The 72,089-nt window shown below is 46.7% G+C and overlaps 1 protein-coding gene and 1 long non-coding RNA gene across 2 annotated transcripts in view; both read left to right on the top strand.

The window, feature by feature from the left end:
• Positions 1-4,804: 4,804 nt before the first annotated feature.
• LOC140722431 (uncharacterized) lies at positions 4,805-47,753 on the top strand. Its single transcript, XR_012097613.1, has 4 exons — positions 4,805-5,097; positions 6,219-6,278; positions 45,737-45,828; positions 47,593-47,753. It is a non-coding gene; the product is annotated as an uncharacterized lncRNA (long non-coding RNA).
• A 20,966-nt stretch (positions 47,754-68,719) lies between these two features.
• Positions 68,720-72,089, top strand: part of LOC140722412 (NACHT, LRR and PYD domains-containing protein 3-like) — a 16,569-nt gene continuing 13,199 nt past the window's right edge. Inside the window, exons 1-3 of the mRNA XM_073037162.1 lie at positions 68,720-68,782; positions 70,374-70,545; positions 70,644-70,709. Of these exons, the coding sequence (XP_072893263.1) occupies positions 68,720-68,782; positions 70,374-70,545; positions 70,644-70,709 (301 nt within the window). The remainder of the gene's footprint in view (positions 68,783-70,373; positions 70,546-70,643; positions 70,710-72,089) is intronic.

Here is a 72,089-nt window from a genome sequence, read left to right on the forward strand (position 1 = left end):
GGGAATTCAGTGGGAGAAGGGAACTCTGAAATTTTCAAGTTAACGAATTAATTATTGAGCAAATGGATTAAAAGAAACGATTGACTTCAATTGCAAACATTCTCAGATTAGCAAACCCCCCCCCCCCCACCCCGGTAGCTACTAAATGACCCTCGCCTGACTGTCTGCTGTAAAGTTAGAATCTACCCACACGGAGACTGAACATTCTTAGCGAATTAAGGTGAGAATAATTCAGCTTCTGATATTTACTTCTGATCTTTATTTCCAACCGACACGTTCCCTGTGTTTTGGATCAGTGATCAAGAAGTTACTTGCAAACAAGAGAAAATTTGCAGATGCCGGATCAACACACACGAAATGTTGGAGAAACTCAGCAGGCCAGACAGCATCTAGGGAAAGAGTGAACAGTCGACGTTTTGTGCCGAAACTCTTCGATACGACTCCTTTCCTAGATGTTGCCTGGCCTGCTGAGTTCCTCCGGCATTTTGTGTGCATTGCAAGAAGTTATTCGCTCTATTTCAAGTCTCTTCTGTCGGTCGTGGTATTTGTGTTCTTGCATTATCCTGTCTGCACGGTTGTGATTCTCCACAGTTTATGTCAAGGTTAAAAACAGTTCCCGAATCAGGGGTTACGATTCCAAAGCAAGCGTGAGAAAAGCTGTTTAGCCAACACGGCTTCTAATAATAGAAAAAAAAAAGAACTGTACTAAGTATCTGTTACTGAAATTTAAATTAAATAAGTTTTGCAAAAATGAATTCAGTGAAGTAGGTTCGTGGGTTCCATGTCAATTCAGAAATTGGATGACAGAGGGAAGGAAGCGGTTCCTGACTAGTTGAGTGTGTGCCCTCAGTCTCCTGTACCACCTTCCTGGTGATACCAATGAGAAGAGGGCATCTCCTTGGTGAAACAGATCCCTAATGACTGATGCCGCCATTTTGAGGCATCGCTCCATGACGATGTCCTGGATGCTACGGAGGCTACTGCCCATGATGGAGCTGACTGAATTGACAACATTGCTGAGAGTATTTCGATCCTGTGCAGTAGCTTCACCACTTCCCCCACCCCACCATGTCAAGCGATGTGCAGCCAGTTAGAACAGTTTTTACGGTACAGCTGTAGCAATCTGTGAGTCTTTGGTCACATTCATAATCTCGCCAAACTCCGAATGAAATATAGCGGCTGCCGTGCATTCTTGGTAACTGCATCGATATGCTGGGCCCTGGATAGATCCTCAGAGATGCTGACACACAGGAACATGAAGTTGCTCACTCTTTCCACTGCTGCCCGATCAATGACGATTGGTGTGTGAGAGAACTCATCTTACCCAATCACCAATAGACCATTGGTCTTACCGATGTATTTAATGTATTCCCAGGATATATTGTATTGAAGGAAAGGCAGATGAGCTTAGGTCATGGATCAACAGATGGCATTATGATATTGTCACCATTATTGAGACTGGCTTGCAGAGAACTGGCAGCTCAATATTCTGGGGTTCCGTTGTTTTAGACATGACAGAGCGTGAGGGAAACTGTCACGCAGTGTGCAGTAAAGGCAGATGGGAGAACTCATCTAGTGAGGCTTTATAGGTAGATCGGATAAATAAAATTTGTTTGAACATATTAATGGGTCTGTCTTATAGACCACCCAAGCGTCTGCGGTATTTAGAGGAACAAATTAGTACACGCCAGAGAATGTTGCAAGAAACATAATTTGTTATAATTTGAATTTAACCTTCCACATACGGACTGGAACTCTCATACTGTAGATGTACTCATGTAGTTGACAAATGTCCTCAGGAAAGTTTCATTAATCAGTACATTGAAGTCCCAAAGACTCAAGTGTGACACTTGATCTCCCATTAGGGACTGAGATAGGACAGACGTAACAGAAGTTTGTGTAGCGAAACTGTTTGCATCTGGTGATCACAATGTCATCAGATTCAAAGGAAGTATGGAGAACGATGGCTCTGCTCCGTGGTATTGAGGCCCTGGTATAGAAAAAAATTACGTACAAAAAAGCTGGATGAACTCAGCAGGTTGGGCAGCATCCGTTGAAAGGAGCAGTCAACGTTTCGGGTTGAGACCCTTTGTCAGCACTAAAGAAGGAGGGGGCAGGGGCCCTATAAAGAAGGTGGGGGGAGGGTGGAAAACCAATCAGAGGAAGGATCGAATTCTGGAACATCGAATTCTCCAACTTCCAGTAATTCCCTCCCTCTCCCTTCCCCCAACCCACCTTCACTCTGTCTCTTCTTCTAGCTGCCTATCACCTCTCATGCCTCTGCCTCCTTCAACTACCCATAGTGCTTTCCCCTTAGATCCCTTCTTCACCTCTCCTGCCTATCCCCTCCCTGCTTCCCCTCCCGCACCCTTTGATCTTTCCTCTGATTGGTTTCCCACCCTCCCCCCCCCACCTTCTTTATAGGGCCCCTACCCCCTCCCTCTTTAGTCCTGATGAAGGGTCTCGACCCGAAACGTTGACCACTCATTTCAATGGATGATGCCCGACCTGCTGAGTTCATCCAGCTTGTTTGTACGTCTTGATTGACCACAGCATCTGCAGTGTACTTTGTGTTTAGAAAAAAAAAAATAGATGCATAACCGGTGCAGGCAGGTAGGAAAAAATTGAGGTACTTATGGAGTTGAGAAAATGCAAGATAGGATTGAGGAAAGAAACCAGGAAGGCTATAGGGTGGCATAAGGTTGTCCTAACAGACAAGGTGAGGGATCATACAGATGTTTTAAAAGCAAAAGGATTTCAGGGGACACACTTGATTGTCTTGATTATCAGAATGCCAATGTACGCATGGAGCCAAAACAGATAGAGGAGTTCTTCAGTGGATTTTTGCTTCTGTGTTCACTCGTGAAAATAATCTATAGAAGTGAGACAAAGGAGAAGTGAGGCCACGGATGTTATACAAATTACGGATGAGAAAGTGTTTTGGGTAAATTGGGCAACCTCGAGTGTATAAATTCCCAGTGACTGAGAAGTTCAGTCCTTGGATCCCGATGTAGGCGGATGCAGAAATTGCAAAGATGTAACCGTTATGTTTAAATTATGCTCAAAGACATGAGAGCTACCAGAGGATCGGAGGGTAGCTAATTTTGATCCACTGTTTAAAAAAGGCTCCAAAATTAAACCAGGAAATTATAGGCCGGTGCACTTGCCATCAGTTGTGTGAAGGCATTGGAAGGACTGGATATAGGAGTATTTAAATAAACAGGACTGATTACAGATATCCAACATGACTTTGTGGGTTCTAGACAATCTATTGAGTTTTTCGAAGAGGTTACAAGGAATGTTACCAGGAAAGTTGATGAAGGCAAGGCTCTAGATATTGTCTACATGGACTTTAGCAAGGCATTTGGCAAGGTCCCGCATAGGGTGTTGACCAATAAATTTCATTCTCTTGGCATTCAAGTTGAGTTAGTAAATGGGAGTAGACATTAGCATAGAGGAGGAAGGCAGATAGTGGTAGCAGATGGTTGCCTCTCTGACCCGTGACTTGTGGATTTCCAGAGGGATCGGTGCTGATATCCGTTGTTGTTTGTAATCTATATCAATGATCTCGATGATAATTAGATTATCCGGATCAGCAAATTTGCGGATGACACCAAGGCTCGGGGTGTATTTGACAGCGAGAAAGACTATCGGAGCTAACAGCGGGATCTGCGCCAGGTGTAAAAATGTCTGATAATGGCAGATGGAGTTTAATGCAGGCTTGTGAGCTGTTACGCTTCAGTAGGATCAACCAGGGTGGGACTTACACAATGAAGGGTTCGGCACTGAAGGGTGCGGTAGGACAAAGGCATCCGGGAATACGGGTCCACAATTCATTGAAAGTTGCAGCACACCTAGATAAGGTAGTAAAGAAATCTTTGGCTCATTGGCCTTCATAAATTAAAGTATTCAGTACAGGAGACTGCATCATATATAAGGCAGTTATGAGGCCTAATTTGGAGTATGTTTGCAGTTTATGTCACCTACCCACAGGAAAGATGTAAATAAGGTTGACAGAGTACAACGAAAATTTACAAGGATGTTGCTGCGATTGGAGGACCTGAGTTATAAGCGAAGATTGGATATGTTACGACTTTGTTCCTTGGAACGCAGAAGATTTGGGGGAGATTTGATGGAGGTCTACAGAATAATGAGGGGTATAGATAGGGTGGATGGGGTAGAGGGATAAGGATAGTGAGGGTTAGGTCAGGGGATAGAAGGGAGTGAGGCTCCCATTTTTAATCGGCAAACAACTGCCCCCTCCCCCATGCTCATTTCAATCAGTGCGTCATTCCCTCCCTGTCAACCATTTTAACGTATGTGACCATTTTCAGTAAGTGCGTTACTCCCTCCCTCGGTAAAACTTCTGGCCATTTGGAATAAATGACTTTTAAGAGAAATAAATTCGACAAGTATTTCCGGCGGGGTGTGGAATGAAACCGTGGGCGAGGAGGGTTCTTGTGACAATAGTTGTCCGGATGGAAATGCAAACATCTCTCCCAGTTTTTTTCCAGTTAGTGGAAATATATAGTTTGCTTTAATTTCAGCAGAAATGCGGCTCCCTGTACCTGAACAGGTGAGGGAGGTTTGAGCTGAAACTCTATCCATGTCAGGCAGACTTTCTTACACAGAGGGCGGAGTTCAGACCCTCCCAGAACCCGGGCTGGATCAAATCCGCAGCCTGGGACTCGCTGAGTTAAACAGAGAAACTCCGCCCCACTGGTTACGATGAAAGAAAAAGGAGAGATCCACACGGAAATCCGGACAGAAAGGTTAACACAGCCTGTTTGTTTTCCTCTTCAGGGTTGCTACATTGATCCCACTCCCGCCTCCTCCCGCTGTCAGACCCGTCCTGAGCCGGTGAGAGTTAGTGTGACCCGGACTGCGACAGTCCCGCTGTACCCCGGCTCACCCGGCCCTTTCCATCTGTAATGAGCGACGGACACATCACAGCCGAGTGGCCTCGGGAGCAGCAGCTCAGACTCAACTCTCCGTACAGGGTGAGCACACCGGTGCAGGAGCATTGTCGGTCACCCGGCAAGTCAGACTGTGATTTCCCAGGATCACTCTGAACACCGTCCGGTTACAACATCAGAGGTAAGTGTTGTCTATGATTCTGCACAACGAATCAGCGTTTAGAGCAAGACTCGGCTTTGGTCGAAATCGGGAGTGAATTTAATGGGAGAAGGGAGTCCTGACATGTTCATGTTAACGAATCAGTTACTGTCAAAATGGATTAAGAGAAACAACTTTGTTGCCGTCAACCAGAAATACTCTCCTGGGTGATTTCTACTGAGTGTGAGCAGAAAGCATCTTTCACCCCGGTAGTGACATGTGAAACATCCCTCGGGGCAGTGACCCGTCACCGATCTCTCTCAAACAAGCGAAATCAGCAGATGCTGGAAATCCGAGAAACACACACACAATGCTGGAGGAACTCTGCAGGCCAGGCAGCGTTTATGGAGAATAGAACAGTCAACCTTCCAGACCCCCGCTGATGTATTTTACATCGCGTCATTGGTTCTATCGCTCTTCCCTGTACCACAAAGAGTTAAACTTTCTTCACGCTTGAATGACAGTGTTTTCACCGGAACGCTAGAATTTAGAAGGATCAGAGGGGATCTGATTGAAACATATAAGATTATTAAGGAATTGGACACGCTAGAGGCAGGAAAAAATGTTCCCGATGTTGGGGGAGTCCAGAACCAGAGGCCACAGTTTAAGAATAAGGGGTAGGCCATTTAGAACAGAGTTGAGGAAAAACTTTTTCACCCAGAGAGTTGTGGATCTATGGAATGCCCTGCCTCAGAAGGCAGTGGAGGCCAATTCTCTGGATGCTTTCAAGAAAGAGTTAGATAGAGCTCTTAAATATTGCGGAGTCAAGGGATATGGGGAGAAGGCAGGAACGGGGTACTGATTGTGGATGATCAGCCATGATCACATTGAATGGCAGTGCTAGCTCGTAGGGTCGAATGGCATACACCTGCACCTATTGTCTATTGTCTATAAAACTGCACCCTCTGGCACCGACAAACATTCCACTCTCAAAATCACTGAGATCACATTTCATCTCCATGGTGATGTTTGTTTGGAGACAGAACGTACCCTGTACTAAGGAACAGGATAGAGAGAGAGCCGCTGATAAGGCTGTGGGTTTAGTTAATGATTATCACCAGGAGCTGACTGAGCATTAACCAGGGTGTGTTCATTACTTACAGAACCCGTAACACAGCCTCACTGGGACAGGGTGGTAACAGAATCTGGAGCCGCGGTACACGGTAAGAAGCTCTTTTTATTGAAATATAAACATCATAAAGGCAGTCACCACTTTTATGAACAATTGAATGAGATTGATAACGTATTGTGTTGATCGATATTAGAACTGCAGCGAATCGCTTTTAAATGATTTACTAATTCCCTTCATCTAATTGAATGCATCGACTTCCTGTGCACGTCCCGGGGGAAACCGGTGTAGTTGGAGGTGTTATCGGAAACGCCGCACTTTCAACCCAGCTCCGAATCATCAGCAAAGGCTCGGGAGGTGCGAGCTTCCCGCATCTTGAACTGTCCCCGGGCTACTGCTTGCAACAGCAGGAAGCCGATCCGCCCACACTCTGGGATTTACTGATCCCTGACCGAGGGAATTGAGGATTCGCTTTGCTTATTCCATCGCAGGCGGGATCGACACTATCTGTCTGCCCTTTACGACATTTCGGTAGGTAGCTGCTGGGAGAGAAATTATGAGAACTACTCACACTGCAGTTTACAGCAGGGGTGGGTGGGAGCGGGGAGGGGTGTAAATATGTGATGGCTCTATTTTATAATCGGTTGGTGAGACCTGTTGTGGATCACCGTCAGCAGTGTTGATTCCCTTCTGTCAGAAGTGTGTGGGTATGTGGGAGATCAAAAGAAGGTTTACCAGCGAGACATCTGCACCATGTGAGTTGTCCTGTGAGGAAAGTTCTGTGATCTTGGCTTTTTTCAGTGATTGAGAAGAGTTCGACAAGACCTAAGTTTACAGGGTGGTGTATACATTGCAGTTTTGTTTAAAAATAACAATGTACTTGACTTATCCGTAGTAGTTTGGTAAAATCATTGGGATATTTGATGAGAAATCAAGTATCCTGCGGCGCCTTGACAGGGACGTCGACAAAATAGTTCCTGTTCTGGGAGGAACTGAAAGCATCTCTCTCTCTCTCTCTCTCTCTCTCTCTCTCTCTCTCTCTCTCTCTCTCTCTCTCTCTCTCTCTCTCTCTCTCTCTCTCTCTCTCTCTCTCCCCCCTCCCCCCCTGCCTCTCCCTCTCCCTCTCCCCCTCTGCCCCTCTATTCCCTTCTCTCCCGCTCTCTCCCCCTCTCTCTCCACTCAATCTCTCTCTCTCCCTCCCCCTCTCTCTGCCACCCCTCTGGGTCTCTAATGGGTCTATTTACGTTACTCCCGTTGGTGTGTTTCCTTGCTATCTTACTTTACAAATCTCTGAGATGAGAGAATTGGAATGTAATGGTGAGATTGTATAAGACATTGATGAGACCGAATTTGAGTATTGTGTGCAGTTTTGGTCACTGAATTACAGGAAGGATATTAATAAGGTTGAAAGAGTGCAGAGAAGGTTTACAATGATATCGCTGGGACTTGAGAAACTGAGTTACAGAGAAAGGTTGAATAGGTTAGGACTTTATTCCCTGGAGCGTAGGAGAATGAGGGCTGATTTGATAGAGGTGTATAAAATTATGATGGGTATAGATAGAGTGAATGCAAGCAAGTTTTTTTTTCCACTGAGGCCAGGGGAGAAAAGAAAAACAGAGGACATGGTTTAGGGGTGAAGGGGGGAAAGTTTAAAGGGAACATTGGGGGTGGGGGGGCTTCTTCACGCAGAGAGTGGTGGGAGTGTGAAATGAGCTGCCAGATGAAGTGGTGAATGCGGGATCACTTTTGACATTTAACAAGTATGTGGATGAGAGGGGTTTGGAGGGGTATGGCCCAGGTGCAGGTCAGTGGGACTAGGCAGAAAAATGGTTCAGCACAGCCAAGTAGGGCCAAAAGGCCTGTTTCTGTGCAGTAATGTTCTATGGTTCTAAGATACTCTTTACTGGGTGATGAAAATCCCTTTAACGTGAAATTCACTGGATGTGTTTTGTCAGCCGGAGGATGCTGATGGGAGATTTAATAAAATTCACACGTTGAATTTACTGTGACCGATCCAGGTCTGTCTGTGATCTCAGCGCCTTAATCCTGCTTCTCATCTGTAACATCTCACTCACTTGTCCTTCTGCACACTACTTATAGAACTTAGAATTATGCAGCACATTACATGCCTTTCGGCCCACAATCTTGTGCTGGCCCTCAAAGCCTGCCTCCCAGATAAACCCCCACCTTAAATTCCTCCATATACCTGTCTATTTGTCTCTTAAACTTCACTAGTGTATCTGCCCCACCACTGCATTCCACGCACCAACCACTCTCTGAGTAAAAAAATCTTCTTCTAATATCCCCCTTGAAATTCCCTCCCCTTACCTTAAAGCCATGTCCTCGTACTGAGCTGGGGACATGGCTTTAAGTCATGCCCTGGGGAAGAGGCACTGGCTATCCACTCTATCTATTCCTCTTAATATCTTGTACACCTCTATCATGTCTCCTCTCATCCTCCTTCTCTCCAAAGAGTAAAGCCCTAGCTCCCTTAATCTCTGATCATAATCCATACTCTCTAAACCAGGCAGCATCCTGGTAAATCTCCTCTGTACCCTTTCGAATGCTTCCAAATCCTTCCTATAGTGAGGCGAACAGAAATGGACACAGTACTCTAAGTGTGGCCAAACCAGAGTTTTATAGAGCTGCATCATTACATCGCGACTCTTAAATTCTATCACTTGATTTATGAAAGCTATTTATGTAATTTATGTAAGCTTTCTTAACTAACCGATCGACTTGTGAGGCAACTTTCAGGGATCCGGGGACATGTACCCCCAGATCCCTCTGCTCCCCCACACTACCAAGTATTCTGCCATTTACTTTGTACTCTGCCTTGGAGTTTGTCCTTCCAAAGTGTACCACCTCACACTTCTCCGGGCTGAACTCCATCTGCCACTTCTCAGCCCACTTCTGCATTCGATCAATGTCTCTCTGCAATCTTCGACAATCCTCTACACTATCTACAACACCACCAACCTTAGTGTCGTCTGCAGACTTGTCAAGCCACCCTTCTACCCCCACACCCAGGTCGTTAATAAAAATCAAGAAAAGTAGAGGTCCTAGAACAGATCCTTGTGGGACACCACTAGTCACAACCTTCCAATCTGAATGAACTCCCTCCAGCACGACCCTCTGCCTTCTGCAGGCAAGCAAATTCTGAATTCACCTGGCCAAACGTCCCTGGATCTCATGCCTTCTGACCTTCTGAATAAGCCTACCGTGTGGAACCTTGTCAAATGCCTTACTAAAATCCATGTAGATCACATCCACTGCACTACCCTCATCTATATGTTTGGTCACCTCCTCAAAGAACTCTATCAGGTTTGTTAGGCACGATCTGCCCTTCACAAAGCCATGCTGACTGCCCCTGATCAGACCATGATTCTTTACATGCCCTTAGATCCTATCTCTAAGAATCTTTTCCAACAGTTTTCCCGCCACAGACGTAAGGCCCACTGGTCTATAATTACCCGGACTATCCATACTAACTATTTTCAAAAAGGGGACAACATTCGCCTCCCTCCAATCCTCCGGTACCATTCCCGTGGACAACGAGTACATAAAGATCCTAGCCAGAGGCTCAGCACTCTCTTCCCTCACCTCATGGAGCAGTCAGGGGAATATTCCATCAGGCCCCAGGGACTTATCCATCCTAATGTATTTTAACAGATACAACACCTCCTCTCCCTTAATATCAACATGCGCCAGAACATCAACCTCACTCATATTGTCCTCACCGTCATCAAGGTCCGCCTCATTGGTGAATACCAAAGAGAAGTATTCATTGAGGACCTTACTAACTTCCACAGCCTCCAGGCACATCTTCCCACCTTCATCTCTAATCGGTCCTACCTTCACTCCTGTCATCCTTTTGTTCTTCACTTAATTGAAGAATGCCTTGGTGTTTACCCTTACCCTACTCGCCAAGGCCTTTTCATGCCCCCTTCTTGCTCTTCTCAGCCCCTTCTTAAGCTCCTTTCTTGCTACCTTATATTCCTCAATAGACCCATCTGATCCTTGCTTCCTAAACCTCCTGTATGATGCTTTCTTCCACCTGACTAGATTTTCCACCTCACTTGTCACCCATGGTTCCTTTACCCTACCATTCTTTATCTTTCTCACCGGGACAAATTTATCCCTAACATCCTGCAAGAGATTCTTAAGCATCGACCACATGTCCATAGTACATTTACCTGCAAAAACATCCCTATTCACACCCGCGTTCTAGACTTAAAGCCTCAAAATTTGCCCTTCCCCAATTAAAAAGTTTCCTGTCCTCTCTGATTCTATCCTTTTCTATGATAAATCTGAAGGCCAGCGAGCGGTGATCACTGTCCCCCAGATGCTCACCTGCTGAGAGATATGTGACCTGACCCAGTTCGTTGCCTAATACTAGATCTAGTATGACATTCCTTCTAGTTGGACCGTCAAAATACAGTGACAGGAATCCATCCTGGATACACTTAACAAACTCTGCCCCATCTAAACCTTTGGAGCTAATGAGGTGCCAACCAATATCAGGGAAGTTAAAGTCACCCATGATAACAACCCTGATATTTTTCTGCCTTACCAAACTCTGCCTCCCAATCTGCTACTCAGTATCTCTGCTGCTACCAGGGGGCATTTAGAATGCCACCAATAGAGTAGCTGCTCCCTTCCTGTTCCAGATTTCCACCCATACTGACTCAAATGGGGATCCTGCTTGAATACCCACCCTTTCTGTACCTGTAATAGTATCCCTAACCAGTAATGCTACCCCTCCTCCCTCCCCCCCCCCCATCCATTTTAAAGCACTGAACTCCAGGAATATTGAGAATCCGTTCCTGCCCTGGTGCCAGCCACGTCTCTGGAATGAACACGACATCATAATTCCATGTACGTATCCAAGCTCTCAGTTCACCACCTTTGTTCCTGATGCTTCTTGCATTGAAGTACACACACTTTAGCTCTTCTAACTTACTACCTTTTCACCCTTCATTCTGCTTCTCTTTCCTCAAAGCCTCTCTATATGTTGGATCTGGCTTTACTCCATGCACTTCTTTCACTGTTCAATCCCTCCGGGTCTCATCCCCTTTGCAAACTATTTTAAACACTTCAGAACCATGCTAGCAATCCTACCTGCAAGGATGTTGCTACCCCTCGAGTTCAGGTGCAACCCATCCAATCTGTACAGGTCCCACCTTCCCCAGAAGAGATCCCAATGGTCCAAAAATCTAAAACCCTGCACCCTGCACCAACTCCTCAGCCACGCATTCAACTGCCATCTCCTCCAATTCTTACCATCACTATCACGTAGCACTGGCAGCAATCCTGAGAACGCCACCCTTGAGGTCCTGTTATTCAACCTTCTGCCCAGTTCCCAAAACTCACACTTCAGGACCTCATACCTCTTCCTGCCTATGTCGTTGGTACCAACATGTATCACGACTTCTGGTTGTTTTCCCTCTCGTACCAGGATGTCAAGCACCTGGTCAGAGACATCCCAGACCCTGGCACCCGGGAGGCAACAAACCATGCGGGTGTCTTCTCACGTCTACAAAATCTCCTGTCTGCTCCCCTGACGACAGCTCTCCTCTTCTCTGTCCCACCGTTCTGCACCACAGGGTCAGACTCAGTCCCAGGGGCCCTGCCACCGTGGCTTACACCTGCTCGGTCATCCCCGCCAACAGTATCCAGGACGGTAAACTTATTATTCAGGGGAATGGCTACAGGGGTGCTCTGCACTACCTGTCTACTCACCCTCACTTTTCCCCCTCTGACATCACCCAACGACCTGCTTCCGGCAGCCTAGGTGTGACTACCTCACTGTAGCTCTCATCTATGATGGCCTCATTCTCCCTTATGAGTCGATGGTCATCCAGCTGCTGCTTCAGATTATTCACACGGTCTTCCGATCGCCCAACCATGTGCACTTCTAGTAGATGTGACTCTGCGGGAGGGGGGGAGTTCCCCCAAGACTGCCACATCTCACAGGAGAGGCACATCACTGTCTCAGGAGGGATTGTAAAGACTAACTGGGAACAAGCTCATCCTCCGCCTCTTCTCTCGAAGCCTCTCGAGTCAAAGCCTCAAAGCTCCACTCCTTCACTGGCCCACACACTCACTGGCCGCTTTCCCTGTTGCAACCTGTGCTTATTAGACTTGCTGTCGCCTTCCCGGCAGCTTGAATCAGTCTGGCCATTCTCCCCCGGTCTCTCTCACACACACGGCGTTTTCCCGTCCAGCACTGACACTCACTGGATGTTTGTATTTCGCACCATTGTCTATAAATCTTAACAGTTGTGTGTGACAATCCCAGAGATATTCACACTACTCCGTCTGGAACCAACAATCATTTCACAGTCAAAGTTACCGAGATCACATTTTTCCCCAATCTGATGTTAGTTCTGAACAACACCTGCACCTGTTGACCATTTCTGCATGTTTTTTATTAAAGTGACTGAGCTGGTGCCAAGTGATTTGTTGATCAGCATTAATGAGCTGGTGTACAGATGCACTTCAAAAAATTACCACTGAGTTTATTTCTGAATTAGTCAACCCACTCACCCCCATCTCTGTTGTTATCAAGAATGAGATCTGGATCTATTTATTCGGAACCCTGTTTCCCACAACTGGATGGCGTAGACAAGACCGTGAACTAAACATTGTCATGATGATAAGGGTGGGTTAATCTTAGGGAACATAAAATCCTGGAATCTATGGAAAATAATCGCGAAGAACAAATACATTTGAGCATGGCACAATATCGCACTTCCCTGTCACAGACGGGATATTGAGGCTGAAAAGAGCAGCTAAAACTATTTTATCGGCGATACACAGGCATCATGGAAATGGTAATGTGTAGCACACAAAAACTGAATTCACCTTGTCAGGGGAATTATACTGTGAGGCGATCAGGCTCAAGTGCTTTACAATTCAGGATTAACATTGATCACTGAAGCTGTAGAAGATGTGCTGTAGATCTGTTGTTTCAGTAGACAAATTCGAGTGGATCCAGGTTACTGTTCAGACAGGAGCTGATATGCTTCAACACCAGCCCCTCAAAACACTTCCACTGTGGATGCAAGTGCCACAGGACGATAGTCATTGAGGAATTTAACCACACTCTTCTTGGGTACCGGTATGGTTTAAGTTTCAGTTCGGAGACACAAGGAGTTAGTCAACCCTAGGTTGCAGGAGGAGAGTAACTTGGTGACTGTCGGCAGAAGGAAGCGAAATGGGCAGCCTGTGCAGACAAGCCCCGTAGACGTGCCCCTCAGTAATAAGTATACCACTTTCAGTATACACCGAGCGAGAGGGACGACTTACCAGCTGGAAGCACAACCTCTGGGTCTCTGGCTCGGAAGAGAACATCTGGCTGCTCACCCACCCCCTATAGAATGCCATGGTGTATACTGGCACCAATGACATTGGTTGGAAAAATGAAGGGGTTCCTGGGAGATAATATAGGAAGCTCGGTAGTAATCTCTGAATTGCTGGCCATGCCACGTGCCAGCGAGGACAAGAGGAGAATGATTTAGCAGTGGCTGAGGAACTGGTGCAGGAGGCAGAGGTTCAGATATATGGGCGATTGGGGTCTCGGCTGGGCAAGGTATGACCTGTACAAAAGGGATGAGTTACACCAGAATCCCAGGAGAACCAAGATCCTTGTGGGCAGGTTTTCCAGAACAATTCAGGAGGGCTAATTTTGCGGGGGGATGGGAACTGGAGTTATAATGCTGAGAATGGGGTCGCTGGTTCACAAACAGAGGCAGAGTGCAGTCATAGTGATAGAAACGGGAGGCTGATGATAGGGCAAACTTGCAGTCAATGGGATGAGTTGCAACATAAAAAGCGGACAAAATGGAAAACGGGGAGTACATGACTGACAATGTTACAGGTGAAGGCGAACAGAAAAGGGAATAATAGACGAACGCAGCAAAGTTACAGATTGGCATGCATGACATTGTGGGCGTCACTGAATCGTGGCTGAAAGGATATTACAGCTGGGAGTTTAACAACCAAGGATACACACTGTATCAAAAGGACAGACAGGTCGGCAGAAAGGGTGGCGTGACACTTGGTGAAAAATGAAATCAAATCATTAGAAAGAGGTGACATGGGGTAGGAAGGTTTTGAATCCTTGTGGGTAGAGCTAGGAAACTGAAAGGGTACAAAGACCCTAATGGGGATTATATACAGACCCCCACTCAGTAGTAATGACATGGTCTGAAAATTACAACGGGAGATAGAAAATGTGTGTTAAAAAGACAACGTTACGATAGTCATGGGATATTTTAACGTGGTAAAATCGGTTTGTTATGGTCTTTTATTACCACACTTGTCACGATAGTATTTCTAGAGAGTTTCCACTAGTTCAATATTGTCCACAAGATTGCCTGGATTTACGGATGCATTTTTTTTTATTCTGTGTATTTTTGTGAGCAAAGACGGTGTATATCTGGCAGTGATATTTAAAATAAAAAATCCTGTAGTAAATCTCACTGGCAGTTGTTAAAATTATGTCTACACTAAGTGGGCAATTCTTATCTACTTCCCATACCTAATGTTATGGCCACTGAGTGTACGTTCGGGGTTTACCGCGGTTGTACCCCGTCCAAATCCAATGCTCGCCATTCAGTGACGCTCTTCTGCACCCTGGCTTTTGGAGCGCATGGCTAATTAAATTACTGTCACCTTCCTGTTGGATTTAATCAGTCTAGTCAATCTCCTTGATCTCTCCCATTAACAAGGCGTTTCCACCCTCAGAACTGCTGCTCACTGGGTTTTCTTTTGTTTTCACACCGCGAATTGTACATGAAAGTCCAAGGAGATGATCAGTTTCCGTAATGCTCATGCTACCCTGTCTGGCACCAGCGATCATTCTATGGTCAAGGTCACTTAGACCACACTTATTCCAGATTCGGATGTTTCGCCTGAACAACAACTGAACCCTTGACCATATCTGCATGTTTTATCCTTTGAGTTGCTGCCACGCGATTATCAGATTCCCTTTGATGAGCGGCTATACAGTTGTACCTAATAACACGGCCATTTAGTGCATTTAACACTTAGACGGGCCCTCACCTAACTCGAATTTGAATATGGGTGAGATTTGGTGCTGATTTATGCGATTTCCCTGTTTCCGACAACAGTTTGTCACTGACAAGGCAGTTTGGGGTAACCTGGAGAGAGAGACTGTCAATATTCCTTCTGAGCTGTGCCGGTGTGCGGCTGCGCTCTAGGTAAAATGCTCGCGTCACGGAGCCTTTGTTGTAGCGCAGATGGATTAAAATGCAGCTGGAAAAAAGTTCATGAAATCTGAGAGTTTTTCTTTGTTGCACTATAACTTATCACATCCTTCTATTAATAGATAAAGACAAAATTATATTTTTTGTCAGTCCATTCTAAATATTCATAGATGCGCATTACAAAAAGGAACATATCAGAGATGCAGTGCTTTTTTAGGCCGTGTGAGGAAAAGTATGTATAGCTCAGGAAGGTCGAATCAAACAGAGCCCTCGAGAATGTGTGTGGGTCCTTAATGAGTAACTTGCATCAGTATTTACCAAGGAGAAAGACACGGAGGATAGGGAGATCAGTGCGGAGAGTACTAGTATGCTCGGGCATTTTGAAGTAAAAGAGTAGACAGTGTTGGGTCTATTAAAGTGCATTAAGGCGTATAAATCTCCAGGCACTGACGGGATATACCATAACTTACAGAGAGCGCCAAGTGAAGAGATTGCTGGGGCCTTGACCAATATACTTGTGTCCTACCTAGCCACAAATAAACTCTGGGAGAACTGGCTATTACCTCATGTTGATGCATCATTCATGACATGATCTATGGAATAATCCTAATGAGCATTGAAACTGCAGAGATACAGTCGGCTATGAACCAAGTGCTGATAAATGGGACCAGTGTAGACAGTGAGTGGATGGTCAGAACAGGTATGGCCGGCCAAAGGCCTGTTTCCGTGCTGTGTGACCCTCCACTCCGGACATGCCAGATTAATGATGGTGGCACCACAAGGCATTGATTTCAAAACTCCACACTCCTCTCCAACCTGAAATAAACCAGACTGCACCCCTTTGTCACCACTGCGAAAATCTGTTTCTGTCAAGGTAACATACAGATTGGGCACGTCAGCTAAACAACTGGCAACCGATGAAGTTCCTGTGTCTTCTTCCATTAATGTTGCTTCCTTACAGCAAAACCAACCCTCTCACTGTGTCAGAATCAGTGATTAAATCAGACCCCAAACACTGTGCTTTCACCCCTGCACGTTATAACTGGAACCATCTCACTGAGGGTCTGATGCTGACACAACCCCTGCCCTCTGCACACGTGATCACATCTCTCCTACTTCTGACATTTCAAATACCCTCAGAACGGTTTTCTGATTCAGTCTGAATGTTATGGTACACTCAGCTCGTTTTCAGACCTGACAAAACATGTCTTCCCACTGCCTCTTCCACCTCTTTCCTCCACCTCCAGGGAAGCTGCATTTCCATAAGACCTCCTGCCAATCAGGCACCGATTTATCCATGCTGGAATCTTTCCTGTAACACCATGGGCTCGTAGCTTGCTAAGCAGCCTTGAGTGTGGCACCTTGTCACAGGCCTTTCGAAAATCCAAGTACCCAACATCAACGTATTCACCTCTCTCTATCCTGCTTGTTATTTCTTCAAATAAAAATAGCCGAATATCCTGCTACTAATTCAACATGCCAGCAACAACCTCCGACAAATAAGAGACCCCGTGAATTTAATGTTTCGAGTGTTTCCATCATTCACTGATGAAAAAGGGTTGATATATGTGTAAAGTAAATGCGATGTCAGGCAAAATCACCAACGGGAAATAGTCTAAATTTCATATGATGGCGCAGTGATCCTGCGATTTGTTTCCAGTAAGTGAACAATAGACTGAAGGAGAAGGACGTCCATATATTTGCTGTCGACTTTGACCGGTAGTTATCTCTGGGAGATGGTAATCTCGGCACAGCCCCTCCCCAATTGCCCATTACCCTAATGTTACAACTGTGGACAACTGTTAAAGATGGCTTTTAAAAGGACCAACTTAAAATCAGTGCAGGTCCAGTCTACGGGGGCACAGTTAAATCTGGAGAAAGGGAATGTCTGCTGATCAAAAAAGAACATTATTCCAAATGCATAATATTCCATCAGAGTGGAGAGCGCCTTTACTTCTGCTGTCTCTGTGCAATAAACCCACAGCGATCTTTGCCCTGAGCTGTCGCTGGAGTTTATAATCTGACAATAAACTGGTCCCAAGGTGAATAATAAATCCAAGCGACGGCACAAACCGAATGGAACCAGGATGCAGGTTATGACTCCTCTCTGGAGGTGGTAAAATTTCGCGCACTGAAGTATTAATTCTGATTCGGACCACAAGTTAGAAAGACTCAATTAAGCAAGGTGAGTCTTTGTGTGGTTTAACCCAAACGTTGTGGAACAGGTTGTGGCGTTACATGCTGAATAGGGTGAAGATCAGGTTTATGAGCGTGTTATCAACTGAACATTGCTCAGGGTGTGTTCACTTACTGTTAGTGTCCATAAAATTCAGATGCTTGGATTCCCAGAAACCAGACGCAGGTGTTCTGCATCAGGTAGGAACATGGACTGTAGTCGGCAGTGTTATGGAGCTTTAATAAGCCCACTTGTAACGGCAGTATTTCTAATATTTCTACCATATCAAAAAAAATGGAGGGTTATGGGGTAGTGTGGGTTTAGTACTTTTTTAAGGATTACATAAGTCGGCACAGCATGGAGGGCTGAAGGTCCTGTACTGTGCTGTGGTGGTGGTGTTCTTTCGTTCTATCAATATTATCATTGAAATCGCGCGGCTTTATGGAACTGGGTGCTCGATTATTCTGTATATGTTGTATTTCATAGGGATGATGAGGTACGTCTGGCAGTGATATTCATATTAACAGATATTGTGGTAATTCTCACTGGCTGTAGATAAAAATAGCAAAGTTTACACTCATTGGGCACTTTACTATGAACCTAATAATGCGGCCACTGAGTGCATGTCCAGGGGGCTTCTGCTGCGATTGTCCGTCCGCTTCAACGCTGACCTCTGCACTGTATTCGCTGGCATTTGACTAAGACGGGGAGTTGATTGCATTTGCTGTTATTTAGGAGGTGAGGAGATTTTCTTCCACTGGTGTTTAGATCCTTTGAGTTGAGCCCTTGCTGGGGATATTGAATATCACGCGGAGTCTAGACAGGAATGCGCAGAACACGTTTGCTACTGTAGGGGAATATGAAACATGTGAAGATAGATGGTTATTTTTTCTGAGGTGGAATTAGTGCATCTTTGGAATTCGCTTCCTCAAAGAGAAAGAGAAGCAGAAATTTCTTTCAATGTTCTTAATTCCGCAGAATAAAGTTTATTGACAGACAAGGGAGTGAAGTGTTGCAGCCATTCACAGGGATGTGTCACTGAGATCACAGTCCAGCTGTGTGATCATAGAGACTGGCGGAACAGGACTGAGGGGGTGAATGTCAATTGACCAGTAGCACATCTGGCAAATAAGAGACCAGGTGTATTTAACGTTTGATATTTTGACTTCGATCTCAGACGAGGAACGGTAGATGTCTTTGTAAAATAATTGCAATGCCAAATAGGCCAGCGGGACATGGTCATAATTTCATCTGATTCTACGTTGACATGGTAACTTGTTTCCAGTCAGTGAATAATAAACTGAAGGGGAAGGGCGTTCTTATCTCGCTGTTGACTTTGACCGGTTGTTATCTCTGGGAGATGGTTATCTCGGCACAGTTGCTCCACAATCGGCCCATTACTGTAATGGTCCAACTGCGGACTTCTGTTAAAATGGTTCTTTCTGAACAGGCTGACCTTCAAGTCAGCTCCAGGTAGCCGGGGCGGACTCAGGGAATGCCCAGTGTTCAAAAGGAAACAAAATATAAAAGACTCCAAATGCATAATATTTTACAAGAGTTCACAGCGCCCTTCCTTCTGCTGTCTCTGTGCAATAAACCCACAGCGATCTTTGCCCTGAGCTGTCGCTGGAGTTTATAATCTGACAATAAACTGGTCACAAGGTGAACAATAAATCAAAGGGACGACACCAACAGAACCGAACCAGGATGCGGGCTGTGCTCCCTCCCTGGAGCAGATCAGATTTTCCAGAGTAAGGTAATCATTGCATCGCGCACTAAAGTCGTACTTTTGACTCGAACCACATGTTAGAAACGAGTTTGTGCGTTTTTCACTACAAGCGTTGTGGAGCAAGGTCTGGCGTTATATGCTGAATAGAGTGAAGTTCAGGTTTAGGAGCGTGTTATCTACTGAACATTGCTCAGGGTGTGTTCCCTTACAGTTAGGGCCTCAGATGCTCGGATTCACTGAAACCAGACTCAGCAGTTCAGCACCAGGTAAGAACAGGGACTGTACTGGCTTGTATTATCTTTGGATGAGGCTTTTCATTCCAGGACGAAGGAGATGTCTTCCTTTTTTAAACAAAGAGGCTTCCCTTCTTCCACCATCAACTCTGCTCTCAAACGCATCTCTCCCATTTCCCGCACATCTGCCCTCACCCCATCCACCCGCCACCCCACTCGGGATAGGGTTCCCCTTGTCCTCACCTATCACCCCAGCAGCCTCCAGGTTCAACGTATAAATCTCCGTAACTTCCGCCAACTCCAACAGGATCCCACTACCAAGCACATCTTTCCCTCCCCTCCCCCTTTCTGCTTTCAGCAGTGATCGCTCCCTACGCGAGTCCCTTGTCCATTCGTGTCCCCCCCCTCCCCCGCATCCCTTCCCACCGATTTCCCTCCTGGCACTTATCCTTGTAAGTGGAACAAGTGCTACACCATCCCTTACACTTCCTTCCTCACCAGCATTCAGGGCCCCAGACAGTCATTCCAGGTGAGGCAACACTTCACCTGTGAGTCGGCTGGTGTGGTATACTGCGTCCGGTGCTCCCGGTGTGGCCTTTTAGATATTGGTGAGACCCGACGCAGACTGGGAGACCGTTTCACTGAACACCTACGCTCGGTCCGCCAGAAAAAGCAGGATCACCCAGGGGCCACACATTTTAATTCCACGTCCCATTCCCATTCTGATATGTTTTACCATGGCCTTCTCTACTATCAAGATGAAGCCACACTCAGGTTGGAGGAACAGCACCTTATATACAGGCTGGGTAGCCTCCAACCTGATGGCATGAAGATTGACTTCTCTAACTTCCGTTAATGCCCCTCCTCCCCTTCTCACCCCATCCCTGACATATTTAGTTGTTTGTTTTTTTTCTCTCTCTCTCTCTGCCTATCACTCTGCCTGTTCTCCATGTCCCTCTGGTGCTCCCCTCCCCCTGTCTTTCTCCCCAGGCCTCCCATCCCATGATCCTTTCCCTTCTCCAGCTCTGTATGCCTTTTACCAATCACCTTTCTGGCTCTCAGCTTCATCCCACCCCCTCCGGTCTTCTCCTATCATTTCCCATTTCCCCCTCCCCCTCCTACTTTCAAATCTCTTAGTATCTTTCCTTTTAGTTAGTCCTGACGAAGGGTCTCGGCCCTAAACGTCGGCAGTGCTTCTCCTTATAGATGCTGCCTGGCCTGCTGCGTTCCACCAGCATTTTGTGTGTGTTGCTTGAATTTCCAGCATCTGCACATTCCCTCGTGTTGGCTTGTGTTATGGTGTTTCAATAAGCCCACCTGTCACGGCAATTATTTCTAGTTTTACTACCTTATCAATACTATCAGTTGCTGTTCCAGGGGGTGCTCAAACAGGTGAAGTTAGGTGAGGTTATTCTTAAGAGGTGGAACTGTTTTCAAAGGAAATGAGAAGTAGAGTTTTTTTCAATGTTTTAAATTCCGCAGGGCACAGATTCTGGTCAGGCAAGGGAGGGAATTGTTGCATGCAGTCGCAGGGATGTGTCACTGATTTCACAGTCCAGTTGTGATCATAGAGAATGGCGGAACAGGATGACGGAGTGAATGTCCGGTTACTAATTCCATATGCTATGTGGTGGAACTAGTCTGTATTTAGAATTCTCTTCCTCAAAGGAAACGAGAAGTAGGGATTATTTTCAATGAGTTTAATTTCACAGCGGAGAGATTCTTGACAGACAAGAGAGTGAATTGGTCTAGGCGGTCGCAGGGATGTGTCACGGATTTCACAGTCCAGCTGTGATCATAGAGAATGGTGGAACAGGACTGAGGGGTCGAATGCCCTGTTCCTAATTCAACATACCCGCAGCGCAATCTGACAAATAAGATACGCAGTGAAATTAATGTTTTTTTTTCCATCTTTCTTTGACGAGGAACAGTACAAGTTCTTGTAAAACAAGTGCGATGATGGTTGATGTCTGTGTGAAATAAATAGTTTGCCAGGCAAATTCGCCAGTGGGATATGATCATACTGAAGGAGAAGGGTGTCGTTATCATGCTGTCGTATTTGTCCGGTTGTTGTAGAACATAGAACATAGAATAGTACAGCACATTACAGGCCCTTCAACCCACAATGTTGTGCCGACCCTCAAACCCGGCCTCCCATATAACCCCCCACCTTAAATTCCTCCATATACCTGTCTAGTAGTCCCTTAAACTTCACCAGTGTATCTGCCTCTACCACTGACTCAGGCAGTGCATTCCACGCACCAACCAGTCTCTGAGTGAAATACCTTCCTCTAATATACCCCTTGAACTTCCCTTCCCTTACCTTAAACCCATGTCCTCTTGTACTGAGCAGTGGTGCCCTGGGGAAGAGGCGCTGGCTGTCCACTCTGTCTATTCCTCTTAATATCTTGTACACCTCTAACATGTTTCCTCTCATCCTCCTTCTCTCCAAAGAGTAAACCCTAGCTCCCTTAATCTCTGATCATAATCCATACTCTCTAAACCAGGCAGCATCCTGGTAAATCTCCTTTGTACCCTTTCCAATGCTTCCACATCCTTCCTATAGTGAGGCGACCAGAACTGGACACTGTACTCCAAGTGTGGTCTAACCAGAGTTTTATAGAGCCGCATCATTACATCGCGACTCATAAACTTTATCCCTCGACTTATGAAAGTTAACATCCCATAAGCTTTCTTAACTACCCGATCTATCTGTGAGGCAACATTCAGGGATCTGTGGACATGTACCCCCAGATCCCTCTGCTCCTCCATACTACCAAGTATCCTGACATTTACTTTGTACTCCACCTTGGAGTTTGTCCTTCCAAAGTGTACCACCTCACACTTCTTCGGTTTGAACTCCATCTGCCACTTCTCAGCCCACTTCTGCATTCGATCAATGTCTCTCTGCAATCTTCGACAATACTCTACACTATCTACAACACCACCAACCTTTGGGTCATCTGCAAACTTGCCAACCCACCCTTCTACACCCACATACAGGTCGTAAATAAATATCATGAAAAGTAGAGTTACCAAAACAGATCCTTATGGGACACCACTAGGCACAACCCTCCACTCTGAATGTACTCCCTCCACCACGACACTCTGCCTTCTGCAGGCAAGCCAATTCTGAACCCACCTGGCCAAACTTGCCTGGATCCCATGCCTTCTGACTTTCTGAATAAGCCTACCATGTGGAACCTTGTCAAATGCCTTAATAAAATTCATCTTTGGAGAAGGAAGGAGGAGGATCCGAATGGGAGTGCGGCGGGAGCCATCTTGAATTTTCCTTATTCTCATCGGAGTTAAGAGAGGTGGGGCTGCTCAGGCGGGTGAAGCCGGGCAGTGAAGCGGGGAGGATTTAAAAAGGACACAGCCTTATGCAGCGGGCAGTGTCATTTTGCGGGCAGCGGAGTGAGGCGGGAGCAGAGAGAAGGCTAAAGGGCTTGGGCTCAACGGGCTTAGGTGGAAGCGGGCGAGGCAAGGTAGGTTTAGGTTTCAGTTTTTCCTGTTATTTGCGGAAAGGGGAAGTATGAGTGTGAGGGCAGCTTGTTGTTCTCCTGGACTTTCACATCTGGGCAAGGTGCGCCCAGCTGCAGCTCCTAAGGGACCGTGTTAGGGAACTGGAGATGCAGCTCGATGACCTTCGTCTGGTCATGGAGACTGAGGAGTTGATAAAGAGGAGTTACAGGTAGGTGGTCACACCGGGGCCACGGGAGGCAGACAGGTGGGTCATGGTTAGGAGGAGGAGGGGGAAGAGTCAGGTACTAGAGAGCACCCCAGTGGCTATACCCCTTGACTATAAGTACTCCTGTTTGAGTACTGTTGGGGGGGGGGTCGGGAACAGCCTACCTGGGGGAAGCCACAGTGGCCGTGCCTCCAGCACAGAGTCCGGCCCTGAAGCTCAGAAGGGTAGGGAAAGGAAGAGGAAGGCAGTAGTAATAGGGGATTCGATAGTTAGGGGGTCAGATAGGCAATTCTGTGGATGCGATCAGGAGACCCGGATGGTAGTTTGCCTCCCTGGTGCCAGGGTTTCTGGATGTTACTGATCACGTTCAAGATATCCTGAAGTGGGAAGATGAGGAGCCAGAGGTCGTGGTTCATATAGGTACCAATGACATAGGTAGGAAAAGGGAAGAGGTCCTGAAAGGAGAATACAGGGAGTTAGGAAGTCAGTTGAGAAGAAGGACCACAAAGGTAGTAATCTCAGGTTTACTCCCTGTGCCACGCGACAGTGAGAGTAGGAATGGAATGAGGTGGAGGATAAATGCATGGATGAGGGATTGGAGCAGGGGGCAGGGATTCAAGTTTCTGGATCATTGGAACCTCTTTTGGGGCAGGTGTGACCTGTACAAAAAGGACGGGTTACACTTGAATCCTATGGGGACCAATATCCTGGCGGGAAGATTTGCTAAGGCTACTGGGGAGACTTTAAACTAGAATGGTTGGGGGGTGGGAATCAATTTGAAGAGACTAGGAGAGAGGAGGTTAGTTCACAAATAGACAAAAATAGTAGACAATGTGTGAGGGAGGATAGGCAGGTGATAGAGAAGGGGAGCGCTCAGACCGAAGATGTAGGGGAGAAGTAGGAAAAAGATAATAAAGTTGATTGCATTGTTAGGGATAAACAAGAGCGTAAGAGGTGGAGAGTTTCTTAAATTCTTTGATTTTAATGCTAGGAGCATTGTAAGAAAGGTGGATGAGCTTAGAGCATGGATTGATGCCTGGAAATATGATGTTGTAGCTATTAGTGAAACATGGTTGCAGGAAGGGTGTGATTTCTGTAACTAAATATTCCTGGATTTCTTTGCTTCAGGTGTGATAGAATCGGAGGGGCAAGAGGAGGTGTTGCATTGCTTGTCCGAGAAAATATTACAGCGGTGTTTTGGCAGGATAGATTAGAGGGCTCATCTAGGGAGACTATTTGGGTGGAATTGAGGAATGGGAAATGTGTAGTAATACTTATAGGGGTGTATTATAGAACACCTAATGGGAAACGAGAATTGGAGGAGCAAATCTGTAAAGAGGTAGTAGATAATTGTAGCAAGCACAAGGTTGTGATTGTGGGAGATTTTAATTTTCCACACATAGACGGGGAAGCCCATTCTGTAAAAGGGCTGGATAGTTTGGAGTTTGTAAAATGTGTGCAGGATAGTTTTTGGCAGCAATACATAGAGGCACCAACCAGAGAAGGTGCTGTGTTGGATCTCCTGTTAGGGAATGAGATAGGTCAGGTGACGGACGTATGTGTTGGGGAGCACTTCGGGTCTAGTGATCACAATACCATCAGTTTCAATATAATTATAGAGAAGGATAAGACTGGACCCAGGGTTGATATTTTTGATTGGAGAAAGTCTAACTTTGAGGAGGTGCGAAAAAAACTTAGAAGGAGTGGATTGGGACAATTTGTTTTATGGGAAGGATGTAATAGAGAAATGGAGGTAATTTAAAGGTGAAATTTTGAAGGTACAGAATCTTTATGTTCCTGTTAGCTTGAAAGGAAAGGTTAAAAGATTGTGAGCGCCATGGTTTTCAAGGGATATTGGAAACTTGGTTCATAAAAAGAGAGAGATCCAAAATTAATATAGGCAGCATGGAGTAACTGAGGTGCTCAAGGAATATAAAGAAAGTAAAAAGAATCTTAAGAAATAAATTAGAAAAGCTAGAAGAAAATACGAGTTTGCTTTGGCAAGTAAGGTGAAAATAAATCCGAAGTGTTTCTACAGTTATATTAATAGCAAAAGGATAGTGAGGGATAAAAGTAGTCCCTTAGAGAATCAGAGTGGACAGCTATGTGTGGAGCCGAAAGAGATGGGGGAGATTTTGAACAATTTCTTTTCTTTGGTATTCACTAGGGAGAAGAATATTGAATTGTGTAAGGTAAGGGAAACAAGTTGGGAAGTTATAGAAATTATGACGATTAAAGAGGAGAATGTACTGGCACATTTAAGGAATATAAAAGTGGATAAATCTCCGGATCCTGACAGGATAGTCCCTAGGACCTTGAGGGAAGTTGGTGTAGAAATAGCAGGGGCTCTGACAGAAATATTTCAAATGTGATTAGAAACGGGGATGGTGCCAGAGGATTGGTTTATTGCTCATGTGGTTCCATTGTTTAAAAAGGGTTCTAAGAGTAAACCTAGCAATTATAGGCCTATCAGTTTGACATCAGTGGTGGGTAAATTAATGGAAAGTATTCTTAGAGATGGTATGTATAATTATCTGGATAGACAGGGTCTGATTAGCAATAGTCAGCATGGATTTGAGCGTGGAAGGTCATGTTTGACAAATCTTTTTGAATTTTTTGAAGAGTTTACGAGGAAAGTTGACGAGGGTAAAGCAGCGAATGTTGTCTATATGGACTTCAGTAAGGCTTTTGACAACGTTCCGCACGTTGGAATGTTCAATCGCTAGGTATTAATATTGAAGTAGTAAAATGGATTCAACAGTGGCTACATGGGAAATGCCAGAGAGTAGTGGTGGATGACTGTTTGTCCGGTTGAAGGCCGATGACTAGTGGTGTGCCTCAGGGATCTGTACTGGGTCCAATGTTGTTTGTCATATACATTAATGATCTGGATGATGGGGTGGTAAATTGGATTAGTAAGTATGCAGATGATACTAAGGTAGGTGGCGTTGTGGATAATGAAGTAGGTTTTAAAAGTTTGCAGAGAGATTAAAGAGGTGGAAGTACTGGCGCTTTTAAGAAATTTAAAAGTGGATAAATCTCCGGGTCCTGACCGGATATTCCCCAGGACCTTGAGGGAAGTTTGTGTAGAGATAGCAGGAGCTCTGACAGAGATCTTTCAGATGTCATTAGAAACAGGGATTGTGCCGGAGGATTGGCGTATTGCTCATGTGGTTCCATTGTTTAAAAAGGGTTCTAGAAGTAAGCCTGGCAATTATAGACCTGTCAGTTTGACATCAGTGGTGGGTAAATTAATGGAAAGTATTCTTAGAGATAGTATTTATAATTATCTGGATAGACAGGATCTGATTAGGAGTAGCCAGCATGGATTTGTGCGTGGAAGGTCATGTTTGACAAACCTTATTGAATTTTTTGAAGTAGTTACGAGGAATGTTGACGAGGGTAAGGCAGTGGATGTAGTCTATATGGACTTCAGCAAGGCCTTTGACAAAGTTCCACATGGAAGGTTAGTTAAGAAGGTTCAGTCGTTAGGTATTAATGCTGGAGTAATAAAATGGATTCAACAGTGGCTAGATGGGAGATGCCAGAGAGTAGTGGTGGATAATTGTTTATCGGGATGGAGGCCGGTGACTAGCGGGGTGCCTCAGGGATCTGTTTTGGGCCCAATGTTGTTTGTAATATACATAAATGATCTGGATGATGGGGTGGTAAATTGGATTAGTAAGTATGCTGATGATACTAAGGTAGGAGGTGTTGTGGACAATGAGGTGGGTTTTCAAAGCTTGCAGGGAGATTTATGCCGGTTAGAAGAATGGGCTGAACGTTGGCAGATGGAGTTTAATGCTGAGAAGTGTGAGGTTCTACATTTTGGCAGGAATAATCCAAATAGAACATACAGGGCAAATGGTAGGGCATTGAGGAATGCAGTGGAACAGAGAGATCTAGGAATAACAGTGCATAGTTCCCTGAAGGTGGAGTCTCATGTAGATAGGGTGGTGAAGAAGGCTTTTGGAACGCTGGCCTTTATAAATCAGAGCATTGAGTACAGAAGTTGGGATGTAATGTTAAAATTGTACAAGGCATTGGTAAGGCCAAATTTGGAATATTGTGTACAGTTCTGGTCACCGAATTATAGGAAAGATATCAATAAATTAGAGAGAGTGCAGAGACGATTTACTAGGATGTTACCTGGGTTTCAGCACTTAAGTTACAGAGAAAGGTTGAACAAGTTAGGTCTCTATTCATTGGAGCGTAGAAGGTTGAGGGGGGATTTGATCGAGGTATTTAAAATGTTGAGAGGGATAGATAGAGTTGACGTGAATAGGCTGTTTCCATTGAGAGTAGGGGAGATTCAAACGAGAGGACATGATTTGAGAGTTAGGGGGCAAAAGTTTAAGGGAAACACGAGGGGGTATTTCTTTACTCAGAGAGTGATAGCTGTGTGGAATGAGCTTCCTGTAGAAGTAGTAGAGGCCAGTTCAGTTGTGTCATTTAAGGTAAAATTGGATAGGTATATGGATAGGAAAGGAGTGGAGGGTTATGGGCTGAGTGCGGGTAGGTGGGACTAGGTGAGATTAAGAGTTCAGCACGGACTAGGAGGGCCGGAATGGCCTGTTTCCGTGCTGTGATTGTTATATGGTTATATTTAGACCAGTTAGAAGAGTGGGCTGAATGATGGCAGATGGAGTTTAATGCTGATAAGTGTGAGGTGCTACATTTTGGTAGAGATAATCCAAATAGGACATACATGGTAAATGGTAGGCCATTGAAGAATGCAGTAGAACAGAGTGGTCAAGGAATAATGGTGCATAGTTCCCTGAAGGTGGAATCTCATGTGGATAGGGTGGTGAAGAAAGCTTTTGGTATGTTGGCCTTTATAAATCAGAGCATTGAGTGTAAAAGTTGGGATGTAATGATAAAGTTGTACAAAGCATTGGTAAGGCTGAATTTGGAGTATTGTGTACAGTTCCGGTCACCGAAGTATAGGGAAGATATAAACAAAATAGAGAGAGTACAGAGAAGATTTACTAGAATGTTACCTGGGTTTCAGCACCTAAGAGACATGGAAAGGCTGAACAAGTTATGTCTTTATTCATTGGAGCATAGAAAGTTGAGGGGGAACTTGATGGAGGTATTTAAAATAATGAGGGGGATAGATCCAGTTGACGTGGATAGGCTTTTTCCATTGAGTGTAGGGGAGATTCAAACAAGAGGACGTGATTTGAGAGTTAGGGGGCAAAAGTTTAAGGGTAACACGATGGAGAACTTCTTTATTCTGAGAATGGTAGTGTTGTGGAACGCGCTTCCAGTAGAAGTGGTAGAGGCAGGATCGGTATTGTCATTTAAAGTAAAATTGGATAGGTACATGGAGGTTTATGGACAGGAAAGGAATGGAGTGTTATGGGCTGAGTGCGGGCCACTGGGACTAGGTGAGAGTAAGCGTCGGCACGCCCTAGAAGGGCCAAGATGGCCTGTTTCTGTGCTGTAATTGTTATATGGTTATAAAATAGAGTTTATAATGGAAGACTCAGACTCCAGGTGTGTCCATTTCTGCTGGTTCTTCTTAACCGGCTCAAAGTTCGTTTTAACAACTACATCTCGCCATCTCCTTCTCTAACCCGTCTTCGCGAAGACCCTCACTTCCTCTCCCGAACACACTCTTCTGCATGACGCCCTCCCTCCCCTCCTCCGACCTGACCCTCACTATCTCTGCCACCCGCTAAAGAATTCGACTTCCCTGCCCTCTTTGGCGCCCCTTGTCCTTCCTGATCGGGACCGTGCCTGCCTGCCGGCGAGAGATGCGGTGCCCCGGTGGGGATGCGGTTACGTGGACGGCATACAGCCAGCCCTCTTTCCAGTCTGCAGTCGGATTTAGATTGGAGCTGGAGCCCAGTGCAGACTAGAGCCGGTCTGGACTGGAAGTGTGTAGGGAGAATCTGGCCGGTGTCTCCGTCGTTTGTACCTTGAAGTACCCGTGTTCCCCCGCCACCCACCAGGTCCCTTCTACTTCCTATTCAATGCAGTGATTCAACAGTGCCTATCCACATCCGGACACAAAACGCCCCCGAGCTCCTGCCTCTGTCCCAGGCGGTAAGGGTGCTGAAGGCGTGGGAGCAACCCGAGCTTGTGTACCGCGGGGCCTCGCTTGCGAGGCGTTTCAAGTCCAGAGGTCCTGAGGCCGAAGAGGCTGTGAGAAGGTGAGGGAAGTTTGGAGATTTACCTCACGTCCGTGATCCATGGGGGAGAGCCGGCCTGGTGGGTGGGTGATCAGAACACCTGGCACTCATGTGTTTGGCGATGCTCCTGGGCTCGAGGATTCCGTGTCCTGGAAGTCAAAGGAAGGCTTGAGTGAAAACATGGGAACGCGGGGTTGGGCCACTAGGGGGAGCTACAGGATGGAGGGATGGGGCGGGGGAGCTCGATTTGTCATTCTAACTATTTATGGAACAACATTAACCTAACACTTGTGAGAAATACAGTAAAATTCGTATTTTAGTGTGCTTCACTCTGTACTGGCACCCACCTTTCATAAATGTGGACACACACTAATCCCAGAGGCCTGTGCCAGTACAAAACTAATGCCACCATCTCGCTGTCTCCCCAGCCTCATGTCACCGCAAACTAACCCCACTGCCCCATTAAGACCCAGCTTATTCCCCACAGCCCTGTGTCAGTCCATAATCTAATCCCGCTGCCCCGCTCTCTGCCCACACAATTTTGTCCGTTCCCAAATGAATCCTGTTACCGCGATCTCTCCCTACGAATCTATGTCAGTCCCCGAACTAACCACACTACCCGCTCCCAACAGGCCCGAAGATTCCAAATTAATGTATTGGCTAAATGGAATTATGATGTTTTAGGCTGGAATCTCAGAACTAAAACTGGGAATGGATGCACCCTGGAAAATGCACAACGGAAATGAGAAGTTATTTTAGACAGCACTTGCATAGGGTTCTGGATAGGTGAAGGAGCCATGTTTGACACAGATGTGGATCATCAGGTCAAGAGAAAGAAAGGAGCTGACCAGGTTTAGAAAGCTAGGATCGGACACGCTGTAGAGTTACAAGGCAGCCAGGGGCGAACTGAAGAATGGAATTAGGGAACTTGAAACCTCCACAGAAGGCCTACAGCAGGATTAATGAAAACCCCGCGACATTCTGGATGTGTGTGAAGAAGAGGATGACGAGAGTGAGAGTAGGACCGGTCAGGGATAGTGATGAAACACACGGCTGGAGCTGGTGGAGGTGGGACAGGTCCTTAATGAGGACTTCACTTCAATTTTCACCAGTGAGAGCGATCCTGACGTTTGTGAGGACAGGTTTAAATGGGCTTCTGTGCAACGATGGGACGAGTATTTAAAAAAAAAAAGTGGATGTACAGGAACTTTTGAAAAACATTCGGATAGATAAGTCCTCTTGTGAAGTTGCGAGAATCCCAGGTTACTGTGGGAAGTGGAGGAAGAGATTGCTGCGCCCTTGGCGATTTCTTTGCGTTATCACTGCGGGTCGTGTAGTATCAGGGGATTGGAAATGGAAATATCTCTTTGCTCCGGAAAGGGAGTAAAGATAGCCTTGTAAATTATAGCCCAGTGAATCCTACTTCAGTGATGGGCAAATTATTGGAGAACATTCTTCGAAACTGAATTTGCGAGGTTTGGAAAACCCTGATTTCGGAGAGGCAGAATGGCTTTGGGAGAAGCAGGTCAAAGATCACTGTTGTGATGGAAAATAACTGTTTCTTTCAGTCTCAACAGTAGAGGCCTGGACACACACAGTTTTAATAATATGGAATTTATTTACAAGGGGAAGTCGGGTCAACACAAGCAACTATAATATTCTAACAAAAAACGTTTAGGGTTAACACGTGCGGGGAAGGTCGGGTCGGCTGTACAATACACAGAAAGAGGTGTGGGGACTGGGTACAGTTACACATACAAAGAACAAGGGAAAAGCACTACAACAGCTCTCCCACTTGACCTTGGATAGCCGCGGCTCCCTTACCAGGACAAACGATAGACCTTCCCAAACATAAATCAATGCACTTACCTCCAATGAGGTGGTCTGTAAGACAGACCGAGCCAGGCACATGTCTCACCTTTTATAGCATGGGGCTGGGCGAGATAATCCAATTAAGGTGACCAATAATTTAGGTGTGCATTGATTAGTTGGGAGGGACCAAATGTTGATTGGCGTGTGGTGTGTCCTCCGACCAGCCAGATGGCAGTGCATCTGTCACGTGGCCGGTATCTCTGGATACACTCCAACCCTCGGAAGACACACCACATAGCCAACACACATAAGAGGGTGAAACAAAATCACATACCAGAAACAACTATTTTTAAGCAGCTAAGTAATTGCAGAGACACTCTTAATCATCTGGCATGCACAACATAATATAAAAATGGCTATGATTACAAGAATGAGTGCAATTGTCCAGTGAATGACAGTTGCCCACCACCTCTCTAGGGACCCAAATGGCCACCAGTTGCCCCATGAGTTGTTGTGCTGGAGGAGCTGGTCCCTTAATTTTTGAATTGTAGCCACCGAATCCCAAATGTGAGCGGCGAAGTGAGTGATGATGCTCGACTCATCAGGGATAAAGGTACAGCATTCCTTACCAACCACTGCACACGTTCCACCATCAGCAGCGAGTAGGTAGTCCAGAGCCATTCAGTTCTGCAGGGCGACCATCCTGACAGCTGTCAGTTATGCCGCCGTTCGGGTGAGGGCATCCTCCGTGTGTTGCAGTGCCACTGCCGTCTCGTTGGCCAGCGTCCCGAGCACAGTGGTCATCTGGATCACCTCTCGGGACAATAACTGGGAAAGGCTATCATCCAGAACCTCTCTGCCTCTGTAATGGCCCTCTTGTCCCGGTGGCCACTGTACGCCGGGTGCTCCCCAAGGTCATTCAGGGGGTGGATGAAGGGCACCACATATGCTGAAAAGCAGTAGCCGTACCAGCTCATGGGGAGCCACGGGTAGGCGCGGAGAGTGGCTCGGTGTGGGCATGGTCTGGCCTGGCGGTCTGGGGGCTGTGGGCGCCCCCTGCATTGGGTCTGGCGGTCTTTTTGTAACTAGTCTTCCCCCTGCAATGCTCCTTCCACAGGGCATACAGGTTGTGGGTGGGAATGCCATCTATATTGTTACGATCCACCCCTGCACACAGCAGGTCCGTGTACAGCTGCCTACATGAATATCTGAGAGGGATAGTGTCTAGGGCCCTTGTCTTGGTCTTGCGGACCTGCATAGGTGCCCCCCCTGCATATATTCTAATCCCTCCTGGAGGGTGATGGCATCCCGTACGGTCCTACCGCTGGCTAGTGCCATGAGGGGCAGGATTACAGACTTCAGATCGGGGCGAGCGGTAGCGACCAAGTATCCCGCTAGGGCACCGGTCACTCGTGTGTTTTCAAGGAAGTTACGGTCGCAGGCACCTTGATAGATGCCGTTGACCAGTGCCCATTCCCGGATAACCCGGGTGCCCTCACCGACCGTACCCCATTGCGGGCGCCTGTGTAGATCCCACTCCAGAAGTGTTGGACAGCGAGCTCGTACCACGGTCACTACCCGATCCCACAGGGTTGTGCCGTCACGGATTTCTGCTTGTGGAACCCGCAACGCATTGTTTATGCTCTGCCGGTCAGAGAGGCTTCCCAGGGCGCTTGCCTCCTGATGGGAGAGGCTGAGGTTGGGCCCCCCCCCTCGTCCCACAGCCAGAGTAGCCAGGCCGCGAGGTGCTCGCCTGGTCGTTGGCGGTACCGATCCGCCAACTGGGTCAGCTCCTTGGGGGAGAAGTCCCGGGTCTCCGTGGTCTCAGAGTGACTAGGGGAAGGTCCGGCCGACTCCCCCTCGTTCCCTTCCTCCCTGCGGTGAACCTGGGACAGCGTGGTGACGGGTCGGGCATGTTGGAGCTCGGGTGAGAAGGGGGAAGGGTGGTTGTGGGACCTTGGTTCCTCGGGCACCCCCTCGTCGTCACTATCCAGCCAGATGTCCCCATCCCCCAGCCATGCGTCCAGCTTGTCGCTGCACTGGACTAAGGCTCGAATCTTTAATGGGTCCGGCTGCCAGCCAGACCGATGGGCTGCCCTGGCCTGCTGAAGTTTTATCAGGCGACAGGCAAGTTCAGTTCCCCTAACTTCAAGGTTATTGGCTCGGGCCTGGGCAGCCTGTGCTGCTTCCTTCAGCGTGCAACGACGCTGACTGAGGTCTTCAATTTCCCTGTCCTTCTGACCACACAAGTGCTGCAGGTGATCAGTAATTCTAACCTGGCGTCTCAGCAGGGACGCAAACAACCAGAAGGCACCCCTTTGACTCCCCTTGGCTTTGGGGAACCCTGATTCCTTCAGGAGGGAGACCACGTGATGGCCCAGCTTCTCTCCACGGGGCTCTAACTGCTCAGACCAGTCCATTGGTTTTCCCTGGTCTGCCAGCATGCTGGCCAGACTCTCAAATCCCACCCTTTCATCAGCCCACCCGGGGATCTTATCCTGGGAGCCTGCACTGGCTTTCTTCCCCTTATTCCAGAACATTATCCCCTGTGCTTGTGTCCAGCCAAAACCTATGAGACCCTGCTCTGCAGCGCCAAATGTGGTGATGGAAAATAACTGGTTCTTTGATTCTCAACAGTAGAGGCCTGGACGCACACAGTTTTAATAATAAGGAATTTATTTACAAGGGGAAGTCGGGTCAACACAAGCAACTACAATTCACAGAAAGCGGTGTGAGGACAGGGTACAGTTACACATATAAAGAACAAAGGAAAAGCACTACAACAGCTATCCCCCCCCCCCCCTTGACCATGGATAGTTGCGGCTCCCTTACTAGGACAAACGATAGACCTTCCCAAACATAAATCAATGCACTTACCTTCAATGAGGTGGTCTGCAAGAGAGACCAAACCAGGCACATGTCTCACCTTTCATAGCATGGGGCTGGGCGAGATAATCCAATTAAGGTGACCAATAATTTAGGTGTGCATTGATTAGTCGGGAGGGACTAAATGTTGATTGGCATGTGGTGTGTCCTCCGACCAGCCAGGTGGCAGTGCATCTGTCATGGGGGCCGGTTTCGCTAGATAAAGTTCCTTCCGCATTTTATACGTCCATCAAATTGATGCCGTCCCTCACATGGTAAACCAACTCCCATCAAAGATGGTGCTGGTGTGAAGCAAAGTATTCAAAGTATTCAGCAAAGTATGACATTCTTGCCATAGAGGGAGTACAGAGAAGGTTCACCAGATTGATTCCTGGGATGGCAGGACTTTCATATGAAGAAAGACTGGATCGACTAGGCTTATACTCACTGGAATTTAGAAGATTGAGGGGGGATCTTATTGAAACGTATAAAATTCTAAAGGGATTGGACAGGCTAGATGCAGGAAGATTGTTTCCGATGTTGGGGAAGTCCAGAACGAGGGGTCACAGTTTAAGGATAAAGGGGAAGCATTTTAGGACCGAGATGAGGAAAATCTTCTTCACACAGAGAGTGGTGAATCTGTGGAATTCTCTGCCACAGGAAACAGTTGAGGCCGGTTCATTGGCTATATTTAAGAGGAAGTTAGATATGGTCTTTGTGGCTAAAGGGATCAGGCGGTATGGAGAGAAAGCAGATACAGGGTTCTGAGTTGGATTATCAGCCATAATCATACTGAATGGCGGTTCAGGCTCGAAGGGACGAATGGCCTACTCCTGCACCTATTTTCTATGTTTCTATCTTAGTCGCCGTACAGACGACCCTCGAATTGGTCCAAAAGTAGAAATGTCGACAGGGTGTGGAGGGTGAGTGGTGGGGGCAGCACAGGGCTGCAAATGATTGTGTCGATCCGTGGCTTCCTTCTGTGTTAAGATGAGTCCACCCTCAGGGTGGAAAAGAAACGCCATAAATTCCTTCGAGTGCTCTCACCCGATTGTAGGAATATCGATTCCTTCTTCCAGTGATCAAAATTTCCAACCGCCTCCCCCCACCCCTTATCCTATTCCACACTCTGACATTTTACTTTTTCTCACCCGCCTGTTACTTCCCCTTGGGTTCCCTCCCCCTCCCCTTTCACCTATCGCCCAGTCTCCTTTCATGTCAGATTCTTTCTTCTCCAGCACTTTTCCATCCACCCATCAGCTGTCACTTTCCAGATCGCCTCTTACCCCGCCCGCCACATTTTAATTCAGGTGCCTCCCCCGACACCCACCACTTCCTTCAGTCCTGAAGAGGGGTTTCGGCCCGAAATGTCCACTCTTTTCCATCGATGCTACCTGACCTTCTGAGTTCTTCCAGAAGGAAGTTACTTTTATAGAGGACTAAGAAAGGCATTAGAGAGTATTTATTTGGAGGGTGCAATAAAGATCGACCAGATTGATCCCTGTATCGGTGGGGTCTTCATTTGCAGAAAGATGAAACGCGGTAAACTTTTATTAAGAGAATCGAGGACTGAGTGGTGAACACATTGAAATGCACAACTTCATTACCGGTTGAACCAGGGATCCCAGTCTCTGAAAATGGGGGTGGACTGTCCGGGACTGAGATGAGGGGAAATGTCTCCACTCCGAGGGTGGGAATGTCTGTAAATCCCCACCACAGAGGGCGGTGAAGACTCAGTGATCGCCCTCACATAAAACAGCTGATGTGTGGATACCGAAGGGATCAAGGAAATGAGGATTAGGCGGAAACATGTGGCTGAGATGGGAGAGCAGTCATGGTCATGTTGATGGTTAGAGGGGCTGAATGGCTGAACTCCTTCTGCTTCTCAATTGCTGATGTGTCTGTGTTCCTGTCCAGTGAGGCCGGAGGAATGTGAATAGAAATCACTGTTTATAAACACAGAAGTAACTTAAATGACACATTTCAGATTTAGGTGTAAATTGTATGTCGGATTAGTATGAGGATCAGCCTTGTGACTGTGTGACACGACAGAGGACGAAAGCGGAAGATACCGAAGAAAAAATTAAAAATGTAGTTGCTGTAAATATGAAGTAATGTAGAAAATGCTGCAGGTGGGCCGGGCAGCGTGTGAGGGGCGAGGAGAAGAGTCACCGAGTCAGGTGGGAGTCTGGTAAACCGGACATGTGATACTGTTTCGTGCTCCAATTTTACTGCGCATTTGCAGCATCTGCGGGTTTGTTTCTCGTTTGTTTCTCATTTGTTTCCATCCACACTCGGGGATTTACTGATCCCTGACCGAGGGAACTGAGGATTCGCTTTGCTTATTCCATCCCAGAGGGGACCGACACTATCTGTCTGCCCTTTACGACATTTCTATAGGTAGCTGCTGGGAGAGGGTGAAATTATGAGAACTACCCACACTGCAGTTTATAGCGGGGGGGGGAGGGGTCGGTGGGGAGGGGTGTAAAGATGTGATGGTTCCATTATATAGTCGGTTGGTGGGACCTGTTGTGGATCACCGCCTGCAGTGTTGATTCCCTTCTGTCAGAAGTGTGTGGATAGCTGAGAGATCAAAAGAAGGTTTAACAGAAAGACATCTGCACCGTGTGAGTTGTCCTGTGAGGAAACGTCTGTGATCTTGGCCTTTTTGCAGTGATTGAGAAGAATTCGATATGACCTAAGTTTACAGGGTGGTGTATACATTGCAGTTTTTTAAAAAATAACAATGTACTTGATTATATCCGTAGTAGTCTGGTAACATCAGTGGGATATTTGATGAGAAATAAAGTATCCTGCGGCGTCTTGACAGGGACGTCAACAAAATAGTTCCTGTTCTGGGAGGAAGTGAAAACAGTTGAAGACAGTGTCTCTCTCTCCCTCTCACTCTCTCTCTCTCTCTCTCTCCCCCCCCCCCACCACTGTCTCTCCCCCCACTCTCTTGCCCCCACTCTCTCTCTCCGCACACTCTCCCTCTCCCCCTCTCTCCCCCCTCTCTCCCCCTCTCTCCCCCTCTATCTCCCCCCCTCTCTCCCCCTCTCTCCCCCTCTCTCCTCTCCCCCTCCTCTCTCTCCCCTCTCTCTCTCTCCCGCTCTCTCTCTGCCCTCTCTCACTCCCCCCCTCTCTCTACCCCCTGTCTCTCTCTCTCTCCACCCTCTCTCTCTCTCCCTGCCCCCTCTGGGTCTCTAATTGGTCTATTTACGTTACTCCCGTTGGTGTGTTTCCTTCCTATCACACAGACTTTACAAATATCTGAGATGATACTCTTTACTGTGTGAAGAAAATCCCTTTAACGTTCAATTCACTGGATGTGTTTTGTCAGCTGGAGGATGCTGGTGGGAGATTTAATAAAATTCACATGCTGAATTTACTGTGACCGATCCAGTTCTGTCTGTGATCTCAGCGCCTTAATCCTGCTTCTCACATGTAATATCTCACTCACTTGTCCTTCAAAGACCATTACACTGCAGAGATTACAGAATTAATGGTAATAATCTGCTTCTGCTGAATATTGAGGAGGCCATTCCAATGAGACGGAGGTGGAGAGAGGGAGAGGACTTCCTGTAATAAATTTCACTGGGCGTTGATACAAATATCAAAGTCTGCACTCAGTCGGCACTTTATTACTCTTAAAATCTATCCCTTGACTTATGAAAGCTAACACCCCATAAGCTTTCTTAACTACCCTATTTACCTGAGAGGCAACTTTCAGGGATCTGTGGACATGTACCCCCAGATCCCTCTGCTCCTCCACACTACCAAGTATCCTGCCATTTACTTTGTACTCTGCCTTGGGGTTTGTCCTTCCAAAGTGTACCACCTCACACTTTTCCGTGTTGAACTCCATCTGCCATTTTTCAGCCCACTTCTGCATCCTATCAATATCTCTCTGCACTCTTCAACAATCCTCTACACTATCTAAAACACCATCAACCTTTGTGTCGTCTGCAAACTTGCCAATCCACCCTTCTACCCCCACATCCATGTCGTTAATAAAAATCATGGAAGTAGAGGTCCCAGAACAGATCCCTGTGGGACACCACTAGTCACAACCCTCCAATCTGAATGTACTCCCTCCACCACAACACTCTGCCTTCTGCAGGCAAGCCAATTCTGAATCCACCTGGCCAAACTTCCCTGGATCCCATGCCTTCTGAATTTCTGAATAAGCCTACCATGTGGAACCTTGTCAAATGCCTTACTAAAATCCACGTAGATCACATCCACTGCATTACCCTCAGCTATATGCCTGGTCACCTCCTCAAAGAACTCTATCAGGCTTGTTAGACACGATCTGCCCTTCACAAAGCCATGCTGACTGTCCCTGATCAGACAATGATTCTCTAAATGCCTATAGATCCTATCTCTCAGAATCTTTTCCAACAGCTTTCCCACCACAGATGTAAGGTTCACTGGTCTATAATTACCCGGAATATTCCTACTACCTTTTTTGAACAAGGGAACAACATTCCCCTCCCTCCAATAGTCCGGTACCATTCCCGTGGACAACGAGGACATAAAGATCCTAGCCAGAGGCTCAGCAATCTCTTCCCTCTCCTCGTGGAGCAGCCTGGAGAATATCCCATCAGACCCCGGGGACTTCCATCCTAATGTATTTTAACAACTCTAACACCTCTTCTCCCTTAATATCAACATGCTCCAGAACATCAACCTCACTCATATTGTCCTCACCGTCATCAAGTTCTCTCTCATTGGTGAATACCGAAGAGAAGTATTCTTTGAGGAACTCGCTCATTTCCACAGCCTCCGGGCACGTCTTCCCACATTTATCTCTAATCGGTCCTACCTTCACTTCTGTAATCCTTTTGTTCTTCACATAATTGAAGAATGCCCTGGGCTTTTCCCTTACCCTACTCGCCAAGGCCTTCTCATGCCCCCTTCTTGCTCTTCTCAGCCTCTTCTTAAGCTCCTTTCTTGCTACCCTATATTCCTCAATAGCCCCATCTGATCCTTGCTTCCTAAACCTCATGTATGCTGCCTTCTTCCACCTGACTAGATTTTCGAACTCACTTGTCACCCATGGTTCCTTCACCCTACAATTCTTTATCTTCCTCACCAGGACAAATTTATCTGTAACATCCTGCAAGAGATCCTTAAACATTGACCAGATATCCATAGTACGTTTCCCTGCAAAAACATCATCCCAATTCACACCCGCAAGTTCTAGCCTTATAGCCTCATAATTTGCCCTTCCCCAATTAAAAATTTTCCTGTCCTCTCTGATTCTATCCTTTTCCATGATAATGCTAAAGGCCAGGGAGCAGTGATCACTGTCCCCCAGATGCTCACCCACTGAGAGATCTGTGACCTGACCCGGATCGTTACCTATTACTAGATCTAGTATGGCATTCCCCTAGTCGGACTGTCAACATACTGTGACAAGGAATCCATCCTGGACACACTTAACAAACTGCCCCATCTAAATCCTTGGAACTATTCAGGTGCCAATCAATATTAGGGAAGTTAAAGTCACCCATGATAACAACCCTGTTATTTTTGCACCTTTCCAAAATCTGCCTCCCAATCTGCTCCTCGGTATCTCTGCTGCAACCAGGGGGCCTATAGAATACACCTAACAGAGTAACTGCTCCCTTCCTGTTCCTGACTTCCACCCATACTGACTCAAAAGAGGATCCGGCTACATTTCCCACCCTTTCTATACCAGTAATATTATCCCTAACCAGTAATGCCAAACCTCCTCCCCTTTCTCCCCCTCTCTATCCCTTTTAAAGCACTGAAATCCAGGAATATTGAGAATCCATTCCTGCCCTGGTGCCAGCCAAGTCTCTGTAATGGGCACTACATTATAATTCTATGTATGTATCCAAGCTCCCAGATCATCACCTTTGTTCCTGATACTTCTTGCATTGAAGTACACACACTTTAGCCCTTCTACCTTACTAACTTTACACCCTTTATTCTGCTTCTCTTTCCTCAAAGCCTCTCTATATGTTAGATCTGGCTTTACTTCATGCAGTTCTTTCACTGCTCGATCCCTCCGGGTCCCATCCCCCTTGCAAATTAGTTTAAACCCTCCCGAACCATGCTAGCAAACTTACCAGCAAGGATATTGCTCCCCCTCGAGTTCAGGTGCAACCCATCCAATCTGTACAGGTCCCACCTTCCCCAGAAGAGATCCCAATGATCCAAAAATCTAAAACCCTGCCCCCTGCACCAACTCCTCAGCCATGCATTCAACTGCCATCTCCTCCAATTCTTATCATCGCTATCACGTTGCACTGGCAGCAATCCTGAGAATGCCACCATTGAGGTCCTGTTCTTCAGCCTTCTGCCTAGTTCCCGAAACTCACACTTCAGGACCTCATCCCTCTTCCTCCCTATGTCGTTGGTACCAACATATATCACAACTTCTGGTTGCTTTCCCTCTCGTACCAGGATGTCATGCACCCGGTCAGAGACATCCCTAACCCTGGCACCCGGGAGGCAACAAACCACGTGGGTGTCCTTCTCATGTCCTCAAAATCTCCTGTCTGCTCCCCTGACTATAGTCTCCAGTGACGACAGCTCTCCTCTTCTCTGTCCCATCCTTCTGAACCACAGGGTCAGACTCAGTACCAGGGGCCCTGCCACAGTGGCTCACACCTGGTCGGTTGTCCTCGCCAACAGTATCCAGGACGGTAAACTTATTATTCAGGGGAATGGCTACAGGGGTGCTCTGCACTACCTGACTACTCACCTTCGCTTTCCCCCCTCTGACTCACCCAATGACCTGCTTCCGGCAGCCTAGGTGTGACTACTTCCCTGTAGCTCTCATCTATGACTGCCTCGTTCTCCCTTATGAGTCAAAGGTCATCCAGCTACTGCTCCAGATTCCTCACACTGTCTTCCAGATCGCCCAGCCACAAGCACTTCTGGCAGATGTGACTTTGCGGGAGAGGGGAGCTCCCCCAAGACTGCCACATCTCACAGGAGAGGCACATCACCGTCTCAGGAGCCATTGTAAAGACTAACTGGGAACAAGCTCGACCTCCGCCTCTTCTCATCGAAACCTCTGGAGTCAAAGCCTCAAAGCTCCACTCCTTCACTGGTCCACTCACTCACTGGCCACTTTCCCTGCTGCAACCTGTGCTTATTAGACTTTCTGTCGCCTTCCCGGCAGCTTGGATCAGCCTGATGGGATACACCCTAAGTTACAAAGAGAGGCAAGTGAAGAGATTGCTGGGGCCTTGACCAGGCCTTGGGGCCTGCCTAGCCACAAGCAAACTCCTGGAGAACTGGCGAGTACCTCATGTTGATCGGTCATTCAAGAAGTGATCCAGGGAATAATCCTGATGAGCATTGAAACTGCCGAGATACAGTCGGCTGTGAACCAAGTGCTGATAAATGGGACCAGTGTAGACAGTGAGTGGATGGTCAGAACAGGTATGGCCGGCCAAAGGCCTGTTTCCGTGCTGTGTGATCCTCCACTCCGGACATGCTAAATTAATGATGGTGCCACTACACGGCATTGATTTCAAAATTCCACACCCTTCTCCAACCTGAAATAAACTAGACTGAACCCCTTTGTCACCACTGAGAGTATCTGTTTCTTTCAAGATTACATACAAATTGGTCACTTCTTCTAAACAAATGGGAATTGCTGAAGGTCTTGTGTCTTCTTCCCTTAATGTTGCTGCCTCACAGCAAAAGTAACCCTCTCACAGTGTCAGAATCAGTGATTAAATCCGGCCCCAAACACTGTGTTTTAATCCCTGCACATGTGATCACATCTCCCCTGCATCTGACATTTCAAATAGACTTTTCTGATTCGGTCTGAAGGTTATGGCACATTCAACTCGTTCTCAGAGCTGACAAACCATGTCTTCCCACAGCCAGTTCCACCTGTTGGTGTGTCCTCTTTCATCCACCTCCAGGAAAGCTGAATTTCCATAAGACCTCTTGCCAATCAGGCACCGATTTATCCATGCTAGAATCTTTCCTGCAGTACCATGGACTCGTAGCTTGTTAAGCAGCCTCAAGTATAGGCCTATGACATAGGCCTTTCAAAAATCCATGTACACAATATCAACCGATTCACCTTTGTCTGTCCTGCTTGATAATTCTTCAAAGAATTCCTAATGATTCGTCAGACAAGATATTCCCTTCAGGAAACCATACTGACTATAGCTTATTTTATCATGTGTTTCCAAGTACCCTGAGACCTCATCCTTAGTAATGGATTCCAACATCGTCCCAATCACGGAGGTCAGGCTGACTGGCCTACAGCTGTCTTTCTTCCGCCTCTCCCCCTACTTGAAGAGTGGAGTGACATTTGCAATTTTCCAGTCTTCCGGAATCTTTCCTGAATCTAGTGACTCTGAAAGGTCTTTAATGCCTCCAAAGTCTCTTCAGCCTCTACTTTCAGAACTCTGATGTGTACACCATCCAGTCCGAGTATCGTATCTACCTTCAGACCTTTCAGTTTCCCAAGACCTTTCTGTCTAGTTATGCAATTCATGACCCGACACCTGGAACTTCCACCAGACGCAAAATACTTATTCAGTTCTTCCGCTGTTTTGTTGTCCCCCATTGCTACCTCTCCAGCATCATTTTCCAGCTGGTCAATATTGACTCTCGCCTCTCTTTTACACTTGATATATCTGAAGAAGCTTTTGCAATCCTCTTTAATATTATTGTCAAGCTAACTTTCATATTCCATCTTTATCTTCTTAGTGTCTTTTTTCAGTTGCCTTCTGTTGGTTCTAAAAAGAACCCAATCCTCTAACTTCCCACTACTGTTTTCTCTGTTGTATGCTCTCTCTTTGACTCTTATGTTGGCTTTGACTGCTCTTGTTAGACACGTTTGTGTTATCTTTATTTTAGAATATTTCTTCTTCTTTGGGATGTATATAACCCGTGCTTTTTGAATTGCTTCCAGAAATTCCAGCCATTGCTGCTCTGTCGTTATCCCTGCTGAGTTCTGTACCAATCCATTCCAGCCAACACCCCTCTTATGCCTCTGTAATTCCATTTACTACACCGAAGCACTCATACATCAGACTTTAGACTCTCCTTTTCATGTCTCATGATGAATTCAATCATATTATGATCACTTTCCCCTCAGGGTTCTTTTACCTGAAGTTCTCCAATCAATTCTGGTTCATTGCACAACACCCAGTCCAGAAAAGCTGATCCCCCGACTGGGCTTAATCCATGAACTGCTCTAAAAAGCCATCATGTCGGCATTCTAGAAATTTCCCTTTCTGGGATCCAGCACCAACCTCTTTTCTAATCTACCTGCATATGGAAATCTTCCATGGCTATTGTAACATTGTTGCCTTGGCATGCATTTTCTATCTCCCTTTGTAATTTGTAGACCACATTGTTACTACTGTTTGGGGGCCTGTATTTAACTCCCATCCTGGTCTTTTTACACTTGCAGTTTCTTAGATCTATCCACAATGTTTCAACACCTTCTAACTCTATGTCACCTCTTTCTGATGATATAATTTCCTTTTTGTACCAACAGAACAATGCCTTCCTGCCTGTCCTTAGGCATTCAGCTCCCAGCTACTGTATATCATTCAGCCATGATTCAGTGATGCCTACAACATCATACTAGCCAATCTGCAACTGTGTTGCAAGTTCATCCACCTTATTCCCTATGCTGCGCACATTCAGATACAACACTTTCACACCTGTATTCACTCTTTTCGATTTTTTTCACCTTTTACATTGAAACTCATCCTGTTAACTGCAATTATGCCCTATCTACAGCTCTTCCTCACTTCATATTGCCACTGTTTGTAAACCAGCTACTCAGCTTGAGCACTATTATCCGCTATTCCTACGATACTTCTTGCATTGTAATTTACTCTAGTTACACCTTGCTTAATCTTTTGAATTTTAATTGCGTCTGTCTTCCCGACATCTCTCTCCACAGCCTTTCCACTAACTGTTCTGGCACTCGGGTTCCCATTCCCCTGCAACTCCAGTTTAAACTCATACGAAGCAGAATTAACAGACCTTCCCACTAGGATATTATTCCCCTTCCCATTCAGGTGCAAATCGTCTCTTCTGTATAGGTCCCACCTTCCCTGGAAGAGAGCTCAATGATCCAGAAATCTTATGCCAACCCTCGTACATGAACTCCTTTTCACATATTAAACTGCATAGACTTCCTGTTTCTGGCCTCACTAGCACATGCCACGGGTTGCAAGCCTGAGATCACAGCCCTGGAGTTATTGCCCTTTAACTTAGCACCTAGCTTCTCAGTTCAAACGATTGCTTATCACCATTGCAAAGGAAACCCCATCACAGTCCCTCTCCCTGTCTGACCTGGGCAGCTCCGGGTGACCTCCGGGCTCACTCTCTTCCTGAAGCCTGTGAGATCATTAAAAAAACAGCAACCAAAGCAATCTATGAAACAGCTCCCGCACTGGTGACCATGCTTTCCCAGTTAAAGCACACTCTTCTTATCCACTACCCTATTCCCTTTCCCTTTGCAAACTTCAGAGTAGCCATCAGGTCTGAATCCACAGTAGGGACCTTTATATCTCACAAAAGGCTCTACAAACAAGTGTCCTCCTCTGATGCGGAGGTCACTGACATCCCAGTTGTCCCCAGATTCTGGGGTTCTGCAGCAAACAAAATGTTGAAAAGCAGATTAGACAGTAACTATTATGAAGATAGAATTGTTGCTTCCTGAAAGGACACATATACTGTGAGATCCAATCGACCATATCCTCTTTAGTTTAAACCGTAATTTGCCCTGGGATCCATCTTCCCCGGGTGATCGAACTACCAATCATCCCACTTTCTCCCAACAGCCCACCACCACCCCGACCTTCTACGGACCCACAGACTTCCCACACTCACCCCACACCCACCCCACACCCACACGCCCACTCATTAACTCTACCTACTCACAGACAGATCCGATTTACCTGAAACCCCTCCCAGCTTGGGGAACCGCAAGTAACCCACAACCTGTGCTCGGGCGCAAAGCTAAATCTGTTCTGCCACATAGTAAGAAAGATATCAAGACTGAAGAGCGTGCAGAAGAGGTTTACCAGGATGTTTCCTGGAGTTCAATGCGGTAACACGGGGTGGTGAAGAGTTGTTTATTACGTCGTCCTTTAATAGTCAGGGTACTGAGTGCAGGAGTTAGGTCATTATTTTATTTATTTTTTATTGATATACAGCAAGCCGCGCTGCCCATTAGGTCCATCAATTTGATCCTAGTCTTGTCACAGGACAATTTACAATGACGAATTAACCAGCCCACTGGTACGTCTTCTGACTGTGGAAGGCGGGGGTGGAGAACAGCCGGATCATCTGGAGGAAACCCATGCGATCACGGTGAGAACCTACAAACTTTTACAGGCTGTGGTGGGAATTGCAACCGGGTCGTTCCAACTGTAAATAGTTGTGTTAACCACTATGGTGCCATTGTATAAGTCGTTGGTGAGACAGTGTTTGCAGTGTATAGTTCTAGCTGCTATATGTTTGAAAAGGCTTGGTTAAAGTGGAAAGAGTGCAGAGATTTGTGAGTGTGTTGTCAGGGCCAGAAATCCTCTGTTCTGGGGAGAAGATGGTCACTCCATGGAATGTAGGAGACTGAGCAGTGACTTTACAAAAGCTTTTTAAATTATGAAGGGCAAGTAACAGACTCACTGTTTTATTTGTGTAATTCAGCCCATCGCCAGCAGGAGGTGCTGTCTTCAACCCGGACGGCAGACAAGCAAACGACAATCAACCAGCGACAGTCACAGTCAGAATGGACACAGGTATGTTCACTGGGCTCTTTCTCATTAAAACTCTGTCATCATGCTACACGTGTAGTTAAATCATCTGTAGTTCAGTGGGATAAACTTGGGCGATAAAGGGCAGAGTGAAACTACCTTCAAACAGGGCATTGATCTAACTGGTAAAGCAACCTTGAGCACTGGAACAATTCACCAGCTCCAGCGCAGGGACCTAACAAGGGGAATGTTCGAATCACTCCGCTGACCATGCAAATCTTCACCTGAGTGAAAGGAGAAGGAGCTCTTGAATAAGGTGGGCGTGGGTGAAACTCAGACAGGAATACAACAGCGTCCAGGGAACAGACAGAATTTCTGTCAGTATTTGGTATGTCCTGATCTGGGAAATCCCTCCAACAGCCAGTGAGAGAAACAGAGTTGTTTTCTCTTTTGGAAGGGCAGTGGTGAATTCTCCCCAGATTTCCGGGTTGTTGCTCAATGGAGGTGAGGGGCGTTCCCAGTGTCTGTTTTCTGTGGCCGATTTAAGGAATGCTACATTGTGGGAGAACGGGCTGGGTGCGGGAGACAGTGAACAGGAGAAATTTTACACTGGAAATCTGAGTGGGCTACCGAGACAATGAATGTCCTTGGTGAATAACAGTAAAGCAAAACAAGAGGGTAAGTAGAGATGGCAATGCACACAATGGTAGAGGAGCTCAGCAGGTCAGGCAGCACCTGTAGAGGGAAATGAACAATCGACGTTGCGGGTTGAGGAATATTAAGCAGAGACTTTGTACATTGATTTCAGTGTTGTTTTGGTCACATAAAATAGAGTCAGGATTGAAGGAGCATTCTTCTGAATGAAGGTCTGTGACCAGTAGTCTTCAGAAGGATCACTGTCTCATTATGCATTGTGTGCGATGTAAATAACTTAATGAATCACATAGGTGGACTGATTCGATGATTACAGACTGTGGTTGTGTAAATTTGGGAATGTTGTCAAAATGTTCAGCATCCAATTAGAAATATGAACAGAGAGTCACCAAGTACAGTTAATTCGGGCAAATGTGAGGAGCTGCACCTTGGGAGGTCAAGTTCAGGAGCTATGGGTGCAGTGAATGCTGGGAGCTTTAGGAAGGCTGATCTACAGACGGGTCTTGTGATGGATATGCATAGATCCCTGAAAATGACAACACTGTGATGGATGTGCTAACGACAAGTTGATGTGTGAGAATGTAATTTTTAAAGTTGTGCTGTAACTGGATGAACTTTGGGTAAGAGACAATTTCAGTATTGTGCAAAGAACTGGTAACCACATCACAAGAATGATGTGGAGGCACTGGAGAGGGTGCAGACAGGTTTCAACACGATTACAGAATATATTTGGTTACCCAGATTACAGAATATTGGCTTCCGGGAGAGGTTGGTCAAGCTTGGATTACTCTTTCTGGAGCGTCAGAGACGCTCAGAGAATTCATACATTTATGAGAGGCAGAGCGAAGTACGATAGTCTGTGACTCAGTGCAGATATGAAGCACTGGAGTGAATAGGTTTAAGGTTAGAGGGAAAAGTTTAGAGGGGATTTAGGATTCATATTTTCCACAGAGAGTGATCGGTGTCTGGAATGAGCTGCCGAGGGAGGGACTGGAAACAGATACTCAGCAGCATCTGAGAGGCATTTGAACTCATGAGTAGGCCGGGAATGGAGGGATATTCAGCATGTTGCTGAAGATGGGAATGGTTTAAATTAGCATCGTGTCCGCATAGACATAGTACATCTACTATTATATGTTCTGTGTCTGACTACAGATCTGAACTCCGCCATCTCCGCCTTCCTGTCAAATTGTGATGATCACCAACTGTTCCTGCTGATGAGATTCAACATGGAGCGACTGGAGCTGGCGATTCAGGAGGGTGTGGAGGGAGTCGGCTTCATGTTAACACATGGTCATCAGTTCACTGGGCAAGAATATCAGGTTAGTGGAAGAAACATAGATTGACTGTAGATTCTACTGAATCAATCACAGACCGACAGAACCAATGTAACGGCACCTCTGGTGTATGAAAATCCTGTAATGCTTGTGGTCAACATGAAGAAAAGTGCTTTCATTTGCAGAAACCTTGAACTTTTATTAACCAATACAAGTCTCTATCCAGATTTCTGAACACATTTACTTTCAGACAGGTTAAGACACAGACAATAATTGATAGGTGAATTTAGTGATATGACACTTGACGGACATTGCAAGTGGACAGGGAACCACTTTACACCAGTCAGTCTGACATCACATCATTGTCCGAATGCTCGACCTTAATGGCCATCATCAGACTCTCTTGATTACCCCCCGGGTTTCTCACAAATCAAATATAAATTGACTTACATCGCAGCTCATTCCTCGAGTCTACCTTCAACCCCATCATCAATTGAACAGGCAGTACTGAATATTTTCTCTCTTTTCAACTACTGACCCTCTTGCATTTGATCAAGTATCCCAACATGCCTCATGGTTCAGTTTCTTGTGTTTCTTGTGACTGTTCCATTTAGAGTTTGTAATTACCAAAGCATATACTGTTAACACTGGGAACTACAAAATAATATAATTGAAAATTGTCCAAGCATCTGCAGCTAACATGGAATTACATAGTGATGTAGCAGAGTTTTAACACTTTACTTGAGATGAAAGATACAGAGACTCTCTGGACTCAGTTCGCAGCGAGAACCTTTATTGTCGTGATGATCACGGAGAGCCGACCCTCACGGTGGAGCGGCAGACTCTAACCAGACGTGTATGCGAGCTGACCTTTTATACAGAGAGATAGATAGTTTGTCATACAGAGAGGTGATTATATCTTATGCTATGTCTAGTCTGCGGTTTTAACTGGAACAAGCTGCGCTTAGCCTTGAAGCGGGAACTCAGGCTGCGGTTGAGAACTAATCTAAATATGTTGCAGTTCTCATAAGAACATTGCTCTGCAGAAGTGAGGTGTTAACAGACTTGACAGCAAGTCAAGTGCTGCAAAGGGCTTCTGGCAGACATCAAAGAGGAGCGGCAAAATGCAGTATTTTCACCACCACACATAGAAAAGCCTTTCTAATTGTCCTCGTCTTACTGGGACACATTCACCTATTGCTCACCAGACTGAATTTTAGTGAAGAGCCTCACATTATCCCTAACCCTAACATTCCACATGAGACAGCTGACAATTTTAATCCAAACTTCCTTCTCTGCATTACTACCATTTGACTTTGGTCTCTCTGACAAGCACAAAAGTCCTGCAATTGCTGTCTGCTCCTCACTGCCAGTTCTCAGCTGCAGGCTGACACTGGATCCCTCAGGGAGCCTGGCAGTTAATTGTGAACCTGCTGCGGTTCACCAGCAATTACCCTAGGGAAAATCAACAGTGACCCTGCCATAGTTTGACCTAGACATAGTCATCAAACTCTACAGTACAGCAACAGGCTATTCAGCCCATCAGCTCCACACTGACCTATTACATGCCTAGTCGCATTGATCTGCACACAGACTAGAGACATCCATACCCGTCTCATTCATGAAATTATCCGAATTGTTTTTAAATGGTCAAATCGAATGCACTTATATCACTTCCAATGGCAATTCATTCCAATGGCAATTCACTAGCCTCTGAGTGAAGAAGTTCTCCCTCAAATTTTCTTTCATCTTTCATCCTTAATCCATGACCTCTAATTCTAGGAATTTACCCTCCCTAATCTGCCTCAAGACAGCAAACACCTCCTCCTCCGTAATCTGTATAGGAGTCCATGACCTCACTGCCGTTTTGCCTCATTCTAAAGACTCTGTACATCTCTCAAGTAAATGTAAATGCAAACAATCCATTTAAAATATCCCACACCTTTTTCAGCTTTATGCATAAAGACCCACTCTGAACTTCAAGAGGACCAATTTAGTACATTGGTATATTTTTTGTTTTAAATATATTTCTGTCTTTCTTTTTAAATCTTTTTTATTGATTTTCAAACAAAACAAAGTAACATTAGAAATACCGAGCTTGGCAATACAAAGTTAATAGAGCAGTATATACATGTATAAACTATTGATAACACAAATGTACCAAACCTCCCAAACTCATCCTGTATTTACATAGTAGAAAGAAAACCCCCAAATTGAAAAATAATAATAAAAAAACTATCTTGCAAACTAAACTAAAAAAAAATCTGGACTATTACATTATAATGAATATAAACAGCAGTGTCAATAACTCTGCCCCTCTATCCAAATATTTAAAGATAATAAAAGAGGTTCGGGAAAGGTTGATTTAGCTCATAAGAAAGTGTTGAATAAATGGACTCCAGGTTTCTTCAAATTTAAGTGAAGGGTCAAAAATAACACTTCTGATTTTCTCTAAATTTTAACAAGATATGGTTCGGGAGAGCCATTGGAATGTAGTTGGAGGATTAATCTCTTTCCTGTTCAATCGAATGGATCTTCTAGCCATTAATGTAACAAATGCAATCATCTAACGAGCTGATGGGAATAAATAGCTATTATCCACCATTGGCAAGACAAAAATTGCAGTAATAGAGTGGGGATGTAAATTAATACTCAAAACTGTTGCGATAATACCAAAACTATCTTTCCAATATATCTCCAATAGAGGACAAGACCAGAACATGTGATTCAAAGAAGCTACTTCAGAATGGCATTTATCACAGATAGGATTAATGTGGGAGTTAAAACGAGCAAGTTTGTCCTCAGACATATAGGCACTATGCACCACCTTAAATTGTATCAACACGTATTTAGCACATATAAAGGAAGAATTAACTAAATGTAAAATTTTCTCCCATTTCTCTGTAAGTAAGGGAAGCTGAAGTTCTGTTTTCCATTCATTCTTAATTTTATCTGATATACCTGGCTGTATTTTCATGATCATACCATAAATGGTTGCTATTAAACCCTACTCATAATGGTTTAAACATTTTTTTTGTTCCGTGATATCAGTTGGGTATGAGTTCAGAAAAATCTGTAACATATTATTGAAAAATATTTCTAATTTGTAAGTATCTAAAAAATTGGATCTGGGTAAATGATATTTATTAGACAACTGTTCAAAAGACATGGAACAGTTACCCTTGAATAAGTCACGAAAACATATTATACCCTTCGTTTTCCATATCAAAAAGGCTTGGTCCATACAGAGGGTTTGAAAAAGAAGTTAGATATAATAGGGTTAGATAAAATAAACTTATTCAAACCGAAAAATTTATGAAATTGAAACCATATTCGTAATGTATATTTAATTATTGGATTAACCATTTGTTTATCCAATTTAGAAAGAATAAAGGGAAGCCAGGTCCCTAAAATCGAAACCAATGAGAAACCTTGTACAGATTTACATTCGTTTGTCTATTTTCGTCTCTGTATTGCCACCAAGTACTGTGTCCAAAATATTAAATATCTAATATTAATTGCCAAATAGTAAAATCTTAAATTTGGCAATGCCAAACCACCTTCCTTTTTAGACTTATGCGAATATTTTTTGCTTAATCTAGGATTTTTATTCTGCCATATATATGAAGTAATTTTAGAGTCAACAATGTCAAAAAGGATTTAGAAATAAATATTGGTAACGCTTGAAATAAGTATAAAAATTTAGGTAAAATAATCATCCTAACAGCATTGATTCGACCAATCAATGATAGAGACAATGGGGACGATTTAGTAAACAATTATTTAACCTGATCAATTAAAGTTAAAACATTCACCTTAAATAAGAATCTTAAATAACTTTCTTAGTAATTTGAACACCCAAATAAGTAAAGTTGTCTCTGACCAATTTAAATAGTAAATGTTTGTAATTTGGAACTTGCATATTTAACGGGAATAGTTCACTCTTATTAAGATTCAGTTTATAACCATAAAAGCGACTAAACTGAGCAAGCAAACATAAAACTGCAGGAATGGATCTCTCTGGATTGTAAATATATCAATCAACAATCAATCAACAAATCATCTACGTATGATGATAGCTTAAATGTCTCTTTTCCACGGGTAATACCAGAAAGGTTAGGTGAATCACGAATTGCAATAGCTAAAGTTTCCAAAGCAATGTCAAATAGTAAAGGACTAAGAGGGCAGCCTTGCCTAATAACATGAAACAATTGAAAAAAGAGAGATATTTAATTATTGATTAAAGCCAAAGGAATATGATATATTAATGTAACCCCTGGGTCGCCTCAGGCATCGCTCAAACTCATTCTAGTCTAGGGGGAGTGGCCTTCGGCCCCGCCAAACTGGGTAATCAGCTGGTGTGGATGCTGTGTGATGTCCCCGCCTCGCCCAAAAAACAGACAGTACACCTTATGCGATTAAATGAGTACAATTTATAAAGAATACTATAACTAGCGATTACTAACGATACAGTATACATGAATAAGAGAAAAAAAAAGAAAAGGCGCCAAACTTATCAAAGTCCAAACCACTTCGTGCACAACCGTTGGAGCTCAATTACTGAAGTCTTCTGGCCACCATTCGATCCCCTCCGACTTCCTCGACCCGCCTCCTGGGACCCCCACGGTGGTCGACCAGATGCTCCACACTCCTCTGTCTCCGTCTCCTCTCATCACCGAAACCTTGGGCCAGGGACTCGGGGTCCGTTCTGTCGCCCAGCTTCCAGCATCCCGTCCTCTCTCTCTCACTCCATCGCGCCGACTCCCCAAAATCCCCGCCAACAATCAGTTTACAGCCCCAAACAAGCTTCCAGCACTTATCATAACAAAGACGCTAGCATTCCTACTATTAACACAGGCGCCAGCATTCCTACTTTTAACAAAACAAAGACGCCATTTTGATTACATACACAGTAACAAAGAAAAAGAAACCCACCGTTACACTCTCCCCCCACCAAATAAAAGTCATGTCCTCATGACTATTAGATCACTCGTCACCTTTCCTGCCAACACACCGTAACCCAAGCACAAGCAGTGACATCTCCTCCCCACACAGTAAACCTCACGCCCTGTTCCTTAGGCGCTATATAGGCCAACTATCTGGGCGTTCCCTAACCCTTCTGAGACCTCCGTACCCCCCTCACCTAAACCCTTAGGCTAGGACACAGCTGGGGATACCTTGGGTCCACTACCAACTCCTCTTTCAACCTCTCACTCATGCTCCACACTGCACACAGCTAACCCTCCCCACTACACCTGACTCAGTGGAAGAAGGGCCAAAGGTCTCTTCCTCAATCGAGGGAAAGTCAGCAAAAGGCAGCATGTACCACACATCCAGCACATCAGCCTTTGAATCCGTATTCTTCCTCATTTCTTTAATCAGTAGCTGCTGTTTGATCTTCTCCAAACGGAAACACGTGGCCTGCACTGCTCCTGCAGTCTCTTCAGCCTCCTGCAATTGAGATTATCATCTTCTCTGGCCCCTGGCTCAGCAGTTCTGACTCACACATCCCGGCCATCTCAATCTGGAATGCAGTTACTCCAACAGCTTCTTCCACCCCGACCTGAAAAGCAGCAGTTAAAGATTGGTCAGCCTCCAGTTCAGTATTCACTGCACTTCCCTCCAGCTTTTTTTTTCTCCTCATGACTTCTTCCAGATCAACCTTCAGGTTTTGCACCTCATTTGAACTGTCGATGGTCATCTTCAGGTTCCCTTCAAGCTACCGCTTCCCCTTTCCGAGATTTGTCCGCAATTTCTTCACCTCCGCAAACTCCCTTCTCCAGGCTCTCAGTTTGCTGTGGCCCTCAGTCAGACAACTTTCTTCATTCTCTCCAACTTGTAAGTCTTTCAAATGGTTCCAGATCACTCTCTCCCGTCTCTCAGTCTTCATTTCAAACTTGATTCCGTAGAAACAGACACTCACCAGCTGCGACCTTCGCCAGCCCTGGCACATGTCCAGAAAACACTTTAACTCTGTAGTTCTCAGCCGCTCCTGCAAGGACCTCACTTATATTCTCCTGAGGCAAATCCAAATACCAAGAGATCATCCACATACGTCAAAATTCCAAACGCCTCCACACCCCCATGGTCTTCCACATGCCCTGCAGGAAGGTTGCAAGGGCTCCGGAGATACCCTGTGGTATCTTATCGGACCGGAAGACTCCTAGGGAACTTATAACCGCCGTCTTCTCCTTGTCGGCCTCACTCATCGGGATCTGGCAACATCCACTCCTCAGATCCAGCACCTTAAACCTCTTCGCACCACTCAGATAGGCCATCGCCTCTACGGCCCAATATAATCCACACACACGCTGCCTACGTCTGCCACGCTGTAGGGGCCAGTCGCCGCAACCTCTGCCTCACCGAGGTGTCTTCAGCAGTCAACTCCCCTCCCTGGTTGGTATTTCGCAGCATCCACTAAGAGGGTCTCACCCTCAGATACTCCTCCAGGCCATACCACCACCGGCTCTTGTTTGAATTTGGTATCGGCCCAATGCTGCTACACACGTCCGCACAAGCAGCTCGAAACTCTGGGTGCATCGATAATGCCTCCAAACAGCTCGCACCCGCCTCCTCCGGGAGGCCCCCAAGCGCACCAACAGGATATTGGTTCTCTCCATAACCGAAACGCTGCCCGTCTCAACAGTGTCCGGACACATCAGCATTAACGATTCACGAACCTCAGTCACATCCACATTTGCCTCTAAGAACTCCATTTTCACTGACCAACAACCGCCGTCTTTATAATCACCGGCACTGGTATCCCAAATCTCCAGTGCCCTCAATGTCGTCAAGGGTAAAGGCTTCCAAAAACGGTTATAAAACAAACTGTACAGCAACTTAACCGGTGCCCCGGTGCCGAGGATGGCTTTAACTTGACTTCCATCCATCCGTAACAACACCTGAGTACGTGGTCCCTCTAAGCCTTCAGGAATAAGGTCTGTTCCCTGCGGGAGTTCCTTGGTACATTGCTGGGAACGTGCTCCCCCAGAGACCCCAAGCCGTTCCCCCACTGGGCCTCCTCTAAGTTTCCCGACACCTCTCGGATCAACGGAACAACTGATCCCCTTGACAGATCCCCCTGTCTCCGCAAGCAATTTATCTGCCCTCCTAACCAAAAGGGATACCCTAAAAACTTCCCACCAATCTCCTGCCACGGATATGATAAGCCCCCCAGCTGCGGCATTTGACTTCCAGTCGAACCACACGCATTTTCCCACACTTTCCCAGAACTGGCAGCTGTCACTTCGAGATAATTGCGCCCGATAGTTCTAACAACGCTACCAGCCCGCCTACTCAAACTTTCAACCAATCCCTGTCGCTTTCCCTCAGCCAAGCACTGCCACTCACCCAACAACTGAGAGGTCTGCTCCGCCCACGTCTCCGCCCCTTTAGGGCTGGACATTATTCCAACAACCGGGCGGAGCCCACCATAGCTGAAACATCCCAACCTGTCACTCCTCACTCTCCAAACAGTACGGACAACCCATGGTACCACCACCATTTCGTCAGCGCTAGTCGGAACTCGAACAACGACCTCCGGGCTACCAACAGCAGCCACACCACCCAACACACATGCAGAGATAACCGGCAATCGCACACCCACAAAGGCACACCAGCTCTTCGCCGCAGACACAATTCAAAGAGGGCGATCACACAGCTTCCACAGAAATCAATCCCGGACGAGCATCCCACAATGTAACCCCTGGGTCGCCTCAGGCATCGCTCAAACTCGTTCTAGTCTAGGGGGAGCAGACTTCAGCCCCGCCAAACTGGGTAATCAGCTGGTGTGGATGCTGTGTGATGTCCCTGCCTCGCCCAAAAAACAGACAGTACACCTTATGCGATTAAATGAGTACAATTTATAAAGATTACTATAACTAGCGATTACTAACGATACAGTATATATGAATAAGAGAAAAAAAAGAAAAGGCGCCAAACTTATCAAAGTCCAAACCACTTCGTGCACAACCGTTGGAGCTCAATTACTGAAGTCTTCTGGCCACCATTCGATCCCCTCCGACTTCCTCGACCCGCCTCCTGGGACCCCCACGGTGGTCGACCAGACGCTCCACACTCCTCTGTCTCCGTCTCCTCTCATCACCGAAACCTTGGGCCAGGGACTCGGGGTCCGTTCTGTCGCCCAGCTTCCAGCATCCCGTCCTCTCTCTCTCACTCCATCGCGCCGACTCCCCAAAATCCCCGCCAACAATCAGTTTACAGCCCCAAACAAGCTTCCAGCACTTATCATAACAAAGACGCTAGCATTCCTACTATTAACACAGGCGCCAGCATTCCTACTTTTAACAAAACAAAGACGCCATTTTGATTACATACACAGTAACAAAGAAAAAGAAACCCACCGTTACACTCTCCCCCCACCAAATAAAAGTCATGTCCTCATGACTATTAGATCACTCGTCACCTTTCCTGCCAACACACCGTAACCCAAGCACAAGCAGTGACATCTCCTCCCCACACAGTAAACCTCACGCCCTGTTCCTTAGGCGCTATATAGGCCAACTATCTGGGCGTTCCCTAACCCTTCTGAGACCTCCGTACCCCCCTCACCTAAACCCTTAGGCTAGGACACAGCTGGGGATACCTTGGGTCCACTACCAACTCCTCTTTCAACCTCTCACTCATGCTCCACACTGCACACAGCTAACCCTCCCCACTACACCTGACTCAGTGGAAGAAGGGCCAAAGGTCTCTTCCTCAATCGAGGGAAAGTCAGCAAAAGGCAGCATGTACCACACATCCAGCACATCAGCCTTTGAATCCGTATTCTTCCTCATTTCTTTAATCAGTAGCTGCTGTTTGATCTTCTCCAAACGGAAACACGTGGCCTGCACTGCTCCTGCAGTCTCTTCAGCCTCCTGCAATTGAGATTATCATCTTCTCTGGCCCCTGGCTCAGCAGTTCTGACTCACACATCCCGGCCATCTCAATCTGGAATGCAGTTACTCCAACAGCTTCTTCCACCCCGACCTGAAAAGCAGCAGTTAAAGATTGGTCAGCCTCCAGTTCAGTATTCACTGCACTTCCCTCCAGCTTTTTTTTTCTCCTCATGACTTCTTCCAGATCAACCTTCAGGTTTTGCACCTCATTTGAACTGTCGATGGTCATCTTCAGGTTCCCTTCAAGCTACCGCTTCCCCTTTCCGAGATTTGTCCGCAATTTCTTCACCTCCGCAAACTCCCTTCTCCAGGCTCTCAGTTTGCTGTGGCCCTCAGTCAGACAACTTTCTTCATTCTCTCCAACTTGTAAGTCTTTCAAATGGTTCCAGATCACTCTCTCCCGTCCCTCAGTCTTCATTTCAAACTTGATTCCGTAGAAACAGACACTCACCAGCTGCGACCTTCGCCAGCCCTGGCACATGTCCAGAAAACACTTTAACTCTGTAGTTCTCAGCCGCTCCTGCAAGGACCTCACTTATATTCTCCTGAGGCAAATCCAAATACCAAGAGATCATCCACATACGTCAAAATTCCAAACGCCTCCACACCCCCATGGTCTTCCACATGCCCTGCAGGAAGGTTGCAAGGGCTCCGGAGATACCCTGTGGTATCTTATCGGACCGGAAGACTCCTAGGGAACTTATAACCGCCGTCTTCTCCTTGTCGGCCTCACTCATCGGGATCTGGCAACATCCACTCCTCAGATCCAGCACCTTAAACCTCTTCGCACCACTCAGATAGGCCATCGCCTCTACGGCCCAATATAATCCACACACACGCTGCCTACGTCTGCCACGCTGTAGGGGCCAGTCGCCGCAACCTCTGCCTCACCGAGGTGTCTTCAGCAGTCAACTCCCCTCCCTGGTTGGTATTTCGCAGCATCCACTAAGAGGGTCTCACCCTCAGATACTCCTCCAGGCCATACCACCACCGGCTCTTGTTTGAATTTGGTATCGGCCCAATGCTGCTACACACGTCCGCACAAGCAGCTCGAAACTCTGGGTGCATCGATAATGCCTCCAAACAGCTCGCACCCGCCTCCTCCGGGAGGCCCCCAAGCGCACCAACAGGATATTGGTTCTCTCCATAACCGAAACGCTGCCCGTCTCAACAGTGTCCGGACACATCAGCATTAACGATTCACGAACCTCAGTCACATCCACATTTGCCTCTAAGAACTCCATTTTCACTGACCAACAACCGCCGTCTTTATAATCACCGGCACTGGTATCCCAAATCTCCAGTGCCCTCAATGTCGTCAAGGGTAAAGGCTTCCAAAAACGGTTATAAAACAAACTGTACAGCAACTTAACCGGTGCCCCGGTGCCGAGGATGGCTTTAACTTGACTTCCATCCATCCGTAACAACACCTGAGTACGTGGTCCCTCTAAGCCTTCAGGAATAAGGTCTGTTCCCTGCGGGAGTTCCTTGGTACATTGCTGGGAACGTGCTCCCCCAGAGACCCCAAGCCGTTCCCCCACTGGGCCTCCTCTAAGTTTCCCGACACCTCTCGGATCAACGGAACAACTGATCCCCTTGACAGATCCCCCTGTCTCCGCAAGCAATTTATCTGCCCTCCTAACCAAAAGGGATACCCTAAAAACTTCCCACCAATCTCCTGCCACGGATATGATAAGCCCCCCAGCTGCGGCATTTGACTTCCAGTCGAACCACACGCATTTTCCCACACTTTCCCAGAACTGGCAGCTGTCACTTCGAGATAATTGCGCCCGATAGTTCTAACAACGCTACCAGCCCGCCTACTCAAACTTTCAACCAATCCCTGTCGCTTTCCCTCAGCCAAGCACTGCCACTCACCCAACAACTGAGAGGTCTGCTCCGCCCACGTCTCCGCCCCTTTAGGGCTGGACATTATTCCAACAACCGGGCGGAGCCCACCATAGCTGAAACATCCCAACCTGTCACTCCTCACTCTCCAAACAGTACGGACAACCCATGGTACCACCACCATTTCGTCAGCGCTAGTCGGAACTCGAACAACGACCTCCGGGCTACCAACAGCAGCCACACCACCCAACACACATGCAGAGATAACCGGCAATCGCACACCCACAAAGGCACACCAGCTCTTCGCCGCAGACACAATTCAAAGAGGGCGATCACACAGCTTCCACAGAAATCAATCCCGGACGAGCATCCCACAATGTAACCCCTGGGTCGCCTCAGGCATCGCTCAAACTCGTTCTAGTCTAGGGGGAGCAGACTTCAGCCCCGCCAAACTGGGTAATCAGCTGGTGTGGATGCTGTGTGATGTCCCTGCCTCGCCCAAAAAACAGACAGTACACCTTATGCGATTAAATGAGTACAATTTATAAAGATTACTATAACTAGCGATTACTAACGATACAGTATATATGAATAAGAGAAAAAAAAGAAAAGGCGCCAAACTTATCAAAGTCCAAACCACTTCGTGCACAACCGTTGGAGCTCAATTACTGAAGTCTTCTGGCCACCATTCGATCCCCTCCGACTTCCTCGACCCGCCTCCTGGGACCCCCACGGTGGTCGACCAGACGCTCCACACTCCTCTGTCTCCGTCTCCTCTCATCACCGAAACCTTGGGCCAGGGACTCGGGGTCCGTTCTGTCGCCCAGCTTCCAGCATCCCGTCCTCTCTCTCTCACTCCATCGCGCCGACTCCCCAAAATCCCCGCCAACAATCAGTTTACAGCCCCAAACAAGCTTCCAGCACTTATCATAACAAAGACGCTAGCATTCCTACTATTAACACAGGCGCCAGCATTCCTACTTTTAACAAAACAAAGACGCCATTTTGATTACATACACAGTAACAAAGAAAAAGAAACCCACCGTTACACTCTCCCCCCACCAAATAAAAGTCATGTCCTCATGACTATTAGATCACTCGTCACCTTTCCTGCCAACACACCGTAACCCAAGCACAAGCAGTGACATCTCCTCCCCACACAGTAAACCTCACGCCCTGTTCCTTAGGCGCTATATAGGCCAACTATCTGGGCGTTCCCTAACCCTTCTGAGACCTCCGTACCCCCCTCACCTAAACCCTTAGGCTAGGACACAGCTGGGGATACCTTGGGTCCACTACCAACTCCTCTTTCAACCTCTCACTCATGCTCCACACTGCACACAGCTAACCCTCCCCACTACACCTGACTCAGTGGAAGAAGGGCCAAAGGTCTCTTCCTCAATCGAGGGAAAGTCAGCAAAAGGCAGCATGTACCACACATCCAGCACATCAGCCTTTGAATCCGTATTCTTCCTCATTTCTTTAATCAGTAGCTGCTGTTTGATCTTCTCCAAACGGAAACACGTGGCCTGCACTGCTCCTGCAGTCTCTTCAGCCTCCTGCAATTGAGATTATCATCTTCTCTGGCCCCTGGCTCAGCAGTTCTGACTCACACATCCCGGCCATCTCAATCTGGAATGCAGTTACTCCAACAGCTTCTTCCACCCCGACCTGAAAAGCAGCAGTTAAAGATTGGTCAGCCTCCAGTTCAGTATTCACTGCACTTCCCTCCAGCTTTTTTTTTCTCCTCATGACTTCTTCCAGATCAACCTTCAGGTTTTGCACCTCATTTGAACTGTCGATGGTCATCTTCAGGTTCCCTTCAAGCTACCGCTTCCCCTTTCCGAGATTTGTCCGCAATTTCTTCACCTCCGCAAACTCCCTTCTCCAGGCTCTCAGTTTGCTGTGGCCCTCAGTCAGACAACTTTCTTCATTCTCTCCAACTTGTAAGTCTTTCAAATGGTTCCAGATCACTCTCTCCCGTCTCTCAGTCTTCATTTCAAACTTGATTCCGTAGAAACAGACACTCACCAGCTGCGACCTTCGCCAGCCCTGGCACATGTCCAGAAAACACTTTAACTCTGTAGTTCTCAGCCGCTCCTGCAAGGACCTCACTTATATTCTCCTGAGGCAAATCCAAATACCAAGAGATCATCCACATACGTCAAAATTCCAAACGCCTCCACACCCCCATGATCTTCCACATGCCCTGCAGGAAGGTTGCAAGGGCTCCGGAGATACCCTGTGGTATCTTATCGGACCGGAAGACTCCTAGGGAACTTATAACCGCCGTCTTCTCCTTGTCGGCCTCACTCATCGGGATCTGGCAACATCCACTCCTCAGATCCAGCACCTTAAACCTCTTCGCACCACTCAGATAGGCCATCGCCTCTACGGCCCAATATAATCCACACACACGCTGCCTACGTCTGCCACGCTGTAGGGGCCAGTCGCCGCAACCTCTGCCTCACCGAGGTGTCTTCAGCAGTCAACTCCCCTCCCTGGTTGGTATTTCGCAGCATCCACTAAGAGGGTCTCACCCTCAGATACTCCTCCAGGCCATACCACCACCGGCTCTTGTTTGAATTTGGTATCGGCCCAATGCTGCTACACACGTCCGCACAAGCAGCTCGAAACTCTGGGTGCATCGATAATGCCTCCAAACAGCTCGCACCCGCCTCCTCCGGGAGGCCCCCAAGCGCACCAACAGGATATTGGTTCTCTCCATAACCGAAACGCTGCCCGTCTCAACAGTGTCCGGACACATCAGCATTAACGATTCACGAACCTCAGTCACATCCACATTTGCCTCTAAGAACTCCATTTTCACTGACCAACAACCGCCGTCTTTATAATCACCGGCACTGGTATCCCAAATCTCCAGTGCCCTCAATGTCGTCAAGGGTAAAGGCTTCCAAAAACGGTTATAAAACAAACTGTACAGCAACTTAACCGGTGCCCCGGTGCCGAGGATGGCTTTAACTTGACTTCCATCCATCCGTAACAACACCTGAGTACGTGGTCCCTCTAAGCCTTCAGGAATAAGGTCTGTTCCCTGCGGGAGTTCCTTGGTACATTGCTGGGAACGTGCTCCCCCAGAGACCCCAAGCCGTTCCCCCACTGGGCCTCCTCTAAGTTTCCCGACACCTCTCGGATCAACGGAACAACTGATCCCCTTGACAGATCCCCCTGTCTCCGCAAGCAATTTATCTGCCCTCCTAACCAAAAGGGATACCCTAAAAACTTCCCACCAATCTCCTGCCACGGATATGATAAGCCCCCCAGCTGCGGCATTTGACTTCCAGTCGAACCACACGCATTTTCCCACACTTTCCCAGAACTGGCAGCTGTCACTTCGAGATAATTGCGCCCGATAGTTCTAACAACGCTACCAGCCCGCCTACTCAAACTTTCAACCAATCCCTGTCGCTTTCCCTCAGCCAAGCACTGCCACTCACCCAACAACTGAGAGGTCTGCTCCGCCCACGTCTCCGCCCCTTTAGGGCTGGACATTATTCCAACAACCGGGCGGAGCCCACCATAGCTGAAACATCCCAACCTGTCACTCCTCACTCTCCAAACAGTACGGACAACCCATGGTACCACCACCATTTCGTCAGCGCTAGTCGGAACTCGAACAACGACCTCCGGGCTACCAACAGCAGCCACACCACCCAACACACATGCAGAGATAACCGGCAATCGCACACCCACAAAGGCACACCAGCTCTTCGCCGCAGACACAATTCAAAGAGGGCGATCACACAGCTTCCACAGAAATCAATCCCGGACGAGCATCCCACAATGTAACCCCTGGGTCGCCTCAGGCATCGCTCAAACTCGTTCTAGTCTAGGGGGAGCAGACTTCAGCCCCGCCAAACTGGGTAATCAGCTGGTGTGGATGCTGTGTGATGTCCCTGCCTCGCCCAAAAAACAGACAGTACACCTTATGCGATTAAATGAGTACAATTTATAAAGATTACTATAACTAGCGATTACTAACGATACAGTATATATGAATAAGAGAAAAAAAAGAAAAGGCGCCAAACTTATCAAAGTCCAAACCACTTCGTGCACAACCGTTGGAGCTCAATTACTGAAGTCTTCTGGCCACCATTCGATCCCCTCCGACTTCCTCGACCCGCCTCCTGGGACCCCCACGGTGGTCGACCAGACGCTCCACACTCCTCTGTCTCCGTCTCCTCTCATCACCGAAACCTTGGGCCAGGGACTCGGGGTCCGTTCTGTCGCCCAGCTTCCAGCATCCCGTCCTCTCTCTCTCACTCCATCGCGCCGACTCCCCAAAATCCCCGCCAACAATCAGTTTACAGCCCCAAACAAGCTTCCAGCACTTATCATAACAAAGACGCTAGCATTCCTACTATTAACACAGGCGCCAGCATTCCTACTTTTAACAAAACAAAGACGCCATTTTGATTACATACACAGTAACAAAGAAAAAGAAACCCACCGTTACACTCTCCCCCCACCAAATAAAAGTCATGTCCTCATGACTATTAGATCACTCGTCACCTTTCCTGCCAACACACCGTAACCCAAGCACAAGCAGTGACATCTCCTCCCCACACAGTAAACCTCACGCCCTGTTCCTTAGGCGCTATATAGGCCAACTATCTGGGCGTTCCCTAACCCTTCTGAGACCTCCGTACCCCCCTCACCTAAACCCTTAGGCTAGGACACAGCTGGGGATACCTTGGGTCCACTACCAACTCCTCTTTCAACCTCTCACTCATGCTCCACACTGCACACAGCTAACCCTCCCCACTACACCTGACTCAGTGGAAGAAGGGCCAAAGGTCTCTTCCTCAATCGAGGGAAAGTCAGCAAAAGGCAGCATGTACCACACATCCAGCACATCAGCCTTTGAATCCGTATTCTTCCTCATTTCTTTAATCAGTAGCTGCTGTTTGATCTTCTCCAAACGGAAACACGTGGCCTGCACTGCTCCTGCAGTCTCTTCAGCCTCCTGCAATTGAGATTATCATCTTCTCTGGCCCCTGGCTCAGCAGTTCTGACTCACACATCCCGGCCATCTCAATCTGGAATGCAGTTACTCCAACAGCTTCTTCCACCCCGACCTGAAAAGCAGCAGTTAAAGATTGGTCAGCCTCCAGTTCAGTATTCACTGCACTTCCCTCCAGCTTTTTTTTTCTCCTCATGACTTCTTCCAGATCAACCTTCAGGTTTTGCACCTCATTTGAACTGTCGATGGTCATCTTCAGGTTCCCTTCAAGCTACCGCTTCCCCTTTCCGAGATTTGTCCGCAATTTCTTCACCTCCGCAAACTCCCTTCTCCAGGCTCTCAGTTTGCTGTGGCCCTCAGTCAGACAACTTTCTTCATTCTCTCCAACTTGTAAGTCTTTCAAATGGTTCCAGATCACTCTCTCCCGTCTCTCAGTCTTCATTTCAAACTTGATTCCGTAGAAACAGACACTCACCAGCTGCGACCTTCGCCAGCCCTGGCACATGTCCAGAAAACACTTTAACTCTGTAGTTCTCAGCCGCTCCTGCAAGGACCTCACTTATATTCTCCTGAGGCAAATCCAAATACCAAGAGATCATCCACATACGTCAAAATTCCAAACGCCTCCACACCCCCATGATCTTCCACATGCCCTGCAGGAAGGTTGCAAGGGCTCCGGAGATACCCTGTGGTATCTTATCGGACCGGAAGACTCCTAGGGAACTTATAACCGCCGTCTTCTCCTTGTCGGCCTCACTCATCGGGATCTGGCAACATCCACTCCTCAGATCCAGCACCTTAAACCTCTTCGCACCACTCAGATAGGCCATCGCCTCTACGGCCCAATATAATCCACACACACGCTGCCTACGTCTGCCACGCTGTAGGGGCCAGTCGCCGCAACCTCTGCCTCACCGAGGTGTCTTCAGCAGTCAACTCCCCTCCCTGGTTGGTATTTCGCAGCATCCACTAAGAGGGTCTCACCCTCAGATACTCCTCCAGGCCATACCACCACCGGCTCTTGTTTGAATTTGGTATCGGCCCAATGCTGCTACACACGTCCGCACAAGCAGCTCGAAACTCTGGGTGCATCGATAATGCCTCCAAACAGCTCGCACCCGCCTCCTCCGGGAGGCCCCCAAGCGCACCAACAGGATATTGGTTCTCTCCATAACCGAAACGCTGCCCGTCTCAACAGTGTCCGGACACATCAGCATTAACGATTCACGAACCTCAGTCACATCCACATTTGCCTCTAAGAACTCCATTTTCACTGACCAACAACCGCCGTCTTTATAATCACCGGCACTGGTATCCCAAATCTCCAGTGCCCTCAATGTCGTCAAGGGTAAAGGCTTCCAAAAACGGTTATAAAACAAACTGTACAGCAACTTAACCGGTGCCCCGGTGCCGAGGATGGCTTTAACTTGACTTCCATCCATCCGTAACAACACCTGAGTACGTGGTCCCTCTAAGCCTTCAGGAATAAGGTCTGTTCCCTGCGGGAGTTCCTTGGTACATTGCTGGGAACGTGCTCCCCCAGAGACCCCAAGCCGTTCCCCCACTGGGCCTCCTCTAAGTTTCCCGACACCTCTCGGATCAACGGAACAACTGATCCCCTTGACAGATCCCCCTGTCTCCGCAAGCAATTTATCTGCCCTCCTAACCAAAAGGGATACCCTAAAAACTTCCCACCAATCTCCTGCCACGGATATGATAAGCCCCCCAGCTGCGGCATTTGACTTCCAGTCGAACCACACGCATTTTCCCACACTTTCCCAGAACTGGCAGCTGTCACTTCGAGATAATTGCGCCCGATAGTTCTAACAACGCTACCAGCCCGCCTACTCAAACTTTCAACCAATCCCTGTCGCTTTCCCTCAGCCAAGCACTGCCACTCACCCAACAACTGAGAGGTCTGCTCCGCCCACGTCTCCGCCCCTTTAGGGCTGGACATTATTCCAACAACCGGGCGGAGCCCACCATAGCTGAAACATCCCAACCTGTCACTCCTCACTCTCCAAACAGTACGGACAACCCATGGTACCACCACCATTTCGTCAGCGCTAGTCGGAACTCGAACAACGACCTCCGGGCTACCAACAGCAGCCACACCACCCAACACACATGCAGAGATAACCGGCAATCGCACACCCACAAAGGCACACCAGCTCTTCGCCGCAGACACAATTCAAAGAGGGCGATCACACAGCTTCCACAGAAATCAATCCCGGACGAGCATCCCACAATGTAACCCCTGGGTCGCCTCAGGCATCGCTCAAACTCGTTCTAGTCTAGGGGGAGCAGACTTCAGCCCCGCCAAACTGGGTAATCAGCTGGTGTGGATGCTGTGTGATGTCCCTGCCTCGCCCAAAAAACAGACAGTACACCTTATGCGATTAAATGAGTACAATTTATAAAGATTACTATAACTAGCGATTACTAACGATACAGTATATATGAATAAGAGAAAAAAAAGAAAAGGCGCCAAACTTATCAAAGTCCAAACCACTTCGTGCACAACCGTTGGAGCTCAATTACTGAAGTCTTCTGGCCACCATTCGATCCCCTCCGACTTCCTCGACCCGCCTCCTGGGACCCCCACGGTGGTCGACCAGACGCTCCACACTCCTCTGTCTCCGTCTCCTCTCATCACCGAAACCTTGGGCCAGGGACCCCCCGCTCGGGGTCCGTTCTGTCGCCCAGCTTCCAGCATCCCGTCCTCTCTCTCTCACTCCATCGCGCCGACTCCCCAAAATCCCCGCCAACAATCAGTTTACAGTCCCAAACAAGCTTCCAGCACTTATCATAACAAAGACGCTAGCATTCCTACTATTAACACAGGCGCCAGCATTCCTACTTTTAACAAAACAAAGACGCCATTTTGATTACATACACAGTAACAAAGAAAAGGAAACCCCCCCGTTACATTAATTTAATCCATGATATAAATTTTGGACTAAAATTAAAATTGTCAAGCGTACTAAATAAATATGGGCATTCAACTCTATCAAACGTTTTCTCAGCATCCAGAGAGATAATACATTCTGGAGCTCTAGGTTAGGGAGTGTAAGCTATATTGATTAATTTCCTGATGCTAAAGAATGAATAACGATTTTTAATAAAACCAGTCTGGTCCTCAGAGATAATTTGAGGAAATGGTTCTCTAATCTAGTGGCCAAAACTTTGGAAAAAATCTTAGAATCCACATTCAGCAAAGATATAGGCCTATCTGATGAGTTATAATTATATTTGATGAAGGGTTTGGGGTTCTCTTTTTTCCTTGTCTGCTAGAGCAAACCCAGTCCGTACTTTGGCCCTCCTGATTTCCTCCTTTAGTAACCCTTGCACTTCTTGTACTCATCAAGTATATCATTTGATCCTTCAAGCCTATACTTGCGATGCGCTCAGGGCCTTGATATCTCAAAAAAAAACAAAGTTCCCGAAACAAAGGTACCCTTGCCTTTTATTCTATCAGGAACATTCAAACTCTTTACTTGTGTCATTTATGCATGCAAACTCTGTACTTTCAAAATATCAGCTTTGGAGGCCTCACACTTACCAAGCAAATCTGTACCAGAAAACAACCAGTCCCAGTCCGCTTTCGTCAGATCCTTTCTGGTACCATTAAAATTGGCCTTTCCCCAATTTAGAATCTTAACCCGAGGACCAGACCTACCCTGTTCCATAATGATCTTTAAACTAATGGTATTATGATCATCAGATCCAAAGTGTTCCTTTGCACACACCTTTGTCACTTGCCCATCTGGTTCCCTAATAGGAATTCCAGAATACACTCTCTCCAGTTGTGACCAGAATATATTGATTACAGAAACTTCCCTGGACACATTTGGCCTACACTATCCCATCTAGCCCTTTAACTCAGTGTTCCAGTCAATAAAAGGAAAGGTAATTGTCTATCATCAGAATCTTGTGTTTTTTGTTTCTGTGATCTCCCTGCACATTTGTTCCTCTAAATCCCATTGACTATTAGGTGCTCTATAATATAATCCCAATAACGTGGTCATCCCTTTCTTATTCCGTAGTTGCACTCATGTGTTCTCATTGGACCAGCTATCCAGTTTGTCCTGTCTGAGCAATGCAGGGACATTTTCTCTGACTGGTTATGCCACCTCTCCATCTGTAATCCCTCCAGCTCTATTGAATCGCGTCTAACGCAACGGAACCCTGGAATGCTGAGCTGCCAGTCCTGCACCTCCTCCAACCAAATCACATCAACGGTTACAATGCTATAATTCAATGTGCTGATACACGCACTAGGCTGGTTTGTCTTTCCTACAGTACTCATTGCAATGAAATAATATGCATTTTGGAAAAAAAAAGTTTCACGATACTTATCCTTTAGTTTCCAGACTTTGTATGTCGGCTTAACAACATCTTTCCTACACAACCACTCCACTATCCACTTTGGTTCCTCATCCCCCTGCAACTCAAGTTTAACACCTCCCCCTCCCTATGCAGCGCTAACAAACCTTACTGCAAGGGTATCCATCCCCCTCAAATTCGGGTGCAAAACGATCACGTGTGTCCAAGCCCCAACTTCCTTGGAGGAGAGCCCAAGCATCCAAACATCTGAAGCCCTCGGTCATTCACCATCTCATCAGCCACACGTTAAACTGTATTATTGTCCTATTTCAGGCCTCACTAGCACGTGGTAGGGGAAGCAATCCTGAGAACACAACCCTGGAGATCCTGCACTTCAGTTTAGCATCTAACTCCATGAACTCACTTTGCAGGACCTCATCACACTTCCTACTCTTGTCATTGGTGCCAGCGTGGACCACGACCGTCGGCTGCTCACATTCCCCTTAAGAAAGTTTCAGATTTGGTGCGAGATATCGCTCGCCGTGGCAACATACCATCCAGAAATATCGTTCTCGTCAAAATATCCTCTCTTTGTTCTTCTAACCGTTGAATTCTCCTGTTAATGCAGTTCTCTCTTCTCAACCCTCCTGAGTCGCAAAATGAAACTCAGTGCCAGAGACCTAATCACCGTGGCTTTCCTCTGCTAGGTCATACCCCACAACTGTTATAAAAGAGTCACCTAGAGTTGCTGTCTATCCCCTTCCTATCGACCTCCTCCGACCCACCACCCCCCACTGATGGTGTCCCAGTTCCCTGTTTACTGCGCCTTGGGTATAGCTCCCTCCCTGTACATCCTGTCAGTCAACCTCTCAGCCTCCCGAGTGATCCCAGGTTCATCCAGCTCCAGCTCCCATTCCTCAGCACAGTATGTAAGAAGCTGCAGCTAGATGACATTTCCTGAAGGTGCAGTTATCGAGAACACTGGAAGTCTCCCTGCCTTGCCACACCCCGTATGAAGAGCATTCCACTATCCTGCCTGGTATTCTCACTGTTCTATCTGTGAAAAATGAAGGGAAAATACTATCTAAATTCTACCTAAAGCCCCCGTCTCTCCTCACTGAACCCTCTCTGGAACAAAGCCTCAACTCCTCACTCTATTTCTGGCTCACTCACGTTATGTGTTTTTTTTTTTGTGTGCAATACTCTGCCAGAGCCTAGGTCCCATTTCATTCTCAACGCGCAGTTTTTTTTTTTTTTACGAGGCCGAGTTGCGAGCTCTACGCGGATGGAAAGCGTGTCCGGGAGGGGCCCGACTGGATTCAAACTCACACTTTCTCTATATCTCTGGTCCTCAACTCCTGGCAACAATCTGTACTTTTTTTTCTGCATTCATTCAATCCTATTGATATCTTTCTGAGAGGTAGGTGCACACATTGCTTCAAATTCACCTCTGCGACATCAATTTCTACATAATATCCCAACTTCTGTATTCAATATTTTGACTTATGAAGGCCCATGTCCAAAAGGCTTTACAATGTCATCTACCTTTGACAACACTTTCAATAAATTTTGGATAAACTTTGCAGGACCTCATCACACTTCCTACTCCTGTCATTGGTACCAACGTGGACCACGTCCTGCTCATCCTGCCCTCAAGAAAGTTTCAGAACTGATACAAGATATCCTGACCTTGGCAAAACACCATCCAAAAATCTTGTCCTCGTAAATAGAGTCTCCAGTCTGTTCTCCTAACCATTGAATTCTCCCTGTCAGTGCATCTCACCACTTCTGATCGCTTCTGAGTCACAAAGCCAAACTCAAAGCCAGAGGCATAATTGCCGTGGCTTTCCTCTGCTAGGCCATACCCCAAAACAGAAAGTCGTATACCTGTTATAGAGGGGTTTCCTGCAGTGGCTGCCTGTTCCCTTCCCCCTGCTGATGCCACCCAGTTACCTGTGTCCTGCACTCCCTCGCTGTAAAGCCTGTCAGTCAAACCTCTCAACCTCTTGAATTATCCTGTGTTCATCCAGCTCCAGCTCCAATTCCTCAGCACAGTCTGTCAGTCAATCTCTCAACCTCCTGAGTGATCCTGGGTTCATCCAGCTCCAGCTCCAATTCCTTAGCACAGTCTGTAACAAGCTGCAGTGGATGCAATTCCTGATGGTGTAGTTATCGGGGACACTGGAGGTCCCCCTGACTTTCTACACCCCGTATGAAGAGCATTCCACTATCTGCCTGATATTCTCACTGTTCTAACCATTAAAAGGAAGGGGAAATATTATCTAAAATCTACCTAAAGCCTCCGCCTCTCCTCACTGAACCCTCTCTAACATAAAGCTTCAACTCCCCACTCTATTTCTGGATCACTCGCTATGTGTATTCCGCTTAAAACTTGCCAAGTGTATGATTCCCTGCAATCTGTGGCATTTAGAAGGTCATGACTGACTCCGCTCACTTCTTTTAACATCTTTCCCCAACTATGACTACTTCAATGGCTGTGGGTGATCTCTGGCGAGCTGAATGTGCTGGGTCAGTCCATGCTCAGAGTAGATTTGTATCCATCCCTCCGCTCCTCAATATATTCCCCATTGTTCATTACAGACCGTGACTGAGCTCGCAGAGAAGGGAAACCGAGCGGGCGCTTCCAAACTCCTCCTGGATCTGGTGATGGAGAAGGGCTCCGGGGCCCAGAGGGTGATGTGGGAATCCTTTGTGAAACTACATCACCATTCACCGAAGCTGAGCAGAATACTGAAGGAAATACAGGAACGTGGTACGGTGAACAATACACTCTGTGTTACAGATGTAAATGCTGATGAACTTACGGTATTACAGAGAACAGACTTCATGAAGGTTAATCTGTTTAAACAGGTGAAGCCCAGTTCGCCTGCATGGACACTGAGCGGGGTTTATCTGAAGTGCCCACTGACCTGAAAGGTAAGCGATGGATCGGTAATCTCAATATCTTTATTTCACTCTGAGAGTCTGAATATCTGTCTTTAGAGGTCTGTTTAGAGACTGTCAGAGTCTGGAAGACAGTTTTTGTTGCTGTGCCTGGACGACAGGAAGCCATTTGCATTTGTTACAACACCTGGCACCTTCCGGGTCTCGGGCTGTACACCCAGAGCTCTCTATGAGTTTGATAAATAGACATTCCCGTCGGTAAGAGAGGAAGCCTCAGTGTTCCCCTTTGTGTAGGGCCGAATATTTGGAGATTTGACAAAACTGAAGCCAAACCATTCCAATTGGAACATCCAGCTCCATCAAGGGAAATATCACACCTCTGATCCAAAGTGGGGCCGAGATTTGTTGTTATTCCTCCATAAGACCACAAGACATGGGAGCAGAATTAGACCATTCAGCTCATCAGTCTGCTCCGCCATCCATCATGGCTGATCCCAGATCCCACTCAGCCCCATACACCTGCCTTCTCACCATATCCTTTGATGTCCTGACCGATCTGGGACTTCTGCCTTAAATATTCTGCTTTAAATATCCCCATGGACTTGGCTTCCACTGCAGTCTGTGGCAGAGCCTTCCAGAGATTCACTAATCTGTGGCTCAAAGTATCCTCCTTACCTGTTCTAAAGGATTACCCCTGAATTTTTAGGCTGTGGCCCCTAGTTCTGGATACACTCACCACAGGAATCATCCATTCCACATCCAACCTATCTGCTCCTTTCAACATTCGGTAGGTTTCAAAGAGATTCCCTCGCATTCCTCAAAATTCCAGTGAGTACAGGCTCAAAGTTGCCGAAACGTACCTCATATGTTAAGCCCTTCATTCCCGGAATCATCCTCTTGAATCTCCTTTGGGCTATCTCTAATGACAACTCATCTTTTCAGAGGTATGGGGCGCAAAGCTGTTGACAACACTCCTGTAGTGCAGCCTGACTACAGTCTTGCAAAGGCTCAGCATTTATATTCGATTCTCTTTTAAATAAATGACAACATTGTATTTGCCGCCTCTATCACAGACTCGACCTTCAAATTAATCTTCTGGAAGTCTTGCTTGAGACTCCAAAGTCCCTCTGCACCTCTGATGCTTGGACCGTATTCCCGTTTAGATAATAGTCTGCTCCTTTTACCAAAATGAATTATCATACATTTCCAGCACTGTATTCTATCTGCCTCTTTTTTTGCCCATTTTCCCAATTTGTCTCAGTCCTGTTGCAATCACACTACCTACCCCTGCACCTATCTTTGTCTCATCCACAAACTTTGCCACAAATACATTCATTGCATCATGTAAATCATTGACAAACAATCTGAAAGTCAGTGATCCCAATACAGATCCCTGCGGAACACCACCAGTCA

Source organism: Hemitrygon akajei, unplaced genomic scaffold, assembly GCF_048418815.1.
Source record: "Hemitrygon akajei unplaced genomic scaffold, sHemAka1.3 Scf000077, whole genome shotgun sequence".
Classification (NCBI taxonomy): domain Eukaryota; kingdom Metazoa; phylum Chordata; class Chondrichthyes; order Myliobatiformes; family Dasyatidae; genus Hemitrygon; species Hemitrygon akajei.